This window comes from Leuciscus leuciscus (genome assembly GCF_965113295.1).
Source record: "Leuciscus leuciscus genome assembly, chromosome: 11".
Classification (NCBI taxonomy): domain Eukaryota; kingdom Metazoa; phylum Chordata; class Actinopteri; order Cypriniformes; family Leuciscidae; genus Leuciscus; species Leuciscus leuciscus.
Window position 1 is genome coordinate 13,297,749 of NC_138735.1, and position 60,948 is coordinate 13,358,696.

The 60,948-nt window shown below is 41.1% G+C and overlaps 2 protein-coding genes and 1 long non-coding RNA gene across 9 annotated transcripts; 1 reads left to right on the plus strand and 2 right to left on the minus strand.

Moving 5' to 3' along the window:
• Nucleotides 1-20,022: 20,022 nt before the first annotated feature.
• Nucleotides 20,023-23,485, minus strand: LOC309509659. 3 transcript variants are annotated; one of them, XR_014209982.1, is made up of 6 exons: nt 23,417-23,485; nt 23,004-23,040; nt 22,752-22,822; nt 22,422-22,477; nt 21,586-22,139; nt 20,023-21,025 (listed from the first exon to the last, which is right to left on the minus strand). It is a non-coding gene; the product is annotated as an uncharacterized lncRNA (long non-coding RNA). The 3 variants fall into 3 exon arrangements; XR_014209983.1 differs by having other exon boundaries at nt 21,586-22,180; XR_014209981.1 differs by lacking the exon at nt 22,422-22,477 and having other exon boundaries at nt 21,586-22,180.
• A 10,869-nt stretch (nt 23,486-34,354) lies between these two features.
• LOC309509643 (uncharacterized protein) lies at nt 34,355-36,513 on the minus strand. Of its 4 annotated transcripts, none has more exons than XR_014209964.1 (9): nt 36,168-36,505; nt 36,006-36,089; nt 35,836-35,924; nt 35,648-35,750; nt 35,429-35,565; nt 35,283-35,343; nt 34,994-35,212; nt 34,585-34,866; nt 34,355-34,500 (listed from the first exon to the last, which is right to left on the minus strand). XR_014209964.1 is itself a non-coding variant. In XM_082184417.1 (9 exons), the coding sequence occupies exons 1-9, from the start codon at nt 36,382-36,384 to the stop codon at nt 34,471-34,473; spliced, it is 867 nt and encodes a 288-aa protein (XP_082040543.1). In that variant the 5' UTR covers nt 36,385-36,513; the 3' UTR covers nt 34,355-34,470. The 4 variants fall into 4 exon arrangements, 3 of the variants coding, with proteins under 3 accessions (XP_082040543.1, XP_082040542.1, XP_082040544.1); XM_082184417.1 differs by lacking the exon at nt 34,585-34,866 and having other exon boundaries at nt 35,648-35,756; nt 36,168-36,302; nt 36,382-36,513; XM_082184416.1 differs by lacking the exons at nt 34,355-34,500; nt 34,585-34,866 and having other exon boundaries at nt 34,893-35,212; nt 36,168-36,302; nt 36,382-36,513.
• A 15,706-nt stretch (nt 36,514-52,219) lies between these two features.
• Nucleotides 52,220-57,275, plus strand: LOC309509366 (uncharacterized protein). 2 transcript variants are annotated; one of them, XM_082184024.1, is made up of 5 exons: nt 52,220-52,804; nt 54,432-54,601; nt 54,800-54,900; nt 55,825-55,970; nt 56,310-57,275. In XM_082184024.1, the coding sequence occupies exons 1-5, from the start codon at nt 52,592-52,594 to the stop codon at nt 56,439-56,441; spliced, it is 762 nt and encodes a 253-aa protein (XP_082040150.1). In that variant the 5' UTR covers nt 52,220-52,591; the 3' UTR covers nt 56,442-57,275. The 2 variants fall into 2 exon arrangements, 1 of the variants encoding a protein (XP_082040150.1); XR_014209870.1 differs by lacking the exons at nt 52,220-52,804; nt 54,432-54,601; nt 54,800-54,900 and adding an exon at nt 55,407-55,732 and having other exon boundaries at nt 55,825-57,275.
• The last annotated feature ends 3,673 nt before the right edge of the window (nt 57,276-60,948 follow it).

Below are 60,948 nucleotides of genomic sequence, written 5' to 3' on the forward strand. Positions count from 1 at the left end.
TGATACTAGCATGATGTTAGCTTGATTAGCATGTTGCTAGCATGATGCTAGCATGATTAGCATTTTGGTAGCATGATGCTAGCTTGATTAACATGATGCTAGCTTGATTAGCATGTTGCTAGCATTATGCTAGCATGATTAACATGTTGCTAGCATGTTTTTAGCAAGATGCTGTTGCCAGGTGGTTGCTAGGGTGTTCTGGATGGTTGCTATGGTGTTGCTAGGCAGTTGCTAAGGTGTTCTGGGTGGTTGCTAGGCAGTTGCTAGAGTATTATTGGTGGTTGCTAGGCAGTTGCTAGGGTATTCTTGGTGGTTGCTAGGGCGTTGCTAGGTGGTTGCTAGGGTGTTCTGGGTGGTTGCTATGGTGTTGCTAGGCAGTTGCTATGGTATTCTGGGTGGATGCTAGGGCGTTGCTAGGCAGTTGCTATGGTGTTCTGGGTGGTTGCTAGGCAGTTGCTAGGTTTTCTGGGTGGTTGCTAGGCAGTTGCTAGGGTGTTCTGGGTGGTTGCTAGGGTATTTTTGTTAGTTGCCATGGTGTTACTAGGTGGTTGGTAGTTGTCAAAGATGGTTTCTATGGAGTTTTTATAGAGTTCTTAAAATCTTTAATAACGAGTGCCTTCAGTACGGCCTATGGCCCGAATAGGTACAAGCATGGAGCGATATCGCAAGGCTACGAGTGTGATATTGCTTTAAAAATAAAAAAATACAAATAAATGTTTTTTATTGGTTTAGGGTGGTTGCTAGGGAGCTCTTAGTGGTTGCTAGGGTGCTGTAACTGGTTGCTAGGGTGTGGCTATGAAGATTTTAGGCCATTACTTATTGGTTGCTTGATAATATAAATCCTCTGAGGGAGAGAGAGAGGGAGAGAGAGAGGGAGAGAGGGGTGTCAGGCCCTTTTGGAGTCTGTGTGTGTGAAAACGTCGGTTTGGATTTGAATATTTTTAGAATGCCCAATGTTAAGTCAATGGGACTTTTTTGGCCGCTTTTTCGTCCGCTGTGCGAACATCGTACACCCGATCGCTTAGAAAAGTCATAGCACACCTCTCCTCAATGAGCCGGTCGATTTGACACCTCACTCAGGGGTCTGAGACAAACGGTGCGGGGCGAGTTACGCGCCAAACTTTGTATGGAATAAGTATGAGCAATAACAATAATGTTGCTTTGAAAAGCACCACTAATAATAAGTATGGAGGATAACAATAGTGTTGCTTTGAAAAGCACCACTAATAAGTATGAGCAACAATAACAATAGTGTTGCTTTGAAAAGCACCACTAATAATAATAAGTATGAGCAATAACAATAGTGATGCCTTGCTTTCAGCAAGCACCACTAATAAGTATGAGCAATAACAATAGTGATGCCTTGCTTTCAGCAAGCACCACTAATAATAATAATAAGTATGAGCAATAATGCCTTGCTTTCAGCAAGCACCACTAATAACTAGATGCAAAAGTTCGTCAAGACAAACTTTAAGTTGGCTTGAGAAAGTTTGGACCAGAAAGCTTTTTGCTAGGCGATTGCTAGGATGTTATGGGTGGTCGCTATGGTGTTGCTAGGGTATTCTGGGTGGTTGCTATGGTGTTGCTAAGCGGTTGCTAGGGTATTCTGGGTGGATGCTAAGCGGTTGCTATGGTGTTGCTAAGCGGTTGCTAAGGTATTTTGGGTGGTTGCTAGGGTGTTTCTAGGTGGTTGCTAGGCTGTTCTGGGTGGTTGCTATGGTGTTGCTAGGCGGTTGCTAAGGTATTCTGGGTGGTTGCTAGGCGGTTGCTAGGGTGTTCTGGGTGGTTGCTAGGCTGTTCTGGGTGGTTGCTAGGGTATTCTGGGTGGTTGCTAGGCGGTTGCTAGGATATTTTCGGTGGTTGCTATGGTCTTTTGGGTGGTTGCTAGGCGGTTGCAGGGTATTTTGGGTGGTTGCTAGGGTGTTCTGGGTGGTTGCTAGGCGGTTGCTAGGATGTTATGGGTGGTTTCTAGGATGTTTTGGGTGGTTGCTAGGGTGTTGCTAGGTGGTTGCTAGGGTATTTTGGGTGGTTACTAGGGTGTTCTGGGTGGTTGCTAGGCGGTTGCTAGGATATTTTCGGTGGTTGCTAGGGTCTTTTGGGTGGTTGCTAGGCGGTTGCTAGGGTATTTTGGGTGGTTGCTAGGGTGTTCTGGGTGGTTACTAGGGTGTTTTGGGTGGTTGTTAGGCGGTTGCTAGGGTGTTCTGGGTGGTTGCTTTGGTGTTGCTAGGTTGTTGCTAAGGTATTTCGGATGGTTGCTAGGGTGTTCTGGGTGGTTGCTAGGCTGTTTTGGGTGGTTGTTAGGCGGTTGCTAGGGTGTTCTGGGTGGTTGCTATAGTGTTGCTAGGCGGTTGCTAAGGTATTCTGGGTAGTTGCTGGGCGGTTGCTAGGGTGTTCTGGGTGGTTGCTAGGCTGTTTTGGGTGGTTGCTAGGGTCTTTTGGGTGGTTGCTAGGCGGTTGCTAGGGTATTTTGGGTGGTTGCTAGGGTGTTCTAGGTGGTTGCTAGGCAGTTGCTAGGGTGTTATGGATGGCTACTAGGATGTTTTGGGTGGTTGCTAGGGTGTTGTTAGGTGGTTGCTAGGGTATTTTGGGTGGTTACTAGGGTGTTCTGGGTGGTTGTTAGGTGGTTGCTAGGGTATTTTGGGTGGTTACTAGGGTGTTCTGGGTGGTTGCTAGGCGGTTGCTAGGATATTTTTGGTGGTTGCCGGGTGGTTGCTATGGTGTTGCTAGGGTATTTTGGGTGGTTGCTAGGGTGTTGCTAGGTGTTTGCTAGGGTATTCTGGGTGGTTGCTAGGCGTTGCTAGGGTGTTCTGGGTGGTTGCTTTGGTGTTGCTAGGTGGTTGCTAAGGTATTCTGGGTGGTTGCTAGGTGGTTGCTAGGGTGTTCTGGGTGGTTGCTAGGCTGTTTTGGGTGGTTGCTAGGGTCTTTTGGGTGGTTGCTAGGTGGTTGCTAGGGTATTTTGGGTGGTTGCTAGGGTGTTCTAGGTGGTTGCTAGGGTATTTTGGGTGGTTGCTAGGGTGTTCTGGGTGGTTGCTATGCGGTTGCTAGGGTGTCCTGGGTGGTTGCTATGAAGATTTTAGGCCATTACTTATTGGCTGCTCGATAATATAAATCCTCTGAGGGAGAGAGAGAGGGAGAGCCACAGGGGTGTCAGGCCCTTTGTGTCTGTGTGTGTGAAAACGTCGGTTTGGATTTGAATTTTTTAGAACTCCCCTATGTTAAGTCAATGGGAGTTTTTCCGAGTTTTGATCGTCATTTTTAGGAAAACCGTAAGTCCGATCAGTTAGAAAAGATATAGCACACCCAGGCAGATCAGTTTGAGTGTCTGAGCCGAGTTTGGAGTATGTGGAGTTAAAGCTCTAGGAGGAGATACATATAGAAATTTTAGTATTAGAATATCAGTAAGTTGGCTTTCTCAAGCCAACTTAATAAGTTTAAGTACAATATCAGTAAGGTGGCTTTCTCAAGCCAACTTAATAAGTTTAAGTACAATATCAGTAAGTTGGCGTTCTCAAGCCAACTTAATAAGTCTAAGTACAATATCAGTAAGTTGGCTTTCTCAAACCAACTTAATAATAATGGATATAATTTCAATCTCAAGAGAGAAGTGCAGCAGAAACTTTTTTGCTTTGTGTGATTTTGTTTGGACTTTTTTTATTCACACTGTCATCAAAACACTTTTTGACAAACTAATCAAATAATATAGTATACAAATAAAACTAAACATACATTTCTTTAAAAAAAAAAGAAAGAAAGAAAGAAAGAAAGAAAGAAAGAAAAGTAATCTTTTCCATTACCACACTGAAACAATTGCTATTGGTTGTTTCACCTTCTTTGACCATGATTGGTTAATATGACTGTCAACTACGTAACTGGCCAATGACTATGGAATGCCAACGCTGCCAATATTAAAAATAAATAAATACATAAATAAATATACAAATAAATGTAAAAAAGAAAAAAAAAAAAATATATATAAATAAATATACATAGAAAAGCAAAAAAACGAAAATAGATAATTATTTATACATTTATTTCCTTATTTATGTATATATTTATTTTTTTCCATATTTATTTATTTATTCTTTTATTTATTTATACATTTATTCATTTATAAATTTATTTATTTATACATTTATTTATTTTTACATTTATTTATTTATACATTTATGTATTTCTACATTTATTTATTTATTCATTTATTTCTTCCTACATTTCTTCCACCGTAGGGTAATGAGGAGGGTGTGGTTTACCTCAGACATAGCAATCGAGCTCAGAGTAAACGAAGGCGAAGGGTTGAGGCCACAGTGACACCCTGTGGCGAAATACAATAAGTATAGCTCACTGATATTGATGCGGTCTGTGACTGCGAGGTATATAAATTCTAAATCTTACTGTGTGACATGGATAGGCTACTCTTTATTCCGGACATGGCCGTAGAACATCGTTTGTCTGGATTTGTAAAATGTCCTGGCCTGGGCTAACAAACATGAAACAGGGACTCTGAAACGGAAGCGCTTGATATTTTCCATTTTTCGGTCAGAACTCACGGAAAGGAAGCAGGGCACAATAGGCTACAGCAGAGGTGGGCAAACTACGGCCCGCGGGCCACATACTGTTGGGCTGTTTAATCCGGCCCGTCGAGTGTTTAAAAAATTGTCTGAAGATCGCATTCATTTTGCCTCTTTCTTGCAATACTTTGCGTTTTATATATATTGCGTTGCAAATATTTGACAATCGGAATATCAGATATTTCATGCCATAGCTAACAAATGTAAAAAAGGAAAAATGACATAAAAGCAGATCATCATTCATTCAGCGCTGTTGTGGCTGCGGTGTGTCACGTAACAAGCTAGACGCGTCACCATGGAAACCAAACAGACAGCAACTTAAGCGCATAGATTTGGTGCACATTAATGTTTTTTTCTTTTTTTTGAAAACTCACAGAGAAAAAAATGTTTGGTAACCGCTTGCACACATGTTTAGTTTTTCCTTTGATTTGTCTGCTATTTATTTTTGCTACTCTGGATTTGTGGATGTATCCTCCTTTATCGCCCGGCTTTCTAACGTTACGCTCATCCCCTGTCTGCCATGTAAGTTACAGAACCCGGTTTTCTTCATTAAATGTTCTGATCCAAGCTCGATTGCTATGTCTGAGGTAAACCACACCCTCCTCATTACCCTACGGTGGAAGAAATGTAGGAAGAAATAAATGAATAAATAAATAAATGTATAAATACATAAATGTATAAATAAATAAATGTAAAAATAAATAAATGTATAAATAAATAAATGTATAAATGAATAAATGTATAAATAAATAAAAGAATAAATAAATAAATATGGAAAAAAATAAATATATACATAAATAAGGAAATAAATGTATAAATAATTATTTATTTTCGTTTTTTTGCTTTTCTATGTATATTTATTTATATATATATTTATTTATTTTTTCTTTTTTACATTTATTTGTATATTTATTTATGTATTTATTTATTTTTAATATTGGCAGCTTTGGCATTCCATAAATGACAACCGTGCGCGCCTTTTTACTGGTCAAGTTTGAAAATATGATGATGACGTGTGTGTGCTACTGCTCGGCAAGATTACTCGGTCTTTCCTTATGCCTGTTAAATTATTATTTTAAACTAATTTGCGTTGTGACATGTAACGGAGGAGAACAGAAGCTGATATGTGAACACAGAGGAAGGTCGGTCTGGATGTGCGAGTCCTGCAAACATTTTGGCGATATCAGGTAAGAGAACATTTTTCAGTCTCTATTACGTAACGTTTATGTTTCGTGTTCATGTCCTATATCAGTTTAGAAAAAACAGAGATCAATTAATATATATATATATATATATATATATATATATATATATAAACGTTTAGGTATTACATTAAAATAAGTGGATAATAATGTTAATATAGTTCATGGTAGAATATATAATGCAGGTAAACAAATCTTGTGTTAATGGAGTTCATTAACTTCCCAGAAATGTTCTGTGTAACTGTAACTTAAGTTAACTTTTACACACGGATAACGGACGTACTACAACCAGCAGCTGTGTGTGTGTGTGTGTCATTGATTTGATTACAGTAAGATGCTAATCGTGATTAGCGAATTAGCACTTTGTAGCCTCTGATGTCAATGTTAAGCCGCTTTCCGACCGGAGGAACCTTCCCAGCTAACAAAAAGACGTCCCTAGAACGTCCCTGAACGTCCTCTGCGAACGTCCTCTGGACGTCTTCGTGTAGGGTTCTTTAAACGTTAGCAGGACGTCGCGGGGGACGTTCGCAGGACGTTTGCAGGACCGTTGTGCGACGTCCCGACTCAGTGGGACGTTTGGAAAACATTCGGGGACCTTTACAGAACGTTCATTAGAAGTCCTTTTAACATCCATTTATCATTTTATTTTATTTCACTTCTGGCTAACCAAAGAAAACAGACACGTTGTAAGGAACAAAGTATTTATTTGAACAATTGTAAAGGTGTTGTGCTCTTTCCGTGTGTGTGTGTGTGTGTGTGTGTGTGTGTGTCTTCAAACGCGCTGGCAGCTGTGTGTGTGTGTGTGTGTGTGTGTGTGTGTGTGTGTGTGTGTGTGTCTCGGTCGGTCAGCTGTGGGGTTAGTCCGTTGGCAATTCTTCCCCCTGGCATCTAAAACAACAAAATGAACACATTCAGTAGTGTTATGATTTTATATGTCTATGAATATGTGAAATATAACGTCGTCTCATTTCAGCAACATTTAACGTTAGTTTCGTAGTGTTAGCATAACGGTTAGCAGTGGTAGGGTGAATTGCCCTAATGTGGGACATTTTTTGCACTTCAGACTTCTGTGACATATTGCGATGTGTAACCAAAACATTAAATCCACACCCAATACCATTTAAAAAAAAACAGGATGTATCCTAATCAAATCAAAAGAGAACATTCAGATAACCCATTCATAAGATAAATTATAGACATATTAGTGCTCTTATTGCAAATCATCTGAGAAAATCTGCAGCTTCCTAATGTGGGACAGAACGTGTCCCCAATGTGGGACACTGAAAAATCTATGATAAAAGACCAAAAATCACATTGATACATGTAGAATAGTAAAATCTTTTATTTTAGATTCACTGGAGAGTAGATTTAGGGACATTCCATGCCCTGGCCAACAGTCTCAGCTGAGGGACCCCATCATCCTCAACAATCTGCCTATACTCCTCTATGGCTCTTTTCATCCTGTCCTGCCTCCACTGATTAAGTTTCTTTCTCTTATCCTTTCCCTGTTTCTGCCTCTCTTTCTGCGTCTGACAATCTGTCCCTGTCTTTCTCACCTTTGCCATTGTGATCTAAAATACATTTCATTTCATTAATCAGATGCATAAAATAAAGTGGAATGGCTTTATTGGTTTTGTACTGCATTTTTAAATTTGTAGCTATTTTTCATTTTAAGTCAACTATACCTTTTACACATACATGACACATAGATGACACACACACACACACACACACACACACACACACACACACACACACACACACACACACACACACACACACACACACACACACACACACACACACACACACACACAGAGAGAGAGAGAGAGAGAGAGAGAGAGAGAGAGACACGTATGTAGGCATGCACAAGCACACAAAAAAAGAGCCTTCAAACTGCCCTCCAAGAATAAAAAATGCACATGACTGTAAAAATCTGCATTAACAGTATTGTAATATTGCATTACAAGACTAAAACCATGTAAATAACCATGTTTGTCCCACAAACCTTGCCCCACCACAAATTTTTTACTCATTGAAGTACTGTCCCACATTAGGCTGATCATGCTGTCCCGGATTTGGAAACCACATTTCCTAATGTGGGACACTAAGAAATTTGATAAAAATATAAAATATATAGTTTATACACACAAAGTTAGACTATTTTTTGATGGACAAACATTTCATAAGCAGATTAGGCTAAAAAGTAGCAGGATTGCATTGTTTAAAATGTATTTAACTCCTTAATATTGTAGCAACAATGACATCTGCTTTTCGCATTAAGTAGATCATGTGATGGCAAAACACATCGTCTTTGTGTTTGCTGGTTAATAATTGCCCCACGAGGACCAATTTGCCAGCGCCAGTTTGGCTGGTACACCCATGTGACTCGTATCCCCCGACTTTACAGCCTCATGACATTCCACACACACACACACACACACACACACACACACACACACACACACACACACACACACACACACACACACACACACACACACACACACACACACACACACACACACACACACACACACACACACACACACACACACACACACACACACACACACACACACACACTCGTGGACTTTCAACCAGAAACCCACCACGAGATGCACATTTCCATACATGGACTTCCACATATTAAATTTCATTTTACCACTCATTACAAATTTATAATAGAGTTGTGACTTGCTAGAGTAAAATCTTGAATTCTAAATGTTCACTGAAAGAAGGTTCCTCAATAGTGTCTTGTAAACCGACCCCGACATGGTCGTAAACTTTATGACTCCAAAGCTGCATCTTATCCAGTTCCTATGCAAGCCAACATTCCAACACATGGAACTTTTCAGGGAACTTTTCAGAGAAAACCCTTCAAATGTTTGATACGTATTCCTTTGTTTCCCAGGTGCCTTCACTTACCTTAACGGAAACACTGACAATTTTATTGTGTGTTTAATCAAACTTTATTTGTGTGTAATCATGCATATAAATGTAACGTTATGTTTCCCCAATCTTTACCTGTCATAATGGATATCTATGTAATCCTCTCCATCTCACGGAGACGAATCTTGACTGCAAGGTACAATAATACTTAAACTGTTCCAGGAAATATCACATTTCTAAGTATGAATCCTTTCCCTCATAAGACATATGGTAAAAGGGGGCGTGTTTGTCTTCACACAAGGAAGACTTCTTCCCTCTACACATCAGAAGTTTTGATTCGCTCTGTCACCAAAACAGGGCGTAAACAGATGTCTGTTAAAAGGACGAGACCCCCACTTCTCGCTCTCTTCTCTCATCGATCCCACCTCTTCTCTTCTCCGGTCGCTCTCATCCCTGACCTCTCACCCTTCCTCCACTCCCCGGCGCAGCGCTTCTCCAAGGATCATCTGAAGAAGGCCTTAGTCTTCTCTATCGAGCGAGCACATGTCCGAGTCGTAGCTGCGTCCCTTGCAACAAAGACTTTAAACCTCTCCCATCCAGGGAGATGAATCTGATTTTCCGGTAACTTTACATTCAGTGAGCCTTTTCGAACTTCGCGGCACCGGAAGACCCAGCAAAAACAGGACGCCACCCTCAGCATCAGCCTCACCCGAAAGGGCACAGAATCGCAAGTACATTGTCTGATAAAAGCTGTTTCCCGGTGTCTCGTGAACCTAGGTTTCTGTATGTAATAATTACTAGCTTTTCCCTTCTCTATATTTCTTTCTTGCTTTCTTTCTTTCATTTCATTTCATTCTGATCACTTATGTTCTTGTTTGTTTAAATGTTTGTTTGTTTATTGTTTGCATTTTTACGTACGTTTATATTCGTAGCTCATATAATCTCTAGTTTTGCATTTATTAAAATTCATAAATACTTTTCACTGCCTCTGTGTTTGAAGAATCCACTTTTTATGAAGTCAATGAAATCAAAGATCTTATTTAAGCTACAAGCTCGATATTAGACTACATTCAGTAGTTTTAATTTATAAACTCAGAAAGTTGGGTGTCCGTGGCCAGGACATGAAACTCTCTTGAAGTTTGTGAATACCTCTTCTTGACTGTAATGATTTTACATTTGTTTCGCTGGACGAATTAAATGTTGGTCAGATAGTTATAGAACAAGGTAAGCTCGATAATTGATCAAATAAATGTACATGCGACTTATGAATTATGACCATGAGTCATAAATATTAATATTCCCAAGATTCCCCATATTCTTGAGCTAATTCATATTTACCCAGAGTCGTATTCGCTACAATATCAAAATTGTTAAAACTCTATGTCAATGGCCTTCGGATGGTCTTCACACAAGGTGCCTCCTGTTTGATGATTGCTCCACCCTCAAATATGATTGGACATTTGATAGGTCATGTTATTTTGATCCCATGACACCACAGCTTTGTCTAACCCATAGTTTCACTGTCATTCATGTATTTATGGGGGACCTACAAACACTAGACCTTAGGTGTCCCACATTAGGCAGTGTCCCACATTAGGGCAATTCACCCTACATGGCGGACAACTTCAGCAAACGTTTTAAAAGGTCAAATTTTCATAATATGTAATGATGTATAGTGGTTACGATAACTAATGTATACTAATCTAAAAATTAAAAATACCTTTTAGACTGTCGAAAGAGAAAACACAAGGCCGCGTCTGAGGAGGACCGTTAACTGTCACTTCGCAGCTGAGCGTTGCCATGGATACAAGGATACATGCTACGTGCCATAATGAATGACGTCACTCGCTTAGGTGCATTTGATTGTCACTTGCTAGTGTGTTATGGAAGGCATATTCTGCCAAAATTATAGTGTGGGCCAGCTATATGACACTTTTTTTTTTTTTTTTTTAAATGCAATGTGCTATCAGTCTTAAGTGCAATAATTAGAATAATATGTTTCCTAAAATAACTTATTTTGAATAAAACCAGTCCTTCGATCGCCTGACCAACATTTTTACAGGTAGCCTAAATTAGGATGCTTTTATTTGTCTTACCTGTGTTATTTTCCACTTTCTTTCCAGCAATGTGCTTTTCCATTCTTCACATTTTCCTTGGCTGCATTCATCATGTGAAGTCGATGCATTATTTTAGAGCTCCTGAGATTCAACCTTATTTTCTTCATGCGGAATAATAAATTGTAGGCTATTCAATTGAATCACTTCTCATGTTTTTGATGTTTAAATTATATTGGCTGAAAACAGACTCGTGATTTGATTACATCTTTAATTAGTGATAGAAGTTATAAGTAACATGAAAGTTATTATCTTAACATTAAAATTAAAACACTAACATTTTTAACATTAACTTAATTTTACAATTAATTCAAATAATATTTTTACTATAGTTTATTTGCAGTTATAAAACTGTCAATCTGCAAAACAAAAAAACATGGTTTTTAGATAAAATCCATTATCACAGTTAATTTTAATGGATAAACAAATCCCCATCCAATATGGGTTTATATTTTAGTTTAATTATTCGTTTGTCTGAGTTGCAAGATGTCCGGTCTAATGATAAAAATCAAAGGCATGGGCGACTGGATTGTGTTGTCATGGAAATGGCAGGTGAGGGACGAAATAGACGTTCGCAAACATGGCCCGGACAAATGTCATCAGAACGTCCATCAGCGAACGTTACAAAGCGGACCAAATACGGACGTCCTCCGAAGGTCCGCTCGGGAACGTTACAAAGCGGACCAAATACAGACGTCCTCCGAAGTTCCGCTCGGGAACGTTACAAAGCGGACCAAATAAGGACGTCCTCCGAAGGTCCGCTCGTGAACGTTACAAAACGGACCAAATGCGGACGTCATCAGAATGTCCGTCAGCGAACGTTACAAAGCGGACCAAATGCGGACCTAAGGGGACGTTCGAAAAGTCCGGGGGACGTCCCCTGTTAGCTGGGTTTTCACAGTTCCTAGAACTATTGGCTAAAGTACCCGGATGTCGGCGTGCACCGCAGGAACTAGGAACAATTTTCTAAACCAGCGCTATTCGGTTGTTAAGTCGTGACGTAACCACTCTCCGATAATACTCTTTCCGGGTCCAAAGTCCAGGTCCTCTCTACCTACCTACCGCTTTCGCTAGTGTTTTGGTTATTATTGAGTGTTTTTACAATGCCGCAGTGCTGTGTCCCGTGTCCCGAGCTAACTCACTTCAACCTCGTAAATCTTCTTTTTCATTGATGCCTGGACTCTACCCTTAATTATGCCACCTGAGTGATGAGCTACACTAACCACTCTGTTGGTGTTAAAGGAATTTAAACCCTTTTTGACCGCCAAGGGTGCCTCACTAAGAAGGACGTGATCGTAAATAAATGTACAGGTTCCACCGTTGTTATTTCTGGACGAGAGGAGCGCTTGGACCCAAAACGTCACGCGTGACGTCAGACTTAACAATCGGATAGGAACTACCCGTGACGTTAGTGTACGCTGATTGACCGAACGCACGCGGAACACCAGCACCCGCCATTTTTAAAACAGCTAGAATGTAAACACACAGATTATAGCAGGGTGACCATACGTCCTGTTTAACCAGGACATGTCTGGCCAGGATTTCGAGATCGCCCAAAATGCCCGGGATTCGGCTTTTGCTCTCTACAGTCACCATTCATTATGTTTACATTATTACATTATTTGACACTGACACGTACGTGCCAGCTTTGCAGGTCATGCATTCTGCTTCACACGGATCCCGATCAAGACGAAAACACAGGAATTTTCTTAGCAATGCTAAAACGCACATCAACCGATCACTGTTTAGCGTTCATGTAAACACTACATTCAGATTCACCAATCGGAATTAATTCAGTCCTACTGAATCAAAAGGTGTGCATGTAAACAAAATGAATGGCGACGAGAAAGCAAAAGCCGTATCCCGGATATTTTTGGGCGATCTCGAAATCCCGGCCGGACATGTCCTGGTGGAGACGCACGGTAATTCAGCAGAGCTAAATAAGGATCTGATTGACTGTCCACTGCTTTCTTGAGTAGTAGTTTCATTATGTGAACTCCTTTCTCTGCCTTTCCATTCGACTGTGGATATAATGGGCTCGATGTCACGTGTTGAAACCCATATTCCTCAGCAAACTTCTGGAAGTCCCTTCCACTGTAGCATGGCCCATTATCACTGCAAACCACCTGCGGAATGCCGTGTCTCGCAAAGATGGATTTCATGTGTGTTATCACACAAGCAGAAGATGTATTGGAAAGCAACGCAATCTCTGGGTAGTTTGACAGATAGTCTATCACCAGCAAATAGTTTCGTCCGTCCAGGAAGAATAAGTCCGTCCCAACTTTCTGCCATGGTTCATCCGGTGGATCAGTGATGATCATTGGCTCCTTTTGTTGCTTAGCATGATGCTTCAAGCACGTATCACAGGTTGACACCATCCTGTCGATGTCTGCGTTTATTCCGGGCCAGTAGATTGCAGTTCTAGCCCTTCTTTTACATTTCTCGGCCCCAAGGTGTCCCTCGTGCAGTTTTTTTAACATCTCCTGTCTCAGTGACTGAGGGATAATGATCCTGTCTTGTCTCAGCAGAAGTCCCTTAACAACACTCAACTCTGTTCTGATGTTGTAGTACTGAGCACATTTTCCTCTAGGCCAACCTTCATTCAGATTTGTGATGACCAATTGCAGACATTTATCTTTTCCAGTCTCCACTGCAATCTGTTTGAGTTTTGTGTCTGTGACTGGAAGAGCTTCAGCTACCATGTTCACCTGCTGAGTCACATCAGCCTCTGTGGAACTTTCACATTTTCCACTCTGTTCCACAGCTCTGGACAGAGCATCCGCCAGAACTAGATGCTTCCCTTGAGTGTACATTAGCTCCATATCATACCTCTGCAGTCGCATCATCAGTCGCTGGATTCTTGGAGACATTTGGTTCAAGTTCTTTTTAATGATGGCAATTAATGGTTTGTGATCTGTCTCTGCCACAAATGTCGGTAAGCCGTACACATAGCCGTGAAATTTCTCCAATCCATACACTAAGCCCAGGCACTCTCTTTCAATCTGTGCATAGCGACGTTCCGTCGGAGTCATCGTTCTCGAGGCATATGCGACTGGCCTCCAATTCTCTCCATCCGCCTGCAGTAGAACTGCACCCATTCCATCTTTGGAAGCATCCGTCGAGATCTTTGTCTTCTTTGTCGGGTCAAAGAACGTCAGAACAGGCTCTGTAGTGAGGAGAGTCTTCAGTCGTCCCCATTCTTGTTCATGATCAGCTGTCCATTTGAACTCGCCTTTATCGCACAACAGTTCTCTCAAATAAACAGTTTTTGAAGACAGGTTAGGTATGAACTTCCCAACGAAATTGATCATCCCCATCACTCTCAATACAGCTTTTCTGTCTGTGGGTCTGGGCATTTTGAGTATAGCCTGTATCTTACTCTTGTCTGGTTCCACACCCCTTTCTGACAGCGTATCTCCAAGGAACGTGATTTCCTTCGCTCCAAACTGACACTTGTTCCTATTTAACTTGAGCCCATACTTCCTTACACGCTGTAGGACGTCCATGAGCCTCTTGTTGTGCTGTTCTATTGTGGATCCCCACAATACAATGTCGTCCACATAAACACGCACGCCCTCGATGCCTTCGATTACGTGTTCCATAGCCCTGTGGAATACTTCAGGAGCTGAGGAAATTCCGAACGGCATCCTCAAGAAGGAGTAACGGCCAAAGGGCGTGTTGAATGTGCAATACCTTGTGCTGTCCTCATGTAGTTTCAGCTGCCAGAAGCCCTGAGATGCATCCAGCTTCGTGAAAAACTTAGCACCTGCCATCTCACTTATAATTTCCTCCCGTGTCGGAATCTGATAATGTTCTCTCTGTATGTTTGCATTTAAGTCCTTTGGATCCATACAAATACGTAGATCACCATTGGCTTTCTTCACACACACCATCGAATTAACCCACTCCGTTGGCTCTTCCACTTTTTCTATGACTCCCATTGTTGTCATTTTATCCAGCTCTTGCCTCAGCTTTTCACGAAGTGGTGCTGGAACCCGTCTTGGTGCGTGAACTACTGGCTGTGCATCTTGTTTCAACTGTATTTTGTAGGTGAATGGTAATACTCCAAACCCTTCAAAGATGTCTGGAAACTGTTTTACGATTCGTTCCACACTGTTCTGTGTTTCTCCATTATTTATGGTGTATATTCTTCTTACCAGACCCAGATCTTCACATGCCTTATCTCCCAACACAGAATCATGGCCATGTGGAACAACCACAAACATGAGGTAATGTGCTCTGTTTTTAACTTTTACTCTGAGAGTGCATGTTCCTTTTGTTGGAATGTTCTGGCCGTTATAGGCTTTGAGTTGCACAGTTTTCTGACTTATGCGCGGCTTGATTTTCATTGCTCTGACATCATACTCTGAAATCAGATTCACTTTTGCTCCTGTGTCTAGCTTGAGTGATACTGTTACTCCATTTATTTCCAGAGCAGTCATCCACTTGTCCCGTGCAACACTATTCACATCAGCCTGTTCTGTTCTTTATTGACTGATATCTGCCTGCTGCACCATTCCAACGAAGAATGTGTCACTGAGAGATGTTTCTTCTCTGCATGCACACGCTCTCTTTGACTTTGTCCACCTTTCGAAAAGCATTGTTTGGCAAAATGATTCTGCCCTTTACATTTAGCACAGACTTTGCCATAAGCTGGGCACTGCTTTGGCAGGTGTCTTTTGCCACATCTCTTACAGTTAAACAGTTCTTTCTGCTGTTTCAGTTTACTCATTCCGCTTTTCTGCATCTTCTCTGTTACTGCAGCTACGGCTGAATTGTCACTCCCGCTCATCTTTGTGTGTTCACCAAAGGTTTTAGCATGCTGAATAGCTATCTCACTGGCATGACATATCCGCACTGCTTCATTCAAGGTTAGCTCCGTCTCTCTCAAAAGCCTCTCTCTCACTTTTTTATCATTGATGCCGAACACAATTTGGTCACGGACCATTGAATCTTGCAACAGTCCGAAATTGCATGTTTTAGCTTTCAACTTTAAATCAATTAAGAAACTGTCAAACGTCTCTCCTTGTTGTTGCAGACGAGAGCGAAAAACATACCTCTCAAAAGTCTCGTTTTTTCTTGGTGTGCAGTGCAAATCAAACTTTTCCATCACCACGTCATATTTGCCTTTGTCCACGGCTTGTGCAAACACGAGTGTGTTAAACACTTCTATTGACTGAGGTCCCGCGAAGGTGAGAAGCAATGCAATCTTGCGTGCATCCGACGCTTCATCCAAGCCCACTGCTTGCAAATACAGCGTGAATCTCTGTTTGAACATACGCCATTCGTGATCAATGTTTCCAGTCCAGTTTACAGCGTCAGGCGGTTTAACACTTTCCATGACGACTGTCAATGTTGGTGATTATCACCACTCCTGGTACCATGTAATGTTTCTTATTTCAATGAAGAAACTGTTTGTAATTAAACTTATCTTTTAATTCACTTTCAGGTCGCTAGCAGGAACAGCAACAACACATGTGATCGTCTAACTCACTGTCTGTATTCTGCAGGTAAGTATAATAATACTGACACCTAGTGGTTAGTTTCTGCATATACAACTATACTATCACTACAGCCGCGTGCAGGCGGGGAGGAGCTGCAAACGGAGACGTGAAGTCGGACACTTTCTGGTTCCCGTAGTGACCGCGCTCACGTGGTGTTCGCGTACTTTACCACAGCTGAAGTTAAATAAATGCAATATTTGCCAAATAATACACAGATGTTTCAGAGACATTTTCATTCAATAGGCCTACTTTATGTACTGCTTCATACAGCGTCTGTTTGAACAAGAATAAAGTTCAACATAAGCTACTATCAATGAAGTGGAGTCTATACGTTTTTTAATCAGTTTTAATTTGATAAACATGACACAATATAACATCGCAACGACATGAAAAGAGTGTTTACTGTTATAAAAAAACTGATTTGTGAGCTTTAGATGAACTAAAGGTGTTCGAATAAACACGAAACACACGTGATCGTTGTCATGCGGTGAATCCGGCCAATCGTGTAACAGCTGTGTCGTCATCAGCCCTCCTGCACATAGACATGTATAGAAAGGCTAGATAGCTTACCGGCGCTGAGAGCCAATGGGACCCGACGACGTCACACGGCGGCCATCTTAGGACAGGACCGCTCGTCCAGTTATAACATTAAAGTCTATTGTGCATGTAGTGCTGAAATAACTATATTTTGCTCAATTTTCAACCGATTTTCAAACGGCTTGGTGTGTCATAAACGTCAGGGATGCGGCTATTTAACTGCATACTTGTGAAAAATATATATTTTAAACATCGGCATCAGCACAAATCATAGCCACGTTAATAAGGTTTGTAATAAACCAAACCGTTTGTAAATCCGTCAAGAATTCAGCAAGTTACGAGCATTTTAGTTGGCGTATGTCACTCACCTTCCGTCCACAGCAGCAGGGAGCAGCAGCGCAGTCTCCTGACCTAAGATGGCCGCCAAGTGACGACACAGCTGACTCCGCCTTGAGCCATCTAGCCTTTCTATACATGTCTATGCTCCTGCAGCCCAGTGCAGCCGCTCTTGAGAAGCTGCGCTGGCTGAGTTCTCCGGCTACTCTCGAATCGCTCTCGTGGTACTTTGATGGCATACGTCACAGTCACGTGGCGTCGGCGCTGTATCAAGTCGGACAAAATTTCTAACCGGCATGCACTGCTTCAAGTCAGCCGCCGATCGGTCTGCGCAGAGCTGCATGAAGTCGAACAAGCCCTTTCTCTCCAGTCACGTGCGCGTTTCGCTTTGGGTGTCAGAAGGCTCGAACTCCAGATCGTATTTAACGAGTCGTTGCCTCAGTCTGGTTGATGTGTTAGTGAGGAGAGTGCTGTAGCCTACTTTGAAAGTTAAACAATATATTACATTTAAATAAGCTAAATTTATTTTTCGCTACTTAGGCTATTATTTTCTGTTGTTGTGTCTTTTTGTTTTTGTAAAATCTTTGCACTTTTTGGTGATTTTAGGTAATTTGGTGTTGGTATTGGGGTTTAGGGTGGGATTAGGGGAGAGGGGTGTTGGTGTTTGGTGAAGGGTTTGTATTTACAGCAATGGCAACATCCAAAAATATAAAAATAATTAAAAACTTTATCAACTTTCTGTCATTCCTACAGTTGATTAAGCACTATCAGTAACAAGTGTCATAAGCACAATGTCCTTATTCATTGTGTGTGTGTGTGTGTAGAGAGAGAGAGAGAGAGAGAGAGAGAGAGAGAGAGAGAGAGAGAGAGAGAGAGAGAGAGAGAGAGAGATAGAGAGCCTACATTAGATCTTATTGAATCATATAAGCTCATTTTATATTTTAATTGTCACACTTTAATGGGTAAAATAATTTATTTAATGAACAAATCAAACACAAACATGTAAGGTTTTTATTTGTACACATAACATTGAAACTATGGAGTGTGTTGTGGTTGCTTCATCTGCCAGAGCTTCTAACAGGCTTCTGGCTGCTTTATTTTAAATAAGCACCAGATGGCGCTGCTCTCAGCGCTGTTCTCGACACTCTCGAAGCTTTGAATCTTTTCCCGGAACAGTCAGGGGAAAGGCTCAGTGATTCACGAGGCTTCATTCCCCCATCCCTATTATGTTTATCTGCCCAGCTAATCCCCCTAATTTTATTAAATGTATGCTCCATCTTTCATTTCAAATTCTTAAATTTGATCAATATATTCAATTAAATTAATAAGACACTAGGCTGTTACCAATCAAATTAAATAATTTACATTGAAAATGTATAACTGTATTAAATTAGATTATTTTAAATATTTTTGAATATACAAATAAGGAATGTTGAAAAGAATGATACTTTATGAAACTAAACCGCCAGTAGGAGGCGGCAGGCGACCGTCTTAATGAGCGAGTCACTGAGTCATTCATTCAAACGATTCGTTCAAACGACTGTTTTATTCAGAATGAGGCATTTATGAATGGGTAATTGAATCTTTGACTCAAACGATTCATTCAAAACGCTGAATCATTCAGTAATGCAACAAGTGTTGCTATGCTGTGAGATTCGCGATGGTTCTGCTGTGATCTTTGTTTGGAACTATTTTCGCTGCTGAAACAGAACAAAAACAGTCATTGTGTCTAAAATGTAAGTGACTTAATTTTAACTATTTGTTTATTGAACTATTGTGAAATCAGTCTCGGTTTCAATTTTGATGGCATTCAGGAAAACAGCTCTCTGGTCGTGTGTAGCCTAGGCTATTGTTTCTTAACTTTAATATGTTATAAATAACTGCGCGAGCCTCAACAGCGCAACATTACCGTCAGTACTTTTACCCCATCATTTAAAGCGCTAAAACCAGCTGTCAGATGTTTTCGCGCCACTCCCGGTTGCTGAGCAACGCGCGTGAGTTTGACAGCTGACAGTGACTCAGTCGTTTTTTAGGATTGTATAATCTAGTAAAAGAAATGGACAAATACAAGCAGTGTGTGGACAGTGCACAGTAAAAGTGTACAGCGTGTGCGCAGCTTTCATAATACGATATTTAATTAACTTTTTTTTTTTTTCTGCAATTTTGCGCCCCGTCCAGCAGATTGCGCCCCAGGCGGCCGCCTGTGTCGCCTGTCGGCAAAGCCGGTGTGGCGAAGTATTCAGTCACTCTGAAATATTCGGTCCCATAGACAGTATAAGAAATGGACAGAGTCATCTCATTGGAACTCAATTGAGGCAAGTGAAGCCCATTTTCAGCGATTTTTTTGGACTTCCGTTCCTGACGCGCAGACTCAAACTGAGCTTGACGACGTAGATGTGACGTGAGCAACCCGTCTGTCTTCTAGTGGCTGTGGCATGAGAAATCTGAATCATTCCCTTCCGAATCTTGCAGAGACGGAGATCGTGAGTAGGAGGTGTCCATGAGCTAGGAGCAGGAGAAACTTTTGCTAGGTATTCTGATTAATTATTTTGTCATTTTGCCTTCACGTCCCCCCGATTGCCCGCGAGCTTCTCCCCAGCTAACAATTTTACGTTCTGGGAACGTTCTGGGAACGTTAGTTTTTGGTTCCCAGAACGTTCCCTATTGGTTAGCCAGGAAAGTTTTCTTTACGTTAATAGAACGTTCCCTATAGGTTAGGGGAAAATGATAGGTCTACAAACAACATATTCTACATTGTTTATTGTTCAAACACTTAAAAAATCCTATGAATATATTATTACAATAAATAAACTATCATTAATAAGTAAATCAATCAGTTTGTATTAAATAAATAAATCAGCACACAATCCATGTTTTTGTTGATTCATTGTTTAATTATCAACCTAAAATAAGTCATCAAAAACAGCGTTAGCAAAATGTATTCAGGAACAGTAATTTACATTTAATATTTCAAACATGAAAATATTTCAATAAATAAAACTGCACAAACATTTTAATTAAAACTATCTTTTTGCAAACTGTAGCCTATAACTTAGAACAAAAATTGAAAAAGTCTTCATTTATATACAATATACATGAATGTGCCAATCTTCACTCCGCTCAAAACATTTAAACTCCCAAAACCATCTGCAAATTTAACAAGAAAATAAAAAGACAACGCGTTACATGTACACACAATCCCATGCCAAAATTCAAGCCCTGTAATGGCATTAAAATTAATCAGGAGCAAATGAAAAGAGTGAGGTGGGATTGTGTGTCACAAGCTGTAGGATATGAGAGCACGAGCACTGCTGGTATCGTGTATTTATTCAGATATTTCAGCATCAATGTGTATAGAAAAATTTATATATTTGAAAACACTACATTGCATTTATTTATATTGCACTATTTATTATTTCAGACTACAAATCAAAAAAGGAATGTTTTATATAGGGGTAAGGATATCCATTAAGCCTATGTACCCTTTAAGCCCACTTTCAACTCTGAAGTCAAATAAAAAACAGAGAAAATAATATTCAAGTCTAGTGAACTCTGACCTGCGAATTCGCTCTGCATATAACGTATAAGTCTCACCTCCAATGAAGAATTTGAAAACCTGTAACTGCTGTGTTGTTTATGAGAGAGAAAGAGAAAAAAAGTTTGAAACTACTATCATTTTTTTTTTTTTATCTGTGACTTTACACCTACAAATTCCACTGTCACAGGTGCTCAGTTTTGCTATAATAATGCCCTCACAGAACATGGTAATAATCAGCCATCCATGCAAAAGCAAAGGTCGGTGTAGTTTACAGGAACATCTGTCCAGGCCAACATCTGATGCCTTGATGCCTTCCGCTGGGATCCCAGAAAACCTGAAAAAAAAAATATATATATTACAGTTCAAAATCTATCATACATACATCTCATCTGGTATCACAAATTATCATTCCAAGTTCACTTTAAGATATGCTCAATATTAGGGCTGCACAATATTGAAAAATTTAGAGTTTATTTAGAGACATCAGCCGTATGGTTTAGTGCATGCGCGGCTCCAGGTTTGTATCTCATAAATTACCCCACTAATAATGCCCAGAATGGCACCAAATTTCTACAGTAGTACAAATAGGTTCTGTACTCATTAAACCAGGCATTGGAAAGTTTGTAAGTACATCAGGAGTTTATTTAAATAACATTTGCCTGATGGCGAATGCTACTGCTGACGCGAATGTTGATGTCACTTTATGAGTACAGAACCCATTTGTACTTCTGTACTACTCATTTTCCCCGACATAGAGCAGATCGGCACACAACAAAAACTGCTGTTCGGATGTTCCCTTTTCTGATATTTTAGCATTCGTAACATTTTAATTAAAACAGAAATAAGAATTTTAGTGTAATAAGCGAAAATTAACAGTAAACCGAGATCACCTACCGCTGCAGATGTGTACAGAAGTGAAAAGCGGAAATGCTTAGACCTCTTTCCGGTTCGACCGCTGGGCGCTCCGCATAACCCCTATTGAGGGGATTTTGTAGAGGAGTGAACCTGCATAGAAAATTACAATAGATAACAAGCATAGATAAATACAATAGAAGAAAAATACAGTTGAAATAAGCAGTGCATTATGTTTTTCAGTTAAATCTGAAAACATCAGGTACAGAAATTGAATTATCAAAATGTAAAATAAGTCTTCACTGTAAAAATAAAATAACTATAAATTAATTAAATGTATCTTTGCTAAAGCTACAAGTCATTTTCTCTTTTGATGTTTGATCACCATTGGCGACACAAACAGCTGCGGGTACGTTAGGCTACTGTCCCTTTAAGACGAATGCGCAGACCTAATATAAATGACACGCATCTGTTTTCTTTCTGTTTAAAACACACAAGACTGTTTACGAGGAAACTCGCCAAGATGGGCATTTTGACAAGATGGGCTAAACTCACCTTCTTCATCTACTGACTATGGATGGCATCAAGGTCTTGTCCTGAAGAATCACAGGGCCAAACAATAGGGATTATATCTCATCTGGTAACAAGAGCAAAGCCATAACTTTAAGAACTCTAATGATATATTTACCCCCTGATATTGCATTGGGGATATCAATTCAAACATTTTTAAAGGCTAAGAGTATGAGCCACAGCTTCCCAAGATATCTGTGAAAAATAACTGCCTAAAGTTGTCGACCCCCTGAACCACATTCAGCATTTAAAAGTACAAAGAATTTCAGTATTGATCAATAAAAAAAAACATACAAATACATAAATACCTTTGAGTTAGACAGTATGGTGTCAGTCTCATTGGCCAACACAATTCAAAACAGACCTAAAGAAATAAAATAAAATATACTAATGATCAGGATATCATGTTATCATAATAGTTAAATGAATTATTATTATAACTATGACCATTATAATATTGTATTAGTCGCCTATTATTTAGCTGATTATTTAGCCTACAGGCTTCTCAAGGACAATCTCACTGAAAAACCCTGGGGTTAATGATTTTAAAATGTGAGACTTATTTCAAAAGCATAAATCTTACAGACCCCACACCTTTGAACAGTAGTGCACTGTATTTTTGAGGTGGTTTTGCTTACTAGTCATATGGTTCATAGCCATGGAGATTGTCTTGGACAGGGGGTGCAGCAGGCCATCACAGCATGATGATCTAGGAACATAATAAGCTATTTGTCACAGAGCCAACAATATTACATGGGATTGGTTTAATAAAAGGAACCAAGCTAGAACAGAGGTGAAATGCAGAAAAGAGAAATATATAAAAATCTTAAGATAATATATTGTGAAATAAATGCATATGGAATTATTATCATTATTAAACAATAACTCACCCCTTGTTGTAGAGGATTTTTTTTCTCTCTCGCTATTCTGAAATCACATTTTAGCAATATTGGTAAGTGACGTCACTGATTAAGTTAACAATACAGTGCATTCTTTTAGGTTAAATAAATTAGCTTACTTCCAATCACCCATTGACAAATTACCAGCAAAACTATAAAAAACTGTTATCTACACTAAATATGTGTTTAAAAACCCAAACTTTCATAAATAAGACCTTAACTTAACGTAACTTAGGCCTAACGTTCTCTTCTGAAACCGGTTAGCTTAGATGCTAACGGACTTTTTCAAAGACAAAACCATTTCTTTAAAGTAAATATTCAACAGAAGCGTGTCAATTACACGTAAGAAATGTGTCAGGGACGTTTGTGTGTATTATTTGTGATATTTTGTTGACTAAACTTACCTGAAAGCAGTGAAACCAACAGCGACAGACGGGAGTTTTGTTGTTTGTCATTTGTTGATGACGTTTCTGGTTTCCATCTGCTGAGGAGCGCACGTGCGCGCTCCAGTGTTTGATTACGCGCATGCGCATTAATACACTTCAAAGTCACGCAGCATTTAAATAAACATATAGAATTAAAATGTATAACATAATTTAAAATATCATTAATAAAAAGTTATTGCGAATAGATCTGAACGTTGTTGGTTATCTTATAACCTTAGGGGACCGTACTGACGACGTTGTCAGTTGGTAATCTGCCTGTTAAGTGATATTAAAATAATAACCTGCAGAGAACGTTCCCAGAACGTTCTCTTTAGGATATACAAATAAAACCTAAAAATAATTAACTAAAAAAGACTGCCTACCAATGAGCAAAGTTATTGATTACTTAGGCATTATCTACTGCCTGATAATGGTCATGTAATTAAGCATTTGATAAATGGTGTTAAAGCACAAAACATTGCAAACCATTCAATTGGTTTAAGAAAAATAGAACCTAAAAATAACTTACAGGGAATGTTCTCTTTAGGTTATAAATTAAACCTAAAAATAACCTACAGGGAACGTTCTGGGAACGTTCCCTTAAAGTTATAAAACTTGGTTGGACGTCACCACGACAGACCGGTACATCGACCGCATTACTGCAGAAGCTGCACCGATCCGTCTGTCAATCTCCCGTTCCATCCTTCCCTCACTCGCGAACAAGACCCCAAGATACTTAAACTCCTCCACTTGAGGCAGGAACTGAACCAACCTGAAGTGGGCAAACCACCCTTTTCCGACTGAGGACCATGGTCTCGGATTTGGAGGTTATAAAAAGTTATAAAATTAAACCTAAAAAATAACCTACAGGGAACGTTCTGGGAACGTTCTCTTAAAGTTATGCAGATAGAACCTAAAAATAACCTACAGGGAACGTTCCCAGAACGTTCTCTTTAGGTTATAAAATTAAACCTAAAAATAACCTACAGGGAACGTTCTGGGAACGTTCCCTTAAAGTTATAAAAATAGATCCTAAAAATAACCTACAGGGAATGTTCCCAGAACGTTCTCTTTAGGTTATAAATTTAAACCTAAAAATAACCTACAGGGAACGTTCTGGGAACGTTCCCTTAATGTTATAAACATAGATCCTAAAAATAACCTACAGGGAACGTTCCCAGAACGTTCTTGTTTGGTTCCCAAAAAAATAACCAAATGGGAACCAAACGGGAACGTTAGGGGAACGTTCTGTGTTTGCTGGGTCCTCCCGTCAATACGGTAATCTCTCTACTGTGCGACAGAGAGTCGCGTGGTTATGACGCAATCGTTAGCCTACTTTTACAAAAACTGTTTTTACGGGGCCATAACGTAAGCTACAAGGTAATGGAGCATTTTATACATTGTCGTGTTTCTTTAGAAATAAATAATGGACAAATGGAGTCTTCAAACGCCTCAGATGTAAAGTTATTCACTGTCAAAGTGACGTCAAAATGAATGGGAGTCAATGGGATGCTAACAGCAGGTGAAGTTCTGCTACAAGATGGTGGCACGCGGCCGGCTTCAACTTCCGGTCGACTTCCTTCCCGCTTGTTCGGTCCGGGCTGAGGACCCAATTAGTATGCCAGTAGTATGCCTGATCTAAATCTGTTCTCGCGATAACTTGTAGCTAACGTGAGCTATTTTAGTGTTATTATGTGGTAGCTTTATGTAGAATGCTAAATCCCGCTGCTATATGCAAGGTAAGATTAAATTAAATTGTATATTGTATATGTAAATTGTGTATATTCTATAGCTAATATTTAAAATCTCAAGTAGCGTCAATAGCAGGAGAAAGACCGTGAAATTAAAAAATACTACTGTTAATGTGTCACGAAATGTAGTTTTAAGAGTTTTTCAGTCGATAATGTAGTTGTTTCAATCACAAATATGTTGTTTGTTTCTACAGATAGCGCCTATTTAAAAAATTGATCTGACGTTTTCGGAGATGTGAGATCCAAGCTATCACCGGGTTCTCAGCGCTCATGTATCCCGCCTGAAACAGCCTTAACTCGGCTAAATCTACTGCCGTCTGCCGCTGGTTTATGTCTCTAGTCTAGTGGTTAAACATGAGATATAATTCGTCTTGTGTAGGCTATATCTAACGGACGATCTTAGATATCATTAATCTATAATTTGTTCCCTGGCAAATCGTTTTGGCTGAGGGCAAAGTTTTAGCTTCATAACTTTATATAGCGTTAAATTATTTAGGCTATTTATCTTTAACGTTGTAGCCTGCTGACTTACGTTTGACTGAATCGTTTTACTTACTTTATTTCTTGACTTGTATAGCTTCTTATACCTTTTAGGCTGCTTTTATAATGGCTATTATTGATCAATAAAACAGAAATTTAACAAAAAGAGACAGGGTTGTGTCATTTTATTTTATATAGCCTATGTAAGAATATTTTAATATATATAAAATATGATATCACCAATACGGCATGTATTTTTTTATTTTTTTCATGTATGGGATGGGAAGTATTTCAGGTGTCTTGAAAGAAAGAAATCAAGTATCACTGACAAAGGCTCAAAAAGAGACTATGACTTTCTAAAAGATCTTTTAAAAACAGATTGTTTGTGTTTTTTGTTTTACTTTTAGGACTGGAGAACATCTGTCAAATGGGCTGTCACGACTTCTTTTCTGTTTGTTAAATGCTCAGTTAGGTTTGGGATCTCTGCAAAGGAGTACCTTCTCACAACATAGCGACACTTTATAGTTAACTTAATGAATTACTAACGTAATGATAGCAGTAGCACCAAAACGTACTTTGCAAGATTAAGCGCTGTTTTATATGGATTAACCCTTTCATGCATATTGGTCACTACAGTGGACGGCTATTAAAAAAGCATTTGCTTAAATTTGCACGGGTTTTGATGGCTTAGTTGCACATCATCCTCTTCAGTGGACCCACCCTGGTGCATCATCCTATACATTGCAACCAAGTGGCAAGCCGTTGTGTTTCGATTTTTTCCCCCCTCCAAACCAAGATGGTCAATGGTCAGTCAGAAATGCCAAGTTGCTCCGGAATATCCAACCATTCCTTCTTTCCTAGGAGACTCTTGTAGGTAAAAAAAATATTGCAGCATCAAACAATATCTAATGAGTCATATCACAGTTCAATTTTCCAAGTTTTGATTTTAGATTGGGAGAAAAATCTGATTAATCATCTGTCCACTGTAGTGGACCTCATGCATCAATGGCTATATTTCAGCTACAATTCTTATACTGTGAATATTGTTCTTGAAAATACTTAATCTGCAGTGACATTTATGTAAATAAATGTATTATTAGAATGTAACGTGCTTACATAATGTATGTGACTTGTATTGCATTAATTTACTCGTAACATCAAAAAGAGATCTGATTATGTAATGCATGTTACTTGTAATGTATTACTTTACTTGTAAATGAGTAATAAATGAGAAGAGCTGTAAATGAGAGATAACTTCTTAATGAGTTTGTCTTATATAAAAGCCCTTAAAGTGATGAAAAAAAAAGAATGCAATAAATATTGTTTGCATTAAAGAAGAATATGATTTACAAAACAAAAACACAACCAAGCCCCTTTAACCTTTCAATCTTTTTTGTTTAATACTATGATAATCATTTTTCTTGTTTAATTTGTATTTCTTTTATGCACCTGTTCTGTATATTCTAATGCAAAGATGTAATGATATTGCCATTCCATTTGTACATGACAAAAAAAAAAAAAAAAAAAACGTATTAGAGATAACGTTTTTTCACCAATACAATATTTTTGCACACATCGAAATGTTACAGAGGTTTAAAAAAAACTATTTAACGCGACTCATCAATAAAATATTGTCATTCTTAAAGACACTTGAAAATGACCAATGAGAATGTCTCATCACTTTTTTTTTTTTTTTAAATGCGGGACTATATATACGATTGCCATGTTTCACAGGTCCCTTTCGTCAGAAATTCTACAAAGAATCTCTGCGAAAATTTCATCTTTGGACATCTGTGCATCTCTCTGGACAGTTTCATATCTGTGACCAAAATATCTCTGGACGATTTCATCTCTGCGACCAATACATTTACCTTACTTAATTCAAAAATACAATTTAATTATCAATTTAACTTTACATTAATTATTGTGTTTTTTTTTTCTTCTCATCATCCAACATTTCAGTAAGTATATCCATCACCCGGTGTATTTTAATAAAGTTTAATTGTAGTTATATTTTAATAAAAACGAAATTATCGGCCTGTAATAATTTTTACCGTTATAGATACAGTTCAACATTATTGCATGAGCATGCTTTCGGAAAAAAAAAAATATTTGCAATGTTATAGGCCTAATACAATTTGGACGAAAGTCTTTGTTGCCGAATGAAGAATTAAAAATTAAAGGCCTCAGCTCTGTAGGCACTTGCATAAATAAGTTACATCAAAGCGAGTTTAAGCACCTGGGCACAGTTGCATTGAATATATTAATAACTCGTGCTATCAAAGTTAACGCATGCGATTATTTTAGTCCAGTTTAACGCAATAAAAATAACGCAGCATTCTTTTTTTTTTCTGTCATTCTTTAGCTAGCGTTACATTTAACATGCACTTAAAGCAAATTGTTTAAAAACATTCGAGCGCGAAAAGACACACACATGTCCTGACAGTCACGCGCACCATATGGTGCGCACTGCGCAGCAGTAATTGGCAGTCGGCAACTGCAGGTCTTAAAGGGACAGCACCCAATAGGCGGATCTTTTGTGACGTCATTGTTTATGTTTGTCGCGTTGCATCATGGGAATCGTGTGGCAGGAAACACCGCTAGATACCTGTAATTTGATTGTTTTGCACGTTTGGAGGAGGATTTAGAGAAGAGGATGGTTCACTCTTGCTGTGTGGTCGAGTACGGCTCGTTGGGGGCCTGATAAAAAGTTTTTTCGAATTCCCTCCGAAAAGGATCGCGAAAAACGAAAGAAATGGTTGCGTGCAATTAGGCGATTGAACCTGGACGCTCCGAAGAAAGCCTGAATTCCTGCAGCTAACGTTACTGATCGAGTTTGTGAGGCTCATTTTGTTCATGGTAGGCCTAAGTCTTAGTGACTATGTATTTATAGAAGATTGAATAAAAAAAATAATAAAACTGAGTCAAATCAACCGAGTCATATGTTTTCGCGTTCTGATTCAGGTGTCCCAAACCGCGATCCACAGCACCCAGACTATGTTCCTCACATCAAAATGGGCTATTCTGGATCGCAAAACTTAAAAGCAAAAGAAAAGGCTGTTCTAACCTCTGCTTTTAGCACGATCACTGCTTTCTGTTTGGCAGAAAAGATCGGCCCAACTTTTCGAAAAAACAAAATAATCTTTTGAAAGCCTTTAATCTTTCATGAGTGAAGGGTCCAGGGGTTTCTATTAAATAAGAATAAATGTCTCCCCAGCAGATTGGTGGCCAAGACACGGGCGAGTCGGACCAACGTTTTTTGTCATCCCAGATCTCATATGGGCTTTGAATAACTTCGATTTTGTCACCAATACAAATTTTGAGCTTCTCTCCAAACCTCCTCCGGTCTTCAGATGTTAAAGTGCTTATATATTGTGGATTTCGCCCGCTAACTCTCTTGAAAATGCTCGTCGCGTCTTTACTGCCCGCAATACTGTTTGTTTTGTTGCCACACAACCACTCGCGCATGCGTACAAAGATGTCAACAAAGATCCTCCTATATAGCGGTCTCACACGAGGTCAATCAAATAACAATGGGAACAGAGAAAATGACTCACTGCTCATAACTAAAGAACTTTTGTAGATTTAATAAGGATTCATTTATATCTAATTTATAAATGATGCAGTGCAGAGTGTTTTACGCTTTATTCAATTTCTTTTTATTTCTCATATTTATCAAGACATCAGTAGCTGTAACGTTATTAGTATCAGTGATACTGGCCTTCATTTATATATATAAAAAAATGTCATTAAACAAGTATTTAAAATATAATGTCTTTATTTAGTTAGCTACATTAATCTGGAGATTAAATGTGAAATGATTAAATGATAAAATATAGTAAAAACGTATAGACTTGGGTAACACTTCATAATAACGTTCAGTTGTAGGTCATTAATAAGTGGTTAGTTAATGATGAACTAATCATTTACAAAACATGCATAAATGATTAGCATGTGATATACTAACATTTTATGTATGTTTTGTAAATTTCATTACAAGTGATTAGTAAATGATTAACTAATTATTTACAAAATATGACTATGCGTTTCATAAATGTTCATTATGTTACATTTTTTTGTATGACGCACTTAATCAGAAAAAAGTGTATTTAATCTAGTAAATTTTTTGGATCGATTGACTGCACAATTAATACGTTTAATCAACCTAATATCATTACTTTTGCTTTGCATTAAAGTTATGTTACAGTTTGCGTTGCATGCTGAGGTGAAGGAGTACCTGCAGCGTGGAGTTTACCAAGGGAACGCCGACACCGGACGGAAGAGAATTGTCAGGCGTTCTGCTAAGAAGTTCATTGTGCAGGGGAAGTAGAAAAAATATCATTGCCTTTTAATGTGTTAAATGTATTCTGTGATTTACAGTATCCGCTACGTTTGCTTATGATAAAACAACTAATTTTACATAATATTTTCTTCAATAAATAACATGATTTAAATACTGTGTGTTGCGTTCCCTCACATTACCTCTTTATGTCTCTAACACAGGTGGACATCTTTATTACAAGACTGCAGACGGATCAAACCGTCTAGTTGTCATGGATGAGCAACAGAAGGAACGAGTCCTTCGGGACTGCCATGATAGCCCAGCTACAGGTGGGCATCAGGGGATAACAAGGACATTTAATAAGATTGCAAGCGCATACTACTGGCAAGGCATCTTTCCGGACGTCACGAAGTGGGTAAGATAATTGTAGACTCAAATTCCTGACCCACGAGATGGTTTCATACAGCCCCTCAAGTGTAAATAATGAACTCATTGGTACGTTATGTAGAGGCCACCACATATTATATTGAGGACCACAACATCATATTCTATTAAATACTTAATGGTGTTAAGTTGTGTCCTCAAGATCCTATGTTGAGTTTGAGACCCCCTGATGTAGTTGTACAAAGTAATGTGTTTCTGTTGTTTGTAATGTTACAAACACCTACATTTTTTTTTTTTAGATTGCCCAATGTCCACAGTGTCAGTGTAATGATACTATTACAACAGTGGCTCCAGTGTTGCACCCTATCAAGGTCACTAAAGCCTGGAATGTAATAGGAATGGATTTGATGGGACCATTTCCAACCAGTCCTCAGGGGAACATTTATGTCCTCACAATGACTGACCTCTTCACCAAATGGGTTTTCGCCAAATCCCTGAAGTGTAAGACCGCAGTTGAGGTGGCTAAAGGGGTCTTACAAGCATTTAATGCATATGGACTGGTTGAAAGAATAATCACAGACCATGGGAGGGAGTTTGTGAACCAGGTTATTATTATTTAGTTAAGAAGATTTTATTATTAATTTTTTTGGCTATATGTTATAAGAATGTACCATGTCTTTGATACCTTTTTGATAACAGCTAAATGAGGACATATTTAAGGAATTGGGTGTGAAGCAGTGTGTCACGTCAGCTTACCACCCTCAGTCAAATGGACAGGATGAGAGGACTAATCAGACTATAAAGAGGTCATTGTCAAAGTACTGCAATGACATGCAGAATGACTGGGACGAAAAACTGGAGGATGTGGTGCATGCCATCAACACCTCAAAGCAGGTGATTGGAACTGCTTAAAAAAGAAATGACTATATGCAATTGATTATGTAAATGTAATTTGTTGAAACACTTTTTTTTAGGGCTCTACAAAGTATACACCATTCTTTTTGATGTTTCACCGGCACCCAAACACGCCAGAGGTTCTAAACACAAAGGTAGTATCTGAGACAGATTGCTTTGTAGCAGAGGATCCGAATATTGTAATGCCCACACGGATGGTAGAGGTGACAGCAGTACAGGCAAAGGTAATTGTCTCTAGTATGAACTATAATTAAGTAATAATTCACATTATTTAAGGTATTCTATTAAGTCTGTTTATTGTACATTATCTTCATAAGGTGCGGGATCACATTGCAAAAGCACAGGGGAAGCAAAAGGCAGAGTACGAGTCCCGGAAAAGAAAAAAATGTGAAATCATTTCACATCCACGAAGGAGAGGAGGTACTCAAAGCAAACAAAAGAAAAGAGGGACGCAAAGGTGGACGTTTAGAGGGGAACTGGACAGGCCCTTTTGTAGTCGAAGACATTACCGGAAAAGGGGTTGCTACACTTGCAGACAAATCAGGCAACATTCTCCGCCAGAAAACCAATGTGTCCCAACTCAAACCATTCCTGCGGCGTGACATTAACCTGAATGGTGAGAAAGGCAGTACATTACAGTAGATGGTCCACTTTTTGAAATAAATGTTTATGGCAAATTTAAAATATTACATATACAACCTTTTTCAGTGAAAATTCATGATGACCATGATTCTTACTGCCTGAAGACAGACATGGCAGGAGGTGATGCATCACGCACAGGTATGCTTTATTTGATTTAATTTTAAAAAAGTACAATAAGTAACTTTGACAAAGATTTGTGACTGATCCAAATGTGTTTACAGAAATTGAAAAAAAAAAATCAGTTTTCAGTGGATCGCTTTCACATCTTGGAGCTAGAAGAGGTAAGATGTTAAATAAATGGAAGTCTGTTATATATTATATAATATTATATATGTAAGACAATTACAAAGCTTTTTTTTTTTCTAGGAAATGTATATGAGAATTTTGAGTGAGGAAACCGACAGAAAGCGGCCACTCATTCAGTTTCCGAGATGCCAGGCCACAGTTGAAGATTTCGAGACACTGTGTCCACAGAATAAAAGTTTCCCATGGCTGAATGACGACGTTAGAATTTTAATTTGCGAGTCTCTATTTGCCCCAATGGAATAAATGCTTTGTGGGATCTCCATATCTCAGCTCTGGAAGGCTCTAGAGCCTCCAATCATGCATTCATGTCTATGTCTCAGCACCCTCTAACAGAATCCAAGATTTCAAGAATATCCAAGAAACTTTATTTTTTGACCCAAAATATCACCTTATAGTTTTTTTGGGGCAAAAAATAAAGTTTCTCGGATATTCTCGAAACCGTGGATTTTGTTAGAGGGTGCTGAGACATAGACATGAATGCATGATTGGAGAAATTTTGGGACTCAGGCGAGCCCTCCATATGTGTCCAATGGCAGCTTATTTATATGGTCTTTTGTACACAAACCTCCTATATGTACTTCTTTTATTATTCAACAACATTTTATTGAAATCTACTATTTCTTTTAGATTCTTGACACAAGGATTGCACAGCTCTGTAAAGCACATGGTGGAACTGCTTTACAGGTGCACACGTTCGTTCTCTGGTGGCGATCCTTCACTATCAAGAAACATGTGGATGACAGTCACATTTCTTGTCTGAAGGTAAATGAAAATCTATGAAATAAATTTCAGGGCCAGGGGACACACTTACTTACTTATTTACCTAAAAATATTTTAAAGGACCTTGATGAGAATGACACAGTCCTTATTCCAAGAATTGTTGGTGGACAGAGCCCCGAAAAGGGAAACCACTTCATTTTGTGGGTATGTATGGATAAAAAAAAAATACATTTTTGCTCAACAGTTGTTACTCTGGTTAAAGCGGTTTCTGTTTATGTTGTAAAGGTCTTGGATGGTTTGCTGAATCGTATTCGAGTTTACGACCCCACTGGCAACTACAAGTCAATTTCTGCGATGGACCTGGCTATACTATGGTATTTTGTGCTTTGTAAATGTCAAAACTGTTATCTTTATTTACTAATGTACATTTCTTAATTTCTTTTTTCTTTTGTGCAAAAGCAATGCCTTCCGAAATACTTGGGACTTGGGAAAATGGACTGTTGAGTACCCAGAACAGTGGAGGCTGGCTGACTCTAACAACTGTGGGGTTTTGGTTTGTACAGTAAGTTAAATAAATGCTTTTATTTATTCATTTTATTTTATTTTTATCTACATTACTTTAACAACTGTGTTTATTTCATTAGATGGCAGAAATGGAGGTGAGGGACAAATGGACCTCTATGAAAAACGAGGTGATACAGGGAGACGATCTGTGGCATCTGAGAAGATATCACGCATCATCTATGGCAGCATATGCTGTTCAGCATATGACGTATAAAAGGTATGTGTAAAATGTGTGTCCTCATTCATATAAATCAACTTAAAATTGTAATAAATCAAGTAGATCGATGATTTTTAAAATATAGGACAGTCGAGGAGGTGGGAAAAAAAGGAATTTGTTCTCTTGTCAGTGATACTGAAATTCAGGTACATATAAGACTTTACACAAAATTTAAAATGGCTAGATATTGTTTGCTATACTAAATATTTTTTTCAGGAGTTGTTTCAAGGAATTGTAAAAGGCTCACTGAAACCCACATGGAACAAATGGTGGCAAATGAAGACTGGAAAAATGGCAAAACCTAAGAGCTTTCATCCTGCCTTGTCAGCACATGTTGAGGAACTTCTGGGACACATCGACAACATTGTGTTTGAGCAAAAGAAGGACAAAAAACTTGAACATTTCGACCTTTTAATGTGTGAATTGATTCCTGAGGTAAGCATTTTATGGGATCGTGTTGGTACAAATAAGTACTTGAATTTTTTATATCACCAAAAAAACACATCATTTTCTCACCCTGGTATCATTTGATAATATGTTGGGAGAAACTGTGTTTTTACAGAGTTCCCTCAAGCCAGTCCATCCATGACACCCCAGGTTCAACGAGCTAACTACGTTCTGCTGCGTTGCACCTTTGGGCTTGCATATCAAAGTAAATTCATGTTGTATATGCAGTCAATTCTTTGTGGAACCATCCTAAGGCCTAGATGATGCAGTCAGTCAATTTCCCCTTTAGATGGTGGGGTCGTGACCTGTAGGCGAGGAGGCTGGACTAGGTGTCATGGACTGGCTTGAGGGAACTCTGTAAAAACACACAAACATGCTGCAACACATCATGTTCAACTGGACATTTGCACAGTCTTTAGTGCAATGGAACATCACTCACTGTTTTTACTTTGATATGCAAGCCCAAAGGTGCAACGCAGCAGAACGTAGTTAGCTCGTTGAACCTGGGGTGTCATTGATGGACTGGCTTGAGGGAACTCTGTAAAAACACACAAACATGCTGCAACACATCATGTTCAACTGGACATTTGCACAGTCTTTAGTGCTATGGAACATCACTCACTGTTTTTACTTTGATATGCAAGCCCAAAGGTGCAACGCAGCAGAACGTAGTTAGCTCGTTGAACCTGGGGTGTCATGGATGGACTGGCTTGAGGGAACTCTGTAAAAACACAGTTTCTCCCAACATATTATCAAATGATACCAGGGTGAGAAAATGATGTGTTTTTTTGGTGATATAAAAAATTCAAGTACTTATTTGTACCAACACGATCCCATAAAATGCTTACCTCAGGAATCAATTCACACATTAAAAGGTCGAAATGTTCAAGTTTTTTGTCCTTCTTTTGCTCAAACACAATGTTGTCGATGTGTCCCAGAAGTTCCTCAACATGTGCTGACAAGGCAGGATGAAAGCTCTTAGGTTTTGCCATTTTTCCAGTCTTCATTTGCCACCATTTGTTCCATGTGGGTTTCAGTGAGCCTTTTACAATTCCTTGAAACAACTCCTGAAAAAAATATTTAGTATAGCAAACAATATCTAGCCATTTTAAATTTTGTGTAAAGTCTTATATGTACCTGAATTTCAGTATCACTGACAAGAGAACAAATTCCTTTTTTTCCCACCTCCTCGACTGTCCTATATTTTAAAAATCATCGATCTACTTGATTTATTACAATTTTAAGTTGATTTATATGAATGAGGACACACATTTTACACATACCTTTTATACGTCATATGCTGAACAGCATATGCTGCCATAGATGATGCGTGATATCTTCTCAGATGCCACAGATCGTCTCCCTGTATCACCTCGTTTTTCATAGAGGTCCATTTGTCCCTCACCTCCATTTCTGCCATCTAATGAAATAAACACAGTTGTTAAAGTAATGTAGATAAAAATAAAATAAAATGAATAAATAAAAGCATTTATTTAACTTACTGTACAAACCAAAACCCCACAGTTGTTAGAGTCAGCCAGCCTCCACTGTTCTGGGTACTCAACAGTCCATTTTCCCAAGTCCCAAGTATTTCGGAAGGCATTGCTTTTGCACAAAAGAAAAAAGAAATTAAGAAATGTACATTAGTAAATAAAGATAACAGTTTTGACATTTACAAAGCACAAAATACCATAGTATAGCCAGGTCCATCGCAGAAATTGACTTGTAGTTGCCAGTGGGGTCGTAAACTCGAATACGATTCAGCAAACCATCCAAGACCTTTACAACATAAACAGAAACCGCTTTAACCAGAGTAACAACTGTTGAGCAAAAATGTATTTTTTTTTTATCCATACATACCCACAAAATGAAGTGGTTTCCCTTTTCGGGGCTCTGTCCACCAACAATTCTTGGAATAAGGACTGTGTCATTCTCATCAAGGTCCTTTAAAATATTTTTAGGTAAATAAGTAAGTAAGTGTGTCCCCTGGCCCTGAAATTTATTTCATAGATTTTCATTTACCTTCAGACAAGAAATGTGACTGTCATCCACATGTTTCTTGATAGTGAAGGATCGCCACCAGAGAACGAACGTGTGCACCTGTAAAGCAGTTCCACCATGTGCTTTACAGAGCTGTGCAATCCTTGTGTCAAGAATCTAAAAGAAATAGTAGATTTCAATAAAATGTTGTTGAATAATAAAAGAAGTACATATAGGAGGTTTGTGTACAAAAGACCATATAAATAAGCTGCCATTGGACACATATGGAGGGCTCGCCTGAGTCCCAAAATTTCTCCAATCATGCATTCATGTCTATGTCTCAGCACCCTCTAACAAAATCCACGGTTTCGAGAATATCCGAGAAACTTTATTTGACTTTAAGTTGAGACAGGAGTTTGCATGATTTATATTATAGGTTTAGCTTATATTATATTTTATATTATTTATATATATATATTTTTTTAATAAATTTCCTGTAATTGAGATATTCATCTATATTTTCTTAAAACCGACTTTTATGACACATACTCGTTTCGGCTAGGTGACTGATATTGTGAATCTTACTGTAATTAGATGGCTAGCTAACTTTTCTCACACAAAGACAAACAATTGAGGAGACAGTGGTAAGTAGCTGTTAGAAGGGGAGATTTTTCCGCAAGCAAGTCCTCTGTGCTATGCAGTGGGCACTTCAAGTCGGAGGACTTTGACAGGACAGGTCAGACTGTCAGAATTAGGGATGGAGATAAACCATCAGTCTTCAGTTTCACGACTCATTTACAAAGAGTAGGTTTATTATCACTAGATTATAAGGATCTGATAGAGATCACATAATTTGTGATTTGTTTATATTTTTAGTTCCTTTTTAGCCCGTGGCAACCAGGGCTACATAAGCCTCAAGGAAAGCTGAGGAAAGCCTCAATGGACAGTTCTCAGCATTTCCAAGGGACTGATCCTCCTCTGCCTAATGCTGTGAGTATTTGTTCTAGTTAAACCCAGAACAGCTGTGAGCCTTATGGCCCAGGTCATATTCAAACCTCTCTGTCTCTCACAGAAAAGGAAAATTTGATTAAAAGAAATAGAAAATTTGTCATAATTTACTCCCTCTAATTCCATCACAGACGTGTATTACTTTCATTGTTTATCTGAACACAACTGGAGATTTTGTGTGTGTGTGTGTGTGTGTGTGTGTGTGTGTGTGTGTGTGTGTGTGTGTGTGTGTGTGTGTGTGTGTGTGTGTGTGTACTTTGTTTTTAGGGGGATGGAATAACAGTCCTACTGCAGGTCATTTTCCGCCGTCTCATGGTCCAATGCAGTGTCTCTCCAAGCACTTCAGGGAACGTGGCACCACAGGATGAGACAGTGTCCCTATCAGCTGTTGAGATGTCATCTTCTCACACTGTAAAAGAATCTGAGGAGCTTCCATCCCCTTTTGTAAACATTTCTGCACTTGTGTGTGAACACAGCTACCTGCCAACCTGCCTTTTGGACAATGCCCTTGCCATGTATGTAAGAATAAATGCCTTCCCTGATCTTTGAACACCCCTGGTTGCAGCTAATTTGGTTGCAATATCCTCCCAGTTGTTTTTTTTCTTTCCTAATTTGTATGGTGTCCTTTAAATCTGTTGAAAATAACATCTTTGTTTCGCTCTATGTCATGTATTTTGTATGGCTATGCTACCCGTACCTGGGTGACGTCATTCACAAATTCAGTTAAAGCTGCAGTAGGGAACTTTTAGAAAACGTTGACTTAGCCTGAAAATTTGAACAAGCACAGCTTACAGGTCACTCCCCCTCGCTCTCTGCTGCGATACAGCCCTCCCTCCACAGCTCCTCCCCCACGACGGAGCCTGCCGTGAACGCGCAGGCTAGTAAACAGGGCCTGTGATGACTGCGGATAAACAGTTATCGCACATTCACTGGTAGGGACGAAACATCAACAATATGCTTTACATTGACTATGGCCTGCCCATACTTTGACTACAAACTTGGTCCTCAAATCATTACGTATTTTGCAATGCATGTAATGTCTTCATAACATTGCACTCTTTCTATAAGTTATAAATAGCTAGCAAGATAATATAATGGTAACGTTACAGTATCTAAGTAATTATTCTAGCGATGTGTAATGCTAAATAAGGTTTGCTAGTACATTATTTTAGCAACATGACAAGCCAGTGAATTAGCAGGTTTCAATTGTTGCTTAGCACACTGTGTGACATATTATCTGTATGTTATGCGGCTATAGTTTTGACACTGAGTCAATGGGCTCTGACGCGCTTGTTTATCGTCATCAGTCATTTTCTGTTTACCTGTCTTTGTTGTATGAGCAGGGGCCTGTACCATGAAGGTAGCTGAACAAACTCGGGGTTACAGGATTAGTTTTGAGTTGACAAAACCAAACCGATGCAATCAGGCTTTATTGGTACCATGATGCAGCTCATCAACTTTCTCTGTCAACTCAGGCTTTGATCCTTAAGCTATGATTACTCCACGCGCGCGTGCACATAAAAGAGTGACGTCGACACTGAACAACCAATCGCAGGTAGAGCGTGAGCGATATAATTTCCCGCGGAGGAGCAAGAGATAATCATTCAGAATTACGATGAATTTAAATATGTATTTCAAGCTCGAAACAATACGGTCTCTGGTGCCAAAGCAAGAGAAGACTGTTGGAGAAAGATTGCTGATTGTTAATGTGTAAGTTAAACAAATACGTTCTATATTTATGTAAAATTATGTATGTATGTATGTGTAGCCTATATGTGTAATATAGCCTATAGCCTATTTTTGTAATATATAAAAAATTATACATGCACATTTTTTATATATTATAAAAATAGGCTATAGGCTATATTACACATAGGCTACACATACATATATACATAATTTTACATAAATATAGAACGTATTTGTACTACTAAGAAAGCTAGGGAATCCTATCATAAGATTAACAGAATAATAATAAAGATTTAAAATAATTCTTAACATGTATTATATTGTATAGTACATTTGTGCAATTTGCTTTTTGAAAAAAAAATAAAAATAAAATGTGTTCATGTGATGTCACCCTATCAATATATCTTAAAGGCAATTTTATAAAAGCCCTCTTTTATGGACATGGCCGATAAATGTCCGGGGAACACTATTAATGAAACCATTCATGTACTCCTGCAGAGCGAGGACCACCTTACGAATGGTTCGACAAACCGTGTTTTCCCCGAGCTTCTGTGCGTCACCCACCGTGCAGGAATGTACCACTTGCAACAAAAAAAACGCAACGCAATATTTGCGGTACAGTAAGTGCATGAATTCGACGTGTTAAATTCTTTATGTGCGGCTCAAGAAGTTCGCAAAGATAAGACATTCCTTCCGCGGAAAATCTGTATCTTTCATACAAGTAACTATCAGGAAAGGCAAGGGGATTTTGTCTGGCTAAAAACTTTCTCTACGAAGTGCTCGTCAAACAATTTGCGCTGAGATGTCCACAGGATTTGGAAGAAAAGGTGAAGTCATTGCAACAGACACTGGGAATAAGTTACGTCACCTATATTTCTTTGCTCTCAGCTGATTGGTCAAACTTCAGTCTGAGATCTTGAATCCAGAACATAACCTGCCCCGGAGCAGGTTAGCCGTGCAGCGTAAGATACCATGGCAACGAACACCGATTAAAGCCGAGCTACTTTCATAGTACCTAAAACCCAGGGTTGGCGGAAACTAAACTGAAACATAGCTGGCTAGCCACCTAAACCGGCTTCATGGTACAGGCCCCTGGTGCCACTCGAGAAATTGGCAGTTTTGGTTGTTTGTCCGCCATTAGCACAGCTGCGCGGCACACCGGCAATCTTGATTTTGAACGATGGTGCGCGCAGCGCGCTGTGCGAGAGAGGGGTGTGATCAGCGCGTACACAAGCTTGACTGACACTGTTAAGACACTCCTCCTGGCTCTGATTGGTTGTTTCTTACTGGGAGCGGTGTATTTCTGCAAATGGCAATAGGACCACTGGGAGGAGCCTGAGGAGCTTGATTTTTTTCACAGATTATCTGTCTCATATTCTACTGTCAGGACATAATGCCAGTTTTAACAAATATGTAAAAAAAAATGTTTTACAAAAGTTACCAACTGCAGCTTTAAGTAAACAATGGAGACCCTACTGTGAAAGTCACCTCGTGTCTGTGTCGTCTTATTCTTCACTTTAAGTATATAACATACATAACATGGTGTCAGAAGACGGATCAAAAAAATAAAAGAAGAAGAAAAGAAAAGCACAGCTGAAAAGATGTCGCTACTGCAGCCACCATCAGCTTTGTCTCTTCACGGCAATCTGGCGGAGAATTGGAAGGTATGGCTTCAGAAATTCGAGTTGTACCTCATTGCGAGTGGCCTGGCAGATAAATCAGAGACAGTGCAGTGTGCTACTTTTCTTCATATTGCGGGTGAAGAAGCCATTAAAGTGCACAACACATTCCAGTTCACGGAGGGAGAGGTGAATAAAATAAATGCACTAAAAAGGAAATTCAAAGAATATTGTGAGCCCAGAAAGAATATGCCGTACATTCGCCATATGTTTTTTACGAGATCGCAAAGTTCTGAAGAAACAATTGATGCATACGTCACAGATCTTAAACACAAGGCGAAAGACTGTGAATTTGGCGATCTAACTGATTCACTTATCAGGGATAGAATCGTATGCAGGATAAGAGACGACAATGTGCGTGCAAGATTGTTGCGTGAGGCAGACCTCACGTTGGAAAAAGCAATCGACACCTGCCGGGCCAACGAGCTAACGTCAAATCAGACGAAAATGCTAGTTGAAGAAATAGACGTGAATAAAATAAGCAGTGTCAAAAACATAAAGAAAAAAGGAGGAAAAACAGTGCAAAGTGAACAGAGAAGTAAACAGCATGCAATGGAAAGTGGAATGGAATGGAAACACAAAGCAAATGTGAAATGTTCAAGATGTGGTTACCAACATGAATACAAAAAATGCCCAGCTTATGGACAAATTTGCAAAGCATGCAACAAAAGAAACCACTTTGCGAAAATGTGCAGAATGCAAGTCTCCACCAGGAAAATACAGACTGTAGAACAAGCTGAACAAAGTGATGAGCAAGATGATTTCTTTGTTGGAACCATTGATGTGCAAACAACACAAACAATGAAAAATGTGCACACAGTCACCACTGAAACACAGAATGAAAAAGACAAATGGACTGAAAGCCTGAAAATAAACAACAAGAACGTTTCATTTAAATTAGACACAGGGGCAGCATGTAATATGATACCCAACAATATGTTCAAGTCACTGGAAACTCGAAGAAAACTACAAAAATCCACCTGTCACCTAATTACATATTCTGGCCACAAGATGTCACCTGTGGGACAAGTTCAACTTACCTTCACCTACAGAAACCAAAAGCATAATATTCAATTTCAAGTGGCCGATGGTAATGTAACCTATGGGAAAATTGGATAATATAGACCTGAGTCAGTGGTTTGTTAAATTTGTTTATTTTCATATTGTATATTTTTCCAGTTCTGTAAAAAGAAATGTAAATTGTTATTGTTACAAGACATGTAAGATGTTTACTTTATTTTATAAAGTGAAAGTTACATAGGCTTACTGGTTGTGTTGTGCGAGTGCCGAAGAAGAGAGGAATGACGTCAGACGACGAAGAGAACAGTGTAAAAAGAGCACGAGGAATAGAGACCGGAATATGTGAATTACAAATTTCTCTGGTAACATCTGATAGATTAGGGTGACTAATCCTGACGAACTATCGGGTGATATCTCAATGCTGAACAGTGCTTTGACGAAGAGCTCAATTCAGTTTGTTTACGGACAGTTTGAAGTTTGACGCGAGCTGCTGGCTGCGAGCGCGTGCGCGGCGTGGGAGGAGAGACTGCCTGTTTGTTGACTAAACGGACCGGGGCTGGGACATTCGATTGCATCGAGAGAGCTGCATTGGGACCGAGACAACGCACGCGATCGACGGAGACGGTGCTGTTGTGCAACACACAAGTGGTGAGCGCATTCTTTTTTTTTTTTTTTTTTTGTGCTCTACGGAGTGAAGCAGCCACAAGTTTTAGGCTACAACGAACCCGAGCGTCGATTCAGGCCTGCTACGAGAACTGTGGTATTTTTTTGTATTGGATTATTAGATTTTTGCCGGCTATTAGTTTTAGGAATTACACTGTCAATCATCTTTTGGTTGTTTACTAATTCATATTCTTGTGTGATTATTTTATTTTATATTCAGTAAAGGGCTTTATTTGTTTCAATTGTTGTTGCTATTGTTATTTCATTTTCATTTTATAACTCGGGTTTATTTGAGAACCACAGCAACCTGATTAATCAGTTGCCCTTATAAAAATAAATATAGAATTTGATTGGTTACTAAATCTAAAAGAACTCAGGTTAGCCTTCCCCCATAAACAACTGTTGGGGGCGCTACATAACGTACCTGCACTTCTTGGACGCACAACCCATGGTGAGAAGAATATATGAAGTAAAGATCAAAGATGACCCTTTGAAAAACTTTGACGACCTGTTTTCTGGCCTTGGTTGTTTACCAATTGAGCATCACATCAAAACAGACCACAATGTCTCACCAGTGATTCATCCACCAAGAAAGGTTCCTGTAGCACTCAAGGACATGGCTGGACTGGCCATTGGGCATACCGGGCATTTTCCCGGTGGGCCGACGTGCTTTTTGGGCCGATAAATCTCATACTCATACATAATTTTTATTATTATTATTATTATATATATTTTTTTTTTAACGGCCCATAAAATTTGTACATCGGCGGCCCATTTGTTTTGCTTAATTGGCGGCGCTGGGTTTGTGCCGGTGTAATGCATTGGTCAAAAAAAGTCAGTGTTAGTTTTTTTTTTTTCTGACAGACCAGCCCATGAAACACGTAGATCAGCGGCCCATTGGTTCTTTTCTTGATTGACACTGGGCTGGCCCAATCACAACTTTAAACAAGTGAGCGAGAGTGCAGCAATGTCAGTGTGTATCTGTCAAAATAGTCAGCGAGATAGAGAAGAAACGCAAGGAATGTGCAGAGAAATAGCGTGAAAAAATAGAACCAGGCCCTTAAAGCAGACGCTTTATGTGTCAAAATATATGTTTTCTGCCCTTCATCAGCTCCTGTGGCAGATGATGATAGTGAGGAGGATCAGGAGAGAGATGAGAAAGTGTAGAGTCCGCGGTAAGCAGAACTACTTTCAAAACACTTAGGCTATGTCATGAGTGTAGGAATCCATAACCCAGTTACAGATTATTTCCACATCTGCATAGTTGACGATTACGTAATTCACTAGAAATTTAATGAGAGGCATTTGTAAACCATGTTTTCCGCCAAAATAAAAGCTTGATGCAGTTTGCGTCAAAATAAAAGATCCTGTGCTTATCTCTTTCAAGTATAGAAATTGGTACAGAACTAATTATGAAAGTTTCCTTTATTTTTTAGTGCATTTGTTTGACAAAATATGGCTATTACTGTCATTGGATTAATATTATAACTATTATTATGTAGTAGGTGTAATGTAAATAGACATACTAAATAGACTGTAACTAAAAGAGGTTTGAATTTTTCTTTGTTTAATTTGCACACTGAATATGGGTTGGAGCTTTTAATTTTGAACTCTCAAAGTGCACCAGATTGATGAATTTAACATTAAAATGCACAAAATTTTCTCACGGGGGAGCATTCCCCCGAACCACCCTAGAAGGACCGAGGTCCACCCACCACAGTTTTACTAAAAATCCTGTAAGAAACACTTGTATTGCTATGCCAATGCAGCTTATAGCTTATTTTAGGATTCACCACTGTGGAGTATAGTTCAACTGTATTAATAAATGTCAATTTTTTACTTATTTCATCTGTTAACTCTCACTCGTTCCTATACTCACTCATTACATGGCATTAGTGGTTTTAACGAATAGGAGTTGGTATGCATATAATTAAGGGGCGTGCAAAGATGGGTGGTGTTTATGATCATATAGTGGGCCGGTCTGGGCCAAAATGCCCGGGCCGATTTTTTGTCCCAGTCCAGCCCTGCTCAAGGACAAGATAGTTCAAGAGCTACACAAGATGGAAAGCATGGGAGTAATTGTAAAGGAAACCGAACCGACTGAGTGGGTGAACAGCATGGTAACAGTGGTGAAACCAAACAAGATACGCATATGCATAGATCCACAAGACCTTAATAAAGCGATAAAACGTGAACATTACCTTCTACTGACAGTGGAAGAAGTGGTATCCAGCATGCCAAAAAGCAAAGATATTTTCAGTCCTAGATGCAAATCAAGGCTTCTGGCAAATAAAACTGGATGATGAGAGTTCGAAACTCTGCACATTCAACACGCCAATAGGGAGGTACAGATTTCTTCGCTTACCATTTGGTGTGTCTTCAGCCAGTGAAGTCTTCCAGCGTGCGGTCGCGCAGATGTTAGAAGGTCTTGAAGGTGTGGTCAACGTCATTGATGACATCCTAGTATGGGGAGAGACAACACAAGAACATGATCAAAGACTCATCAAGCTGCTGGAAAGAGCAAGAGAATGGAATCTAAAACTAAACAAAAGCAAGTGCCAGATAAGAACATCAAAAATAAAATATCTTGGACACATCATCTCAGAAGAAGGTCTTAAGCCAGATGATGAAAAGGTGAGAGCCATCGTGCAAATGCCACATCCTGAAAACAAACAAGCACTCATGAGATTCATGGGTATGGTGCAATACCTATCCAAATTCATTCCAAATTTATCTGATGTCAGTGCTCCTCTTCGAAAGCTGTTAGAAGATGACGTTCAGTGGCACTGGGAGGAAGAGCAAAGAGAAAGCTTCACAAAAATGAAGAGCTTGCTGACAACACTGAAACACTGAAATTCTTTGATGTACAGAAACCAGTGACACTTTCAGTTGACGCCAGCTCAGAAGGCATCGGAGCAGTCATTCTGCAAGATAAAAAAACCAGTGGCTTATGAATCGCGTGCACTCACGGATGCCCAAAAAAGATATGCGCAAATTGAAAAAGAGCTACTTGCCATAGTTTATGGATGTGAGAAATTTCATCAATATATCTACGGCAAGGAAGTGGAAGTTGAAAGTGATCACAAACCACTGGAAAGTATTTTCAAGAAATCACTGCACCAAGCTCCACCTAGATTACAGCGCATGCTTCTCAGACTTCAGAGGTACAGCCTAAAGGTAGCCTACAAACCAGGCAAAGAGATGCACATTACTGATGCACTAAGTCGTGCATATCTGAATGAGCATACAGAAGACTTGCTTGGTCAAGAGCTAGAGCTTTGCTGGATAACAACATATCTGCCTGTGTCTGAAGAAAAGCTAAGTGTTTCCCGCACTACAACGGCTGCTGATCAAGAAATGCAACTACTGCGCAAAATGACCATGGATGGATGGCCCAAGGAAAGAAGTGAAGTTCCGAAACTGATTCAAGCCTACTGGACATTCAAAGAAGAAATAAGCTTCACATCAGGACTTCTTTTTAAATCTGCAAAGCTCATAGTTCCAAACAAACTGAGACAAGAAATGCTGAGGAAAATTCACAAATCACACCTTGGAGTTGTAAATGCAAAGAAAGAGCCAGGGATGTTCTGTATTGGCCGAACATGTCAACGCAGATTGAAGAGTTTGTCTCCCAATGTCCAGTGTGCAACACACACAAGAACAGTAATCCAAGAGAACGTACTCGGTTACTAACGTAACCTCGGTTCTCTCTAGAAGAGGGAACGAGTACTGCGTAAGTATCTTACGCTAGGGGAAAATCCCTTTTCCGCGAGATATTGAAGCCAAAAAATTATCCTTAATTTTGTATTATTGTAAAACGCGTTGCGGCAGCATACAGACATAGGCAAGACGGCTCGTGTGCCTATTGGCTGTTCTGCGGCAACTGCAGCAGCCTATCAAGCGAGGCCTAGCGTGACGTCAGACCCAATGAGGGTGCTTCGCGCCCACTGCGTCACATCCCGACGAAACGGGCGTGGCTTAGGCCTATAAATCCAGCTCGCAGGCAGCTGATATCTGGTTTTTCATCGCCGAAGCTAACCAGAGCGTGTGCATGCACGGCAAGATACGCAGTACTCGTTCCCTCTTCTAGAGAGAACCGAGGTGACGTTAGTAACCGAGTACGTTCTCTTACGAGAGGTCTCTCGTACTGCGTAAGTATCTTACACTAGGGGACCCAATGTAAAACGCCGTGCGTGCTAGGATCTGACACCAAAGACCCAAGGGTGAAAGCCCGGGGTTCATATAGTGCATAATCACCAGGGGAACTCACAGGGAGTCCGGGAAGAGGGAGGGGCGGAGCCGCGCTCTTCCACATATAGCAGCGTCCCTCAGACGCAAATTACATCATACAGACAGGGCGGAGTACGGCCTGAACTGATGGAAAATTGTGGGTCTTATTCATTTGCCCATAAGCATTTTGCGGTCGATCAGCGAGCAGTGCTCATCGAGCAGTGCTCAGCAGACACAGTATTCTGAACCGATTGCATCAGAACAGACAGTACTGGTATATTTAGACCGACAACAGCCTGGCCTGTAAGGCGGGAACCTCTAGGTTATAAAACCTTATAAATGTAGACGGGGAGGCCCAGCCTGCCGCCATACAAATGTCTTGCAAGGCAATCCCACTTGACCAGGCCCACGAAGAGGCCATGCCTCTCGTGGAGTGCGCTCTGACACCCAACGGGCACTGCATGCCCTTGGAGGCGTATGCCAGCGCTATAGCATCAACTATCCATCTGGATAGGCTCTGTTTCTACGCGGCTAGTCCCTTAGAACGTCCGCTAAGCGAAACAAAGAGCTGCTCCGTCTGTCTGAAACCAGACGAGCGAGACACATAAGCTCGTAATGCCCTGACTGGGCAAAGGAGGCTCGCGTCTCTTTCCCCATCAGGGACCGGTAGGGCTGACAGGGAGATAACCTGCGCCCTAAACGGTGTGTTGAGGGATTTTGGAACATAACCGTGCTTAGGTTCGAGTATAACTTTTGAGTCATTAGGCCCAAACTCCATGCACGCCGCGCTCACAGAGAGCGCGTGTAGGTCCCCTATGCGCTTCACTGAAGCGAGAGCCAGCAGAAACACAGTCTTGAAAGACAGGTGTTTCAAATCGATTGACTGTAAAGGCTCAAATGGCGCACCTTTCATGGCTTCCAGAACCGTAGAAAGGTCCCATACGGGGACTGAGGGAGGTCTGGGAGGATTCAGTCTCTTAGCCCCTCTAAGGAAGCGGATGACTAAATCGTTCCTTCCTATTGACTGACCAAGCGTTGTTTCTGAGAACGCTGCTATAGCCGCCACATAAACTTTGAGCGTGGAGGGGGCCCTGCCCCCATCCAACAGCTCTTGTAGGAAGGAAAGCACCTCCGCCACACCACAGTCTGTGGGTGACACACCACGGGCTGTGCACCAGCCCGAAAACACTGACCATTTCGAGGAATAGAGTCGTCTCGTAGACGGAGCTCTAGCCTGCGTGATCGTGTTTAATACTCCTTTAGGGAGTCCAACATGTACCCGTTGATGGCCCAGACATGAAGGGACCATAGTTCCGGGTGAGGATGCCAGATCGAACCGTGGGCCTGTGAGAGGAGGTCTCTCCTCACTGGTACTGGCCACGGGGCAGTACTTGCTAACTGCATCACGACTGGGAACCAAGGTTGGTTTTTCCAGAACGGTGCCACCAGCAGTACTGAGCATCCTTCTTCCCTGATCCGTTCTATCACCTGAGGCAGGAGAGAGACGGGGGGAAAAGCATAGAGCGGGCGGCGGGGCCACACATGGGCCAGCGCGCTCCTGCTCTTGGAGAAAAATTCCTGACAGTGAGCGTTTTCTTGAGACGCAAACAGGTCTACTTCCGCTCTGCCGAATTTCTTCCAAAGCAGTTGGACTGTCTGTGGGTGTAGAGACCACTCGCCTGCCGGAACATTGTTCCTGGACAGTCTGTCCGGTCCTATATTCAGGAGCCCTGGCACGTGCGCTGCTCTGAGCGAGCGCAGGTTGCACTGAGCCCATACCAGGAGGCGTTCTGCCAGCCTGTACAGGTTCTTGGACCTGAGGCCGCCCTGGCGATTTATGTAGGACACCACAGACATGTTGTCCGAACGGACCAAGACGTGGCGTCCTTTTATCTGGGGACAAAAACGCGTCAGCGCGTTGTCTACTGCCAGCATTTCGAGGCAGTTTATGTGTAGGAGCTTCTCCCGTTCCGACCACTGGCCGAAGAACGGTCTGCCCTCGAGCAGCGCTCCCCATCCCGAGGTGGACGCGTCCGTGGACACCACTTTCACCCTCGAGGAAGTCCCCAGGCTTACACCTGATTGGTACCAGTCGTTCGCTCTCCAAGGTTTCAGAGCTGTGACGCACTTCTGATTGACCCTGAGGCGAAGCGAACCGGATGCCCACGCTCTGCGTGGGACTCGCGCTTTCAGCCAAAACTGCAGCGGGCGCATGCGGAGCAGGCCGAGCTGGAGCACTGACGATGCTGAGGCCATGAGACCTAGCATCTTCTGAAATTTCTTGAGCGGGACAGACGCGCCGCAGCGAAACGCGTTCGCTGTGCGTTGAATGTCTACCGCGCGCTGTGGCGATAGTCGCGCTATCATGGACAGCGAGTCCAATTCTGTGCCCAGGAAAGATATCTTCTGACTGGGTAACAGAGAGCTCTTCGCCCAATTGACACTGAGACCCAAATCCTCGAGGTGATCGAGTAAAATGGTCGTGTGTTCTATGAGCACTGCGCGAGATTGCGCTAGAATCAGCCAATCGTCCAAATAGTTCAGCACTCGCATGCCTCTCATTCTGAGGGGTGCGAGCGCCGCGTCCATGCACTTCGTAAATGTACGGGGTGCCAGGGACAAACCGAATGGCAGGACTGTGTACTGATATGCCTGGCCCTCGAAGGCGAATCTCAAATATCGCCTGTGACGTGACGCTATCTGTATTTGAAAATACGCATCTTTCAGATCTATTGACACAAACCAATCTCCTTGGCGAATCTGCACAAGGATTTGTCTGGTCGTGAGCATCCTGAACTGTCGCTTCACAAGCACTTTGTTCAGTTGCCTTAGATCTAGTATGGGTCTGAGACCCCCGTCTTTTTTCGGTACCAGGAAGTATCTGCTGTATAGCCCTCCTTCGCTCTGGACTTGAGAGAGGGGCTCTATGGCCCCTTTGCTCAATAGTTTCGCCACTTCGGCTCGAAGTAAATGTGCTACTTCTGTTTTTACCGTGGTCTCGACGCGCGCCACATAGCGGCGAGGGCGTCGGCGAAACTGCAGCGAATAGCCTCTTTTTATAATGTTCAGCACCCACTTCGAAACCCCGGGCAGCTTTGCCCATGCGTCTGCATGGATAGCTAGGGGTTGAATACGAAGCGCGCTCCGCTCGCTCAGCGATGGAGAAGCTTCGGCGTGCTGCAACACAAGCATCGCGCTCGTGACATTTGAGGCATGGGACGCGCTGATAACAGCGGGCAGATTGCCCGCGCTCGACTCCTCTGCGGTGGTCAGCCGCGAGGGGGAGGGCTGGGCGGTTCCCGTGGGAACTGTCATGTCTATGTGTGGATGTGGGCGCGGGACAGCGGGCACATTTATCACACCGAAAGCATCGTTCGCTTGCGTGAAGCGAGTGCACGTTGGTTTCGTTTTTACAGAAACCGTGAGACATGCATAACGCGGTGTTAGTGGGCACTGGGTAGTGGGCACATTCACCATGTTTGAAGCGCAACCGATCTGAGTCGGTTTTATGTGCGCGAGCCCTGTGTGACAGGCTGTGCTTGTGTGTAGGGATGGGCACTGGGCAGTGGGCATTCTTACTACACATAAAACACCATCGGCCGTGGCCGGGACACCAGAAAATACACTCTTTTGGGGATTTATCTGGGTAGCCGTGAAAACGGCATTTGTGTGCAGGCAAGCGGGTGACAGAACCGACTTGTTGGCTGCAGAAAACACTGGAACAGTCACATTTGCTGGAACTGGACGAGCGAATAGCTTTGGTGTGAGTCTGGCCGCAGCGGGACTTAAACACCGTCGTTTTCCTAGCTGTGCTAGGACGACTTCGGGGCCTCGGGCTTCACCTAATCCTAGGTCGCAAGCCACGTACAGCGGGGCGGCGACCGGATGAGCGGGAGCGCGGTCTCGCGCTTCGGGCCTGGCGGCGCTGTGAAGTGGAGGCAGTGGACGGTGGCTGTGGCTGTGAGCTCTGAGCAGACGGTTTCGCACGGCCTGCTGCAGAGCTGGAGCGCTTCGGGAGGAAGTGCTTCATAGCCTGTGACGCTTTCTGTACCTCTGCGAATCTCTCCGCGAAATCCTTGACGGAGGATCCAAAGAGGCCTGTGGCGGAAAGCGGGGCGTCGAGGAACGCGGTGCGCTCAGACTCGGCCATTTCCGAGAGCGTCAGCCAAAGATGTCTCTCAGTCACGGTGAGAGAGGCCATATTCCGTCCAATGGCTTGCGCTGCAGACTTAGTAGCACGGAGAGCGAGGTCCGTGGCACTCCTTAAGTCCGGCACGCAGATCGCGTCAGGTCCTTCCTCATCCAGCTTACGGAGGAGATCGGCCTGGAAGATCTGAAGCGTTGCCATGGTGTGCAGCGCTGACGCAGCTTGCCCGGCGGCGGAGAAAGCGCGGCGGAGCAGGCTTGACGTCGTGCGGCAAGCTTTAGAGGGTAGGGCCGCGGCCTGTGCGAGTACTCGCATGAGCTCCGTCTCGATGGACGCTCTCTTGCCTGACGACGTGCGGGCAGGGGGCGTGGGGTCCTTAGAGCCCCCCCAATCCTCACTGCCTGACGCCAGGATAGAGCAGGAATCATCCTCTCCCAGCAGGGCTTCCTCATCCACGATGTCAACGGAAGCGAGGCTGACGAAGCCGGGGAAGCAAGCGGGCGAACCGGCGAGCTTTGGCGGCTGAGGGAGGGTTCCGGGGCCCACTGGGCGCGGCGCTTTTTATGGCGCGGCGGGCGGGGGAGCAGTCTCGGTGAAGAAGGCTAGGCGAGTCCTCAGAGTCGCCATTGCCATCAGCTCGCAGTGAGGGCAGCCGCCGTCAGCGAGCGCGAGAACTGCATGTTCCTCACCCAGGCAGGAAACGCAAACCACGTGGCGGTCCCCGTCGCTGAGTGTGGCTCTGCACGAGCCGCAGGAAGGCATCTTTAAAAAGACGCTAGCTCTTTTAGAATGTGTGTCGCGGCGGCGACACACACACACACAAAAGTACAGTGTAATAAGGAAAGGATATAAGCGCCGGAAAGCGCAGCAGGAAGGCAGGAAGGCGGCGCGGCCAGCGACTTCAGTGACTCGTCCCGCTGAAGGTGCTCTCTCTCAGACGGCGCGGCTTCTTCTCCGGCTCCAGCGATGCGTGTGCTTCGCTTGAAGGATGAAAAATCAGATAATAGCTGCCTGCGAGCGGTATTTATAGGCCTAGACCACGCCCATTTCGGCGGGACGTGACGCAGCGGGCGCGAAGTGCCCTGATTGGGTCTGGCGTCACGCCAGGCCTCGCTCGATAGGCTGCTGCAGTTGCCGCAGAGCAGCCAATAGGCGCGCGAGCTGTCTCACCTATGTCTGCATGCTGCCGCAACGCGTTTTGCATTATTACAAAATTAAGGATAATTTTTGGCTTCAATATCTCGCGGAAAAAGGATTTTTTTTTACGCAGTACGAGAGACCTCTCGTAAGAGAACTACATTTCGTGACACATTAACAGTAGTATTTTTAAATTTCGCGGTCTTTCTCCTGCTATTGACGCAACTTGAGATTTTAAATATTAGCTATAGAATATACACAATTTACATATACAATATACAATTTAATTTAATCTTACCTTGCATATAGCAGCGGGATTTAGCATTCTACATAAAGCTACCACATAATAACACTAAAATAGCTCACGTTAGCTACAAGTTATCGCGAGAACAGATTTAGATCAGGCATACTAATTGGGTCCTCAGCCCGGACCGAATACTTCAGAGTGACTGAATACTTCGCCACACCGGCCCTGGCCCAGCTAGCAACACGGCATAGGCTAATAACCTTTTTTTCATATACTGTGTACTTTCTATAACAGTTCTATCTAATAACATATTAAACAGTACTGTTAGACAGATCGCTAACTAATAAACACAGAGAATGCGAGCATTGTTTGCTCTGGCGTTCTCAGCGCCGCCAAAATAAAGGTCCGTCGTGCCGTCAAAATAAAAGTCACCGTGCTTGCGTCACTCCCTTACCCCTCCTACCAGTTCCTATGGCCACTTGGCCAAAACCGAGTTTGGGGGAGAGTAGTTCTAAGAACGCTTGATTGACAGGTGATCTGACCAATCATAGCGCCGATATTTTGTGCCCCCGTGACTATCCGCCATTTTGCCCGACAAACAAACAAGTCCGGCGTACTTGACTAGCATCGGCGATTAACTTTGAAAATGGTGAAACGGTGCTCGTATGGGACTTGCAACGCAGACAGTAGGTACCCAGAAAGGCTGGGCAATGTACAATTTCACCCGTTCCCTAAACCTGTCAGTAACCTGGAGAAGTGCATGAAATGGATACGTTTGTGTGGACGGCCTCACCAGCAACTGAGTTTGGACAAGATGAGAAATCGTTCCACAGCCAAACACATCTATGTGTGTTCAAAGGTAACGTTAAAGGACAAGTTCGGTATTTTACACTTAAAGCCCTGTTTACAGATCGTATCTGATGAAATAGAACGGTTAAGATTAAAATTTGGACACATGCTGCTGTCCCGAGAATTTTAGGTTTATTTCGCTTCCCCGCCCCACCCCCACAATGGTTGTCTATGTGCACTGGAAGATTCCGTCCTAAAAACACATTAAACTTTCGTTTACAAAGACGTGAAACTCACCGAGTGGTCAGGGGTGTTCACTGATATGTTCACTCAAAAATCGCTGAAAAAGATGCATTCTAACAGGTTTTATCGTAGTTTTTGTCCAACTCCATTGACTTAATAGGACGTGCTGTGAGACCGCAGCACCTTTACGGTATTGCTCCGCCGCTTCTTCTTCTGCTTCTTCTGTGTATTCAATGAAATGCCCGTGGTTTGCTTGCAATTGGCAAAGGTGCATTATCGCCACCAACTGGGCTGGAGTGTCTATTATTCAAGCTCTCAACGGAAGAATCACGGGTGTGACTCGTTTGGCAAAATAGGTCCACAAAAGCGAAATAGACCTAAAATTCTCGGGACAGGAGCATGTGTCCAAATTTTAATCTTAACCATTCTATTTCATCAGATACGATCTGTAAACAGGGCTTTAGGTGTAAAATACCGAACTTGTCCTTTAACTCAATTATACTCACTGCAACCTTTTACTGTGTAGCACAGTCTTTGTTTTATTTTGAACATGTTTTTACAATTTGTCGTCACCGGAGAAATGTATTGTTAAAAGCTTAACGTAACTAACTTACGGTAGCTTAACAGCCTAAAGAAGTTTTGCCTGACATGTCTGGCCTTTGTCTGTGTACTGAATGTGTTATGGATCTGTGAAGGAGGACTCAAATGCAGGATGACAATTAACAGCTTTATTGACAAACAGATGACACGACGAGGTGGGAGAGGGTAGCAATCCAAACAATAGGTAGAGATGAGACAGTGACAACAGCAGAGCAGCAGATGTAATGAGGTGTCCGTAGGCTGGAGTGTAGATATGGCAGATCAGAGTGAGACCAGAGGTAACCAGCTAAAGCCAGACAGGAACTTCTTACAGCTTGGCGCTCAGGAACCTCAGGCTCAGAACAGGGCTGCTTGCTGGACAGGACTTGGACAGGAACAGGGAACAAGACAGAGCCAAAAGGCAGTAACCAGAGCACTAACAGACTTTTACAACAAAACACTAAAGACTTAGAGAAACGATACTGAGACACAGTAGTACTCTGAGGTACAACATTTAACAAACTGGCAAACACAAGAGGGAAAGAGCAAACATATAAAGGGAGCTAAGAACATGAGGAACAGGTGAGCACACTCAGACAAACAAGGACTTAACGAGGAGACAGGTGCTAACACTCAAACAATGACTCAACTAAACAAGGGGGCGTGGTAACGGGAAACGAGGAGGAAGAGACACATGGCAAACACAAACAAAGACACAGCCATGTGTTTAAGCACAACATAAACATAGAAACATTAAACAGAGACAAGACAGACAACGCTGCCAGGGCAGAACCCTGACAGAATGAATTTCCTTTTAAGATACTTAAGACGTAATTTAGAATGAATAAATCCATTCCTCTGTCATTAAACTCCAGCACTTCGTTGATGGCCTGCCGACACCCACTCACCCTGATCCACTGTCTGCATTGACATATGACCATAGTAGCGTTACACCTGCGAGACGTCCGCCAAAGTTGCGACCACTGTCAGTGGCACCAAGGAAAAGACGAGTTGACAGGATGCCAGATAATACTGAAATCATCAGGTGATTATCTGATATGGGTCACTGACGTGATGATTCATTTTTTGGTCATTCATATCAAGAAAAAGCAAATAATAACAATAATGCAATATTTTTTATTTTGTACATATGACATTACAAATTACAATCACATCAGATGTTATGTAGCCTGCTAAGCATATTATATTGGAAATATCAAATGTGTATATATCATATTAACAGTGTCGGGTGTGATCTACAAGACATGGGTACAGGAGAGATGGCAACAGAATCATTGATGGAGGATACCACTACAGGGGAGAGCACTCTGGTCACTGAAATGGGTATGTGTTTTGTTTTTTGTTAGTGATGTTTAACTGCACAGGGCTGGTAGGAAATGCTCAAAAAAGAACCAGTCTAGTTTAGATTTAATTTCCCCCCACATTTCTGCATCAAATTGAATGCGTTCCAGATGGTAGTCATTGTCACATTTCACAAAAAAGTCACACCATGGCATCCCAGTTATTCCCATCTGTCCTATAACTTGGTAATAGTACTCATGATTACGTTTGAGACGGTATGTGTCACCACTTTGCTTTTGGAGGTATTTATAACCTGTGTAGCTGTACTGGTCTGGGCACTTTATTTCTAAAAGTCCATAGCTTTTGTCACAGCCACGCTGAAGGACTTTCCTGTCAGGAGATGTACCTAAATGGCGGGTGTTGGGATTGACGACAAAGCCACACATGTACACTTGATTTCCTGTGACCCCTGTGTATTGGGCTGCAGCAACTGGCTCAAGCTCCAGGCCTCTCTTCATTGCTGAGGTTTGCAGTGTCTTCTTCCTCAGCATGCTGGTGGTAAGCTTCTCGTAGTCTGCTTTCCTGGAGTATACTCTCTTGAAAGAGGATGAAGTAAGATGGTGAGAGTGGACACAATGCCAGATGTTGTTGATGCTCTGTTGTCTGGTTTGTTTCTCCAGTGCCTCAGATTCAGACCTTGAGACCATCATGGTATTATAGCATTTCATCTGATCTTTTGTTAGGACCGTGCAGAAAGTGCTTGGCTGTGGTGGCAAAGGGAATACTGGAAAATCATCAGTAGGGTTTGATAGGGAGGATCTTGGCAAAGTGTTGTCCAATAATGGGAGCTACACACACAAGAAAGAAGAAAAAAGTATATTGCAATGTTTTTTAGTTATTTACACTTTGTTTATGTCCTGTGTTAATAAAACACTAGTTCTAATCATTTCATTCTTATGTTTACAGAGTGCACAGATGACCAACCCCAGATGAAAGAAAAACAGGAGGAACTGGAACGACTGAAGACTCTTCTTGCTCAAAAAGAAAAAGAAAATGACTTGCTAAGGGCGAAAATACAAACTTGTCAGGCTCCTTACCCACTAACAGCCGAGGTGATAAATAACAGCGGTGTCCCTAACTACTTCCGATACTGCACTGGGTTCACTTACGATGAGTTTAACAAACTGTGTACATTTTTCAGACTACCAGATAACGACACAGTACCACAAACACACATCCCCTTAACATATGAGAAATTGAACAGGCACATCCAGCATATGCCTTTACGTCAACAATTTCTACTTGTACTTATGAGACAAAAGACAAAACTTCAACCTCAAAGAGCTAGCTTTCAAATTTCAAATTGATATGCAAAGTGTTAGCACTTTATTTAGTTCATGGATTGACTTCATGTATGGTAGGCTAGGTAATGTGTCTGTTTGGCCACACAGGGACATCATCACAGAAAACATGCCAGGCAACTACAAATCAGAGTTTCCAACAACTTTTGCAATTCTGGATTGCACAGAGATAAAGATAGAGAAGCCCAGCTCACTGTTAGTGCAAAGTCAGACTTATTCTAACTACAAGTCTACTAACACACTTAAGTCTCTGATAGTCTGTGATCCTCGTGGCTCCATTATGTTTGCATCTACACTTTACACAGGATCCATTTCTGACCAAGAGCTATTCAGACAGTGCAAAATCAAAGATTTACTGAAAGGTCTTCTTCAGTGTGGCTACCTTAAGAAAGGTGATGGGCTCATGGTGGATAAGGGGTTTCTCATTGAGAAAGATGTGAAGGAGCTTGACCTTAATCTAAACATTCCACCATTTACAAAGTCAAATCTTCAAATGCCAGTCCCAGATGTTGAGAAGACAAAGAAAATAGCCAAACACAGAGTGCATGTAGAAAGAGCAATAGCCAAAGTCAAAAAATGTAAGATCGTATCTGGTAGGATCCCTAATTCCATGTTAGGAAATATAAACCAGATATGGTTTGTGGTGTGTATGTTGTCTAATTTCCAGCAGCACATTATTCGGGCATAGGCTGCTAAAGAAACCACATAGGGACAGCAAAGTGCTGCAGTTAACTCATGTGGCCTTGATTTCTGTCTGCCTGTCACACAAGTTATTAGAATGAATAAAATGTAATAATACAAATCTTGATTTGGAATAATGTAAATGTTTAAATTAACATTAAGATTAATAAATGCTGTAGAAGTATTGTTCATTCTTAGTTCGAATTTTTGTTACATTGTGAATGTTTTTATTTTGTAATGAACTGTGGCTGCCTGCAAATGATAATAAATTAATCTTAATCTGTATCAAGTTTTAATCTGTCACTGCTTTACCTGGTAGCTCAAACCACTTCCAAGAGGGTACATTTCCTGACCTACTGCTACATCTATTGGTGGCCTGTTTGCTATGTAGCTCATAGGTGTCCCTGTCAATCCTCTCAGTAACTCCAAATCCTCATCTGTCACCTCAGACAAGGCTCTGCAATATACAAAATTCATGTCTACTTGTATCATAAAAGTCCAGATTACTGGTACTCTGGTGCGTTCACACCGGACGCGAATAGCGCGTCAGGCGCGAGTGATTTCAATGTTAAGTCAATGCAAAGACGCGCTATGCGCGTAAAAAATTCAAAAATAAATGACAAAAACAAAAATAAATGACAGATTAGGTGGGTGCGGGCGAGGGTGAACCTCGCGCCGGGCTGTAGAGCGCGGGCTCGTCAGGCAGCGACCACTCGAGGCCGAGGCCTTACGGCCTACGCTGTCCTCGTCAGCGTCCTCACCGTTAGGTCCACCAAACCTAGCTCCTGGAGCAAATTGTGAAACTCCTGAAACCCTCTGGAGGGTCTGGTAGACCCGAGTACAGCGTCAGGCGCGAGTGATTTCAATGTTAAGTCAATGCAAAGACGCGTTACGCGCGTAAAAAATTCCTGCGGCGCGAATGAGGCGTAGAGCGCGGCGCGGTAGACGCGAATACGCCTCGTTCGCGCGAATGGCGCGAATTGAGCGTCTGGCGCGTTAAGCGCGTTACGCTCTAATGTTTTATGTAGTGCTTTTTGTGCATTCTCGTGTTTGACGCGAATTCGCGTCTGCCGCCCGAGTTGAAAAATCTGAACTTCTGCGTCAATTCACGCCGCGTTAACCAATCAGGAGCCTGCTTGCTGCTGTCACGTGGTGAAGTGACAGTTTATAATGTTATTTTATGTTTGGCCTCAATAAATTATTTTGTAATATGACTAAAATGCACAACAAAGCAAATCTTTCACATAAAAACTCGATTTCAATATATGAGAGATACTCATTTTGTATTGAATGCAATTTATTCCATATCTATATGAAACATTATTAATCTAATGTGAAGACAACAAATACAATTTAGTGTATACAAACTAAAATAAAAATCACAGGACAGGTTTCACTTTTGGAGGCTGGCTCCATTTATTATCAAAACAAAAATAAATGACAGATTAGGTGGGTGCGGGCGAGGGTGAACCTCGCGCCGGGCTGTACAGCGCGGGCTCGTCAGGCAGCGACCACTCGAGGCCGAGGCCTTATACGGCCTACGCTGTCCTCGTCAGCGTCCTCACCGTTAGGTCCACCAAACCTAGGTCCTGGACCAAATTGTGAAACTCCTGAAACCCTCCGGAGAGTCTGGTGGACCCGAGTACAGCGACGATGTCCCCTACACAGCTGTTTCTGCTCTCCAGAGCATATACGAGCGGTGACTCTCTCGATTAATGCTAATGCTCGATAAACATCTAAAAAAGATGGCCGTCAACGGGTTTCGAAACTTTCGCCTCTGACGCGCGTAAATTTCGCTTCAAACTTTTGTTTTTACGCGCGTCAATCTCTCTCTTGACACGCAAATGTACACGTGGTCAAGCGTCAAACTAGACGCGGTAGACGCGAATTTGACGCGCTATTCGCGTCCGGTGTGAACGCACAGTAACGCCGCAGTAAGTTATTGTTACAGGTACCGGCTGGTATCATGTAAACAGCTTATACGTCCGTTTCTCATCTCGCTCAGCAGAAAGAGAGCCAAGAGGATTTATTACACAATCACAATTAAAATCCTACTTGGTTACAACACACAATGTCTTCTGATGAAATAGACAGTTTCAAAAATAAAATACAATTTGTCTTTTCTCAACTTTCAGCAATTACTGAGATATAAATTGTATTTGATTAAATAAATCAAAATGATAACCACTGTTACCTTGTAAGTTGTCTCTTTTCAACTTAATATAAAACCTAGCTTATGTTACCACTTGCATATAATTCCTAAATGCATTTTCCATTTTCAATTAGCAATCATTTTGACTCTTCCACAATGCATGAGCTGACAAACTTCTAACTTGTTTTTAAACCACTTTTAGAATATATAACGTTTGGTTTTAACACTAGCTTTTCACATATTACACAATATCATACATTTCAAAACTATTAAACCTTACAAAAATGTTCAAAGAACTAAAAATAAAACTCTGTTCGACGTGACGTAAATTACAGATGACGTCACCGGGCGCGAAAGTACAACTGCTACTATATATACTGTAGCGTAAACGACTCGGGGTAAATGTGAATTAGCTCAAGAATATAGGGGATATTAATATTTATGACTCATGGTCATAATTCATAAGTCGCATGTACATTTATTTTATCAATTATCGAGATTACCTTGTTCTGTACTGTCTGATCATTACAGTTAAGAAGGGGTTATCTCTTTTCAAACTCCAAGAAAGTTTTATCTTCTGGCCGCGAATATCAAACTTTCTGAGTTTATGAATTAAAACTACTCAAGGTAGTCAATATCGAGCTTGTAGCTTAGATCTTTAAAATTTCATTGACTTTATAAGGTGGGTTTTCAAACACAGAGACAATTAAAAGTATAAATGGGTTTATTAATAAAATGGCACACACTAGAGATTATATAAACTACAAACATAAACGTACGTAAAAATGCAAACAAACATTTAACCGAACAAAGACATAAAATGAAAGAAAGAAAGATATAGAGGGAAGATAGAGGGTAACTTAAATCACAGACCTAAGACCTAGACACCTGGAACAGCTTTTATAGGAATCAATATACTTGCGAGTTGTGGTACTCTTTCAGTGTGATGCTGAAAAGGGGACGCGCGCGTGCGCGTGTCCGGCTGGTTTGCGTCTAGCTTTGTCTTCTGGGTCGTTTCGCAAAACGATGTAAAGGCTCACTTGAATTTAACGTTACCGAGAAAGTTCAGATTCGTCTCCCGGGATGGGAGAGGCTGGAAATCTTAGTTGCAAAGACCGGCTGTTACGACTCGAACATGGGTTCGTTCGATGGAGAAGGCCAGGGCCTCCTTCAGATGTTCCTTGGAGAAGCGCTGCGCCGGGGAGGAGGGTCCAGAGAAGTTGGATGAGTTGAGAGGAAGAGAGCGAAGAGGAGAGAGAGCGAGCGTCTGCTTGTGTTTTGGTTTTAAAGCAGCGCGGGGTAACGCCCTGTTTGATGACGGGACCCAATGGAATCTTTCGGTTCTGAGGCGGGAGCGTTTCATTGTTTGTGAAGGAACGCCTCTTCTGATCGTACCCAGAAAAATGCATTAAAACTTTAATACCACATTATGTATAGAAATATAAACATTTGTGCGGAATATAGTTTATATTTCTGTATAAAGAAGCTCAGTACGATCCGTAGGATATCATACCCGACATTAATATCAGTTAATGAAACAGATACATCTCAAATGTATCAACACACGTGTCCATTACATCTGCAGAGGTGCATAAATATCTCAATTTATCCCATCACAACCCATAGACAAGAAAACTACATAAAAACATTTCATGCGTGTGTGTAACTTGTAGTTTAGGAGTTTCAGAGTGGTTTGGTGTGTGTGTGATTCAGAGCGGGTTTTCTGTTGAGATCGGAATGTCAGTAATGTCTTTGAAGCTCACACTGTCGAGAGGGGGGAAGCGAGTCGTAAACGGGGGTTCAGTTACAGAGTTCGCCAAGTCTGTGGGACTTAGAAAGTGTTTTCACTTTTAATTAGTATATAAATTAAAAGTCCATTTTTACCCATCGAGCCAT

Excerpts from the sequence above, each read along its gene's own strand:
- LOC309509643 (XM_082184416.1), bottom strand. Across the intron at positions 35,566-35,647 it reads GTGGGGTTTTGGTTTGTACA|ATGGCAGAAATGGAGGTGAG; the intron begins GTAAGTTAAATA and ends TTATTTCATTAG. Across the intron at positions 35,213-35,282 it reads TCAGTGATACTGAAATTCAG|GAGTTGTTTCAAGGAATTGT; the intron begins GTACATATAAGA and ends TATTTTTTTCAG.
- LOC309509366 (XM_082184024.1), top strand. The coding sequence starts at position 52,592 with ATGGTGAAACGGTGCTCGTATGGGACTTGCAACGCAGACAGTAGGTAC. Across the intron at positions 52,805-54,431 it reads ACATCTATGTGTGTTCAAAG|CACTTCGTTGATGGCCTGCC; the intron begins GTAACGTTAAAG and ends ATTAAACTCCAG. Across the intron at positions 55,971-56,309 it reads CTTACCCACTAACAGCCGAG|GGACATCATCACAGAAAACA; the intron begins GTGATAAATAAC and ends TTGGCCACACAG.